At 48.1% G+C, this 70,894-nt stretch overlaps 4 protein-coding genes across 4 annotated transcripts; 3 read left to right on the top strand and 1 right to left on the bottom strand.

Moving 5' to 3' along the window:
• Positions 1 to 15,591: 15,591 nt before the first annotated feature.
• Positions 15,592 to 25,181, bottom strand: LOC120660108 (DNA-directed RNA polymerases II, IV and V subunit 3-like). The gene is made up of 3 exons (XM_039938466.1): positions 24,543 to 25,181; positions 23,217 to 23,454; positions 15,592 to 15,995 (listed from the first exon to the last, which is right to left on the bottom strand). Exons 1-3 carry the CDS (start codon positions 25,025 to 25,027, stop codon positions 15,735 to 15,737), a joined length of 984 nt encoding a protein of 327 aa, XP_039794400.1. The 5' UTR covers positions 25,028 to 25,181; the 3' UTR covers positions 15,592 to 15,734.
• A 557-nt stretch (positions 25,182 to 25,738) lies between these two features.
• On the top strand, positions 25,739 to 29,618 carry LOC120660107 (probable protein arginine N-methyltransferase 3). Its single transcript, XM_039938465.1, has 7 exons — positions 25,739 to 26,098; positions 26,295 to 26,798; positions 26,910 to 27,007; positions 27,512 to 27,590; positions 27,677 to 27,937; positions 28,027 to 28,194; positions 28,761 to 29,618. Exons 1-7 carry the CDS (start codon positions 25,817 to 25,819, stop codon positions 29,196 to 29,198), a joined length of 1,830 nt encoding a protein of 609 aa, XP_039794399.1. The 5' UTR covers positions 25,739 to 25,816; the 3' UTR covers positions 29,199 to 29,618.
• A 642-nt stretch (positions 29,619 to 30,260) lies between these two features.
• On the top strand, positions 30,261 to 33,670 carry LOC120660106 (cyclase-like protein 4). The gene is made up of 6 exons (XM_039938463.1): positions 30,261 to 30,750; positions 30,933 to 30,977; positions 31,785 to 31,857; positions 32,228 to 32,325; positions 33,181 to 33,251; positions 33,379 to 33,670. Exons 1-6 carry the CDS (start codon positions 30,276 to 30,278, stop codon positions 33,502 to 33,504), a joined length of 888 nt encoding a protein of 295 aa, XP_039794397.1. The 5' UTR covers positions 30,261 to 30,275; the 3' UTR covers positions 33,505 to 33,670.
• Positions 33,671 to 50,367: 16,697 nt separating this feature from the next.
• Positions 50,368 to 53,223, top strand: LOC120660105 (pentatricopeptide repeat-containing protein At1g79540-like). Its single transcript, XM_039938462.1, has one exon. The coding sequence runs from the start codon at positions 50,491 to 50,493 to the stop codon at positions 52,882 to 52,884; it is 2,394 nt and encodes a 797-aa protein (XP_039794396.1). The 5' UTR covers positions 50,368 to 50,490; the 3' UTR covers positions 52,885 to 53,223.
• The last annotated feature ends 17,671 nt before the right edge of the window (positions 53,224 to 70,894 follow it).

Below are 70,894 nucleotides of genomic sequence, written 5' to 3'. Positions count from 1 at the left end.
GATAGACCTCATCTGGTCACCCAAGTGGGAAAAACTTTTTATGAAAATATCCCCAAACTACTCGATCTAGCGAGTAGTGTGTCCTACATAAGGACTGGATTGATTTCTAAAATAGACCTGTTAGGATGAACTCCGTCGAGTTCTCCAAGACGAAAATATTATAGAAATATCCCAAACTTACTTGAGCAAGGCAAGTAAGGTGTCCTACCCAAGGACTGGAGTAATTTCTAAGATAGATTTGTTAAGATGAACCCGTCGAGTTACCCAAGATGAAACCATCTTAAAAATATCCAAGACCTACTCGAGCCAGCGAGTAGGGTGTCCTAACCAAGGACTGGAGTAATTCTTAGGACAAGTCTGTTAGGATGAACCCCGTCGGGTTACCCAAGACGAAGATGTTGAAAGAATATCCAAAACCTACTCGAGCCAGCGAGTAGGGTGTCCTAACCAAGGACTGAAGTAATTTCTAAAATAGGTCTGTTAGGATTATCTCCGTCGAGTTACCCAAGACAAAAATATTTTAGAAATATCCCAAACTTACTCGAGCAAGGCGAGTAAGGTGTCCTAACCAAGGACTGGAGTAACTCTTAGAACAAGTCTGTTAGGATGAACCCCGTCGGGTTACCCAAGACGAAAATGTCGAAAGAGTATCCAAAACCTACTCGAGCCAGCGAGTAGGGTGTCCTAACCAAGGACTGGAGTAATTCTTGGGACAAGTCTGTTAGAATGAACCTTGTCAGGTTACCCAAGACGAAAATGTTGAAAGAATATCCAAAACCTACTCGAGCCAGCGGGTAGGGTGTCCTAACCAAGGACTGGAGTAATTCTTGGGACAAGTCTGTTAGGATGAACCCCGTCAGGTTACCCAAGATGAAAATGTCGAAAGAATATCCAAAACCTACTCGAGCCAGCGAGTAGGGTGTCCTAACCAAGGACTGGAGTAATTGTTGGGACAAGTCTGTTAGGATGAACCCCGTCAGGTTACCCAAGATGAAAATGTCGAAAGAATATCCAAAACCCACTCGAGCCAGCAAGTAGGGTGTCCTAACCAAGGACTGGAGTAATTCTTGGGACAAGTCTGTTAGGATGAACCCCATCAGGTTACCCAAGAAAAAAATGTCGAAAGGATACTCGAGGTAAACCATAGAAAACTACTCGATTGCTGCTCCATGTTGAGCAGAGCATTCAGAGTAGCATCAATTATGGGGTATAGATCCTATGAGTGAGAGCAAAGTAGTCGAATTATGAAGGAATCAACTTTTTATTGAATACTTGTCGAGATTACAGGAATTGTAAAATGACAGACTCTGACTCTTAAGACCTACCCCTTGCTCGTAGACATGAGCAATGGTTTACATAACTGAATGAAAATATTCGGGGGTAATAGTAGTCGGTATGGTAGTCGACTAGATTTTTGGTAAAGTATCCTTTACCGGTGGTGCCCCAAGGGCCTTGCGGAGTGAGTTACACTCGAACATCGTGTGAGACCTCTTTGGGTGCATGAAGCACTTGCGTAGAAGCATTTTGTTGATCTTCTCTCTGCCAAGAGATGTTTCTCCATGGTGTTGGGTGCGAGGCTTACCCTGGGGGAGGGTACTTGCCGGCTTGCGCTTCTTAAAAGATGCGGAAGCATTTGCTGGGATGCGGTAATTGGAAGAAGGGCTGTAAGCCTCTATTTCCTCACGCTCCTTTCTCCTTGAGATGATGACATTGCGCGCGTCACGAACAATGTTGATCACATTGCGGAGGTCACGGTTGGAGTAGTCGTAGTTGTCGCCTTGTTGTTCTTGCTGGCGATTGGCGAGGTACTGGCGCCTAAATGCCCTCTTCTGGTTAAGTAGGCGACGACGCTCGTAGAGATCTTCTGCTGCATGCTGCTCCTCCAGTTGGACAGTAACTGTTACTACTGGAGGAGGTGCAGGCAGGTCTTGCTTGGTGGTGGCTTGGGCTTCTATGACCGTGGGGGGAGTAGTTTTCATATTATCAGAAAGGTACTCATCAAAGTCATCAGAATTGTAGTCGTCGAGATTGAGACGCTCCGTGTAGTCATCCGCTGGTTTGTGGACTTCAGAGATGCGAACCATGAAGATTTCACGGCAAAGATCTTGAATTTCTTGGTCTTTTTTGCTTGCTGACGGGTCTAGCGGGGTGCTCTGCTGGAAGGGAAGATCTGTTGGCTGAGAGTCGAAAGCGTTAGGATCTTGTGTCTCCTTCATGCACACTGACCGTCCTTGCGGTGTTGCATATATGACCAGGTTTGGAAGGGAGTTCTGATCGGACTTAGAATTCTTAGTCGAGTTGGATTCGAATTCCTTGCTGTACAGGATTAGGTCGTCCAGCTCGTCCTCCGAGTTGGAAGAGTACTTGGAGTTGGAATTGGTTAGTCCACCGATTTTAGAGTATGTGTGCTTTGGGTGAGCGAGAAGTGGAATGCCCATCTCTATGCGGAGGGCGTTCTCGTTCATCCAATGTAGTCATGATTGCGTGGGGAGTCAATCCTTCAGGCTCCTTAATCCAGGGTCTGTCGAAAATCGACTTGCTGGATTGTTCTGGAGCTTTGGATTTTCCCTTTTTGAGCTTGGCCAGTTCCCAGAGGGCGTCAGCATTCTAGGGTGGATGGGCCATGGCGTCCATGAATAAGTCGACGTTATCTGACCAGTCTTCGAGGCCATCGAATGGTTCAAAGTTGTCAAGGTTGTTCATGAATTGATCAAAATCCTGATCGAACAAGGATTCAGAGGTGTCAGTTGGTTCAGGAATCCAACTGTGAGCAGGTTTCGGTGAAGGGTTCTGAGGTTTCCTGGAGGAAGACGGTCCCATCCGAGCAAGCCGGGGGTTTGTCTTTCCAGATCTCCCGCAGATTTCTCCTCCTGATTTCTGCTTCTTGTTTTGCAGAGTGCTTTCAGCCATCTTGATGCAGTCAGTGAGCTTAGAATCTACTCGATCGACCCCTGAGAGTATGTCGCCCGACCGTTCCTATGGTGAGTTCAATGCTTCCGGGTTCTGCTGTGATTTAGATGGACCAAGAGCGGATTCTGCAAGTTTGATGCATCCCTCTATTGATCGTGAGACCTGATCTACTCCATCGAGTAGTTTATGGTTGATGATCTTGGGGCGTTTGATTGACTTGAGATAAGTCACGTATTTTCTGTGTGTTTCGGAAAAGTGAAGTTTTTCGGAATCAGAGTTTGTATCGAACTCGACTGACTTGAAAATTCGAGTTGGAGTTGACACGTTTTTCGTAGTATCCGAACTGAGCTCGAGTAGAGCTCGTTTTCGTTGAAATCTGCGATCTCACAGATGTCAGCAGGTTGTATGGAGATTTTCGGTTTAGGCGAGTTGGGCGTGACGAGGTGGCTGGAGAAGCCGCCCGATCCGTTAGCCGTGCAAGCCCAGGAACCGAAAACAAGGGTTGTGCCCTCAGGCACGTTGTTGGCGTCACTTGATCCGGCCATCGAATTCGCCGATGAACTCGCCGAATCCCCTACCTGGTGCGCTACCTGTTGGTGTTTACCGCCAAGCCTGCTCAGGGATACCCTTAGCAGTAAGGTTTGTAGGTAGGGATCGACTGCTCTGGAACTCGATGGTGCAAGGAACACAAAGATTTAGACAGGTTCGGGCCACGAGTTGCATAATACCCTACGTCTTGTGTGGTTGTTTGTATTGCCTTAGGTGTTGATGATGTTTTGAGGGGGTCTCTGCCCGCCCTTATAAATCCGGGGGGAAAGAGTTACATGGAAAGTCCTAGCCGAGTACAGTTGGAGTCCTACGATAACACAATCGGGTAGTTTCCTTTGTACTACAGCTAGTTCTACGCCTATTCAGATAGTTACAAGAGAGATAAGGTACATCCATGAGTTATCCCTTACTCTAGAATATACTATGCCTATAAACAGTCTCGCTGCCCCGGGTCTGACACCCCTGCCGGTGACATGTAGAGTTGTGATGAATTAATTCTCTCAAATTTAAGTCTATGCCATTTTACAATATATGACTTTCAAGAACACAACACATATTTGTGGCAACTACTCCCTCCGTCAAATTATTTATCACCTGCATGTATTTGGAAATATAAATTATTTAGCTTATAAAATTATATAAGTTTATATTTCAAAAAACATGCAGGTGATAAAATTATTTAGCTTATAAACTTATATAAATATATTCACATTTTAAATTGCGTCCACAGATATATTTGGTGTATTTATAGAGCACAAACTGTATGTCAAAACTTGAATTAGAAAACCTGGCTAAAATCAAATAATGCTCCCAGTACTTGTCATTCTGTCACATTTGACTCAAGTCCATTTTCTTCCTGTGAGCAAAAGTTAGCCTACACTACACTTTTCCCAGGGTTACTTGAAACTTATGGCGGCTAGAGACATGTTTCCTCTTTTTAGTTCTTGACTTGAAATAATTAAGGTGAAACACGAAGTGATTGGGACAGTCCTGCGTTCCTGTGTGTAGGCTCTCTTGGTGGCTCATGCACTTTTGTAGGGAGTGGGGGGCAATGGGGCAGTTGAGATTGAGACTGGATTTTTTTTTCCTTTTCTTATTTTCAGTGAAAGTGGAAGGGCCAGGCCCAGCCAGCACACGTCGCAAGGACCACACTGGTTGGTTGAGCACTGGGAAACACTGCCCAAAGTGAGAAGCCGAAGTGAAGGAGGCGCTTCAAAGCAACCAAGCACGCTGCACTGTGCGCCTCTCCCTCCCTCCCTCCATCTCCATCAAAGTGGACGCATGCAATGGGTCTACATGTACACACGCTGCTGCCATCGAGTTGGCATGCGCCGGCCGGGCTCCATGCGAATGGCTCCAGCAGCTCCTGCTCTTCACGAGCACATACAGCAACCTCACCAGTCGATTATCGCCGGTAGGCAGGAAGAATGGAGAGCATGATGCAACACAACAAAACAAAGGCTACGCAATATTGCAAGCCCTTACTTGTACTGGCCAAAGCTATGGTTGATGTGCCAATGCCATGGGCAATTGGGCAGGCAGTTCCGAGCTGCTGGACACATCATGTGTCTCTCTTTGTAGTTAGCCAGATATGCTGTTCTATGATTTTTTTCTTTTGTATCTTGCTGGTGGTGTCACTTAATATAGCTGTTGCTGAGACAGCTGAGTCGATGAAATGCGGGGTCCGTTCATCAGCGCTTCGGATTGGCGACTGAAAATTTTAGCCATCCTATCGAATCCTGGATTACATTTTGCATTTTTGAATTTGAAATGCGCGGTGAGGTGCCCGGGACCTTGTGCTTTGGAGAGGATCATATCCAAAGTCAATAGCACCTACAAAGCTATTGTTTTCTCCAACATTCGAATCCCGGATTTCATTTTGCGTTTTTTGAATTTGAAATGTGGGTGAGGTGCCTAGGACCTTGGGTTTTGGAGAGGATCCAAGTCAATAGCACAAAGCCATTGTTTTTCTCCAACATTTGTGTTGCACGCGCGCGTTGGATATATAGCTCAATGTGCCCATCCACTATATATGGTCCAAACAAGAGGTAAGGCAAGGACAAGAGTAGGTGCATACCAAAGGGAACACTGGTTGACAATCTAAAAGGCTACCCATGTCCCACGTTGCTGACTTAGGGTGTGCATTCAAGGAACAGCTGTCGGCGCAAAATAGACTTTTGGCGATCAAGCATATGATCGGGGACAGGGATTGACCTCAATACATGTTCAAGTTCAGATGAAACCCCGGCAAGCACGCGCATCGTGGAACGAACTGTTTATGTGTGGAGGAATTTGGGGCCGTGCTGTTGACAAGATGGTATCGATACAGCAAGACCAACAGTAAAATAGCAAGATGGTAGTCAAGAGGCCACTCTTTCTACACACATTGACAAATTGGACCATCTTCCTTGCGAACATCGGAATTTGGATCACAAAACAACACCGCATACGAAGTCATTTCCATTTTTAATTTACCTCTTGTGCAAACCTTTCAAACTCCTCATAGTGATGCTCCGATCCTTAGGATGTTTTTGAGTCCACAAAAAATGTTAAAGCCTATTTTAAGTACCGTGTCTGACTGGTTGCTCGCCTTGTTTTGGGACAAGGATATTTGTAGGTACAACAACTCATAGTTCTTTTTTTTTTTGCTAATGAGCAATTAAGTCGGTCTATTGTGTAATTGTTCATGCAGTTTCCCAAAGAACCAACCAAACATGAGTTGCATGGATGTCAAAAACAAACAAAACCCAAATGAGAAATAAAGCAAATGCTATAGATCGACGGCTTTGCTGAAGAATGAAGATATATATGATGGATGGGAGGAACATTTATTTGCATATATGTAAAAAACTAAAAAGCATGGACGATGTAAAAAGATGCACGGGGCACCTACCGTGGCAGGAGGCAGAGCTAGCTACTAACAGGCATGAGCATAAGCTTTTGCAAAAGGTGGCCGCAAGGAACAATATCATGCATGTACATGCACTGGAGTCATCGTCGCAGAGGGAAAAAAGATTGATTGGCAGAGAGAGGCAGAGAGGTCTCCTCACCGGCACAACACGACGAAAACGCCAACCGGCAGGCTATAATAACGCATGGTTAAAACCTGACTCCCCCTCCAAAGTTTGCCAGATTTGTTACTAACACATTTTATTTGCCATGAATTAACATGCTCTGTGGTGCAAATGCAATTCACCCAATTTGAAACTATAGTCCAAGTCACAGTAACCTTACCTTCGATTCCTCTCAAAGGATTTCAACTAATGATGAATGATGTGGCTATCCGACGTTTTGTTCTCAGCTCATACTACTCATCAAGTAGGATTGAGATCCTATGCAGTCGATTGCAGCGACCGACCCATGAGCCGGCCTGATGGTGGGCATCCGGACCTGCGTGCAGTGATAGTGTCACTCTGCAGTTGACTGTAGGGGAGCTGATTCCGATCAAGTGGCCCTATTTGGATGGCAATGACGCCTCCTAATAAGGTTGGACCAAACGTACTTGATCGATCGGCCAACAGCCTATTAGCAATGGTACACGTGGCAAAATGCGAGAAAAAACAAGTTAATATACAAAAAATAAAACACAATCAGATTGCAGGAGATGTGTTCCTTTTTTTGTGCATGTAACTTGGGCGGGCATGTTCCTTTCTTTTTATGCATTCATCATCAGGAGCATGATGCTTTTGCTCTGACCAAGCTTGTTCTTTTCCTTTTTCTCCCAAGGATGGATCTAGACATCCGAATTCTTAGAACAAATTTGATATTTTAAAATAGATATGCTTAAAATTTTATGCTATTTTTTTATATTATCAAGCATATTATTACACATAAGAATAAAATTTTGTATAGATTTTTTAATGTATTATTTGCTCCCTACAATTAAAAAGGTGAAAAAAGATTCGAATCCGTATCCGATCCGTATTCGAATTTTTATATCTATTATTTGAGAATATATATGATAAATTTGAGATTTAGTTTTTATGAATCTTTACAAGATCAATGTTAAATACAAGGCTATGAATTTACATAGTAAATTATATATCTTATTTGTCCATAATCGAAGAAAAATGACCAAAATTCTGACATTCGAATAAACATCCGAATCCATCCTTTGCCCCTTGGTTTCGACAGGTCCATTTCGGTTCGATCGGGAGGAGATCGAGGCAGTGGAAGCAAGCAGCAAAGCATGCAGTACTATGGAGAGTCGATCGGAGTAGATCAATCAAGCAAAGCAGGTGGTTTGAATATGATGGCAATCTACGCTTTAATTTGACCTCGCTCTCACTTGAGAGGAGGCAATAACTAATATCCCATGCCCGTGTAGGTAGTGTACACTGTACAGCAGCGAAGGCTGCAGTGGACACTGGAAAGTAGTAGTATACACAACCCTTTGGACTGTACCGTAGTACGTAGAAAGTAAAGCATGTTCTTTTGTTATTTTTCGCCATTTTAAAATATAATCGTTTGCCCATGTTGGCCGAGACAAGTTTCCCGGGCTCGTCCCGGGGCAGTGGCTTTTTCTGGACACCCCGGAGGATCAAGGACCCCAATCTTAATAAAATTCCTTAGGGCTGGTCTTTCCCTACATTTTTTGTGTGTATTTTCATTCAGAGAGAAACGGCTGGTATTCTAAAACTTGTACTCCGAAACAGTAAGTACAATTGAATGCTACCATCTGCCTGCATGCCTTGGTGGTAGCTAGCTGACCAGAAGCTAGCCAGAGAGAGAGGATTGATCTCCATGCATGGCGGCCAGGAGCAGCCCAGCGGTAGGGCGTGGGGTGTGGCTGGCCGCTGGCTCCTGAGACGAAGACGGGGGCCAACTGCAGGGAAGGAAAGCTGCCGATGGGCGCGCGCGGCTGACCGTCTGCACGGGCGGCAGGCTATAGGCCCAGCCGGAGCAAGGAGGGAAGCAGCCACGGCGGCGTAAATACGCAGCGAGCGACATGCCGGCCGGCCAGCTGCGCCCCTGCGCGGCGCGGGCAAGGGGCAACAGCCAGCCAACAGGCATGTCGAGTAGACTTCTCCGGGCCTCCGGGGTAGTGGCCGGCATGCATGGGCATGGGGCTCTACCTCGCGTGTGCTGGCATGCTGCAGCAAGCAGAGTGGCCGCCTCCTCGCTCGTCGGCTCACCGCAGGCACAGTGCAGCTCGCGAGACATGACCGTGAGTCGCATGGCATCGCATTGCATGCACGGCGGACAGGTAGAGGTAGGTCCTGTGACTCCTGTCCCCGGGTGACCGGTCGACGCAGCAGGCATTTGTATTTGTATTGTATCTGCTTTGCTGGTGTGTGGGCACTGGGCAGGGCAGAAGGAAACGACTGTGTGCGCGCGCGTTCGCAGCGGCCGCGCGGGAGAGATTTTTGGTGTGTTTAGTTGATGAAAAAAGTTGGATTTGGTTACTGTAGCACATTTCGTTGTTATTTGACAATTAATATCTAATCATAAATTAATTAGCATCATTAGATTCATCTCGTAGAAATTAGTTAGATTATATAATTAATTATTTTTCAACTGTATTTAATATTTCATACATGAGTCCGAAAATTTAATGTGATGAGTACTCAAACTTTTTTTTAGAACTAAACGCTGGTGGGCAACTGCATGCACGGTGGCTATAGCCTAGCGAGGGCATTGTTCGTTCAGCACTTCAGCTAGCTAGCTGTTGGGCACGACGGCTGCCTATGCTGCCTTGCTTGCTTGCCTTCTCGCGCGTGCCCCCCCTCTGGCCAGTCTCGATCTCACTGCTGGCTGTGACACACGTACACGCGGGCACGCGCGCCGCGAAGGGGACAAACGCACTAGCTGTTACTCCATGCTAAAGTTTAGAGTTTTTTCTAGCAAATTAAAATTTAGGTTGGTAAACCTTAGACTATCTCCAACAGCATACTCATCACGATACCCAAACTCAAATATGAGTCGTGCATGATGCTTTTGGGGGAAAATCAGCCTCCAACGGAGAACCCAAACCAGAGACCCAATTTGAGTTCGAGTCGAGAGAGAACCCGAAAATGCCTTCCTCTCTCTCCTCGACCCAAATCTCGACTGGGGCCGCCCAACTGTTTCGGAGAGAGGGGAAAGAAGAGAAGTTGCGTGCGCTCGTCTGCACCGCCGGCGCTGCTCATCCACGCTGCCGCTTGCGCCCGCTGGAGCAGCCATCTCGGCCGCCTACTGGCGTCGTGCTTGCTTGTCCGTGCCTCGGAGTGCGATGCCTAGAGCCCTACGCTCGCCCCGACAGGGAAAGCTTCGCCGGCGGCGAGATCTGCAGCTTCATTGACCGATTTAGTTTAGACTGTTTTAGTCTGTCAATCGACGAATTTAGTCTTTCAAGCAATGACCGATTTAGTATTTAGTCTGTTGATCGAACAAGCCAAAGGCATTGATCGATTCTCAATCGATCGATTTAGTTTGTCAAGCATTGACCAATTTAGTCGGTCATTCGAACAAGCAAATCATGAGCCGAAGGACCGATTTAGTTTTTAGTCTATCAATCGAACAAGCCAAAGGCATTGGTCGATTTCTCAATCGCCCGATTTAGTCTATTAAGCATTGATCGATTTAGTCTATCAATCGAACAAGCAAATTGTGAGCCAAAAGACCGATTTATTATTTCGTCTATCGATCGAACAAGCCAAAGGCATTGATCGATTCTCAATCGACCGATTTAGTCTGTCAAGCATTGACCAATTTAGTCGGTCAATGATCGATTTAGTCTGTCAATCGAACAAGCAAATCATGAGCCGAAGGACCAATTTAGACTGATTTAGTTATTAGTCTATCAATCGAACAAGCCAAAGGCATTGATCAATTTCTCAATCGCCCGATTTAGTCTGTTAAGCATTGATAGATTTAGTCTATCAATCGAACAAGCAAATCGTGAGCCAAAAGACCGATTTAGCATTTTGTCTATCGATCGAGCAAGCCAAAGGCATTGATCGATTTCTCAATCGACCCATTTAGTCAATCAAGCATTGATCAATTTAGTCGGTCAATGACCGATTTAGTCTGTCAATCGAACAAGCAAATCGCGAGCCAAAGGACCGATTTAGTCGGTCAATAACCGATTTAGTATTTAGTCTATTGATCGAACAAGCCAAAGCATTGATTGATTTAACCAGAAATCAGGCTACCTCACCGCCAAACCCTCCCCTCCATTTCCCGCACCTATTTCATCGAACGCGCGCGAAAGAAACTGTCCGGGGGCATCCGTTTAGGTGCTTAATTCTTTTGTTTGACCGCGACCCATACCTCAAACAGGCCTCGTTTTATGGGTCCTATTGTCGGAGACAGTCTTATTTGAATTTGCTTGCTAAATTCTCCTAAATGACCATACCACCCTCCATTAATACCACAGCCAGCAGCCATGGCGCCTCCGCCACCGCGGATGCTAAGGGGCACGCCGGACTCATTGGCACCACCATCTCCTCCTGCGTGCTGGAAGAGTTGAGCCGACGAACCACAGGGCGAGGTGATTGCTTCCCAGAACGAGCTATTGCCATCATGCTCGTGGTAGCGCTCCATCCGGCGCCGGCGTGTGCAGTAGCAGCGGTGGCGATAGGAGGCGGAGTGGCGATGGGATGGCATCGGAGGAACAGGCAGATGAGGGAGAGAGGGATACCACGTGTCGGGAGGTGGGCCGGTGGTGGACTGCTAGGTGCGAGGGTAGTATGGATATTTATCACTTTTAGCAGGTTTTAGCATCTCTTAACTTGCTAAATGCTAAAACACATTTTAGGCTCCAACTAAAGTTAGTCTGTTTAGATTCAAAGCTGCTAAATTTTAGCAACTAAACTTTAGCAAGAGGATGCAAACAGGGGTGCACATATTTGACACAAAATCACAGCTAATACCTGTCCTGCCCACCACTTAACTACAAGCACGCATTTTTTTTTTTACCGGTAAAGGACGCAACGCGGGGTCACGCGGCGACAGAAATTGTTTCCGCATTTCTGCGAATCAGGCCGCACTTCGTTAGACAGGATCGTAGGAACGTACGTACGTATATGTAAGTATTTCGAAAAGAAAGAAGAAGAAAAAGCTTGCAACGCTTTTAAATATGCATATGCGACGGCATTGAAGGGTATCATACACGACCTCATGCTGTTCCCGATTGGCCGTCCGGCCGGCCGGTCATTCGCAAATTTAAGGCTGGGCTTGCTCTGCCGTGTGCTACTGCTAGCTGCTGCTCATTCAATACCGCAACACCTGGATGGCATGCCATGCCTGAAGCCTTCTCGCGTTGCGTAAGTTGTTGCTCATGGCGTTTATTGTGCTGCTGCCGCGTGGAGAATGGCGCTCAACAAGTGGATATTTATGGAAAATGAAGAAAAAATGAAACGAAGGAAGACAAAGCTAATGAAAAAAGCATGGTGTCCAAGAAGGCATTCATTTGGCTATCACCAGGTTCAGGTCCGAAGAGGACGAGCTGGAAAAAGTTACTGCCAAACATTTGTTCACTCAGCAGGATGGGAGCCTTGCCCATTTCCTGATGGCTGACAAGCGAGTGAAGATTGACTCCAGCTAAGCCGCGCCCGGCATTTACCCCGCTACGGGCCCACACGCAACTGGCCGGTGGGACCAGAGGACGCTGAATCAGCGAACCTAGCTGGCCTGGGGCTGTTCCCTCTCCTCCATGTATGAAACCTCGGTAGCAGACACGCATTCCTCCAGGAACGCAAGCAACGTGGATCGATCGATACATTTTGCAACGTCCCAAAATGCACGAGAAAAACGAAGGCGCCTGCAGGAATAAATCAAGAGACCCTCAAAAGAGAAAGGGAGATTTTTTTTTTGTAAAAAAAAAGAAGGAAGGAAAGCCAAATGGTGGTGGTGACATTTGCTTGCATGCGCCACGCGCTGGCTCCTCGTCGCGGCCTCACAGGCTTTGCGTGCGAGACTGGAGCCAGCAGTTACTGTTGCTTGCTCCACTTCGGGAAGGCAGGCAGAGGCAGGCAGGGAGGGACGGCGGAGGCAGCAAGTGTGGCGCCCCCCTGCTCGTCCAGAGCAAGGTCACGCACTCACGCAGGCTTTGAGCACGCGTTGCGTGGCCGGGGGCAGAATGATGAGCCTTGAATTGGGCGCGCGCGCACCTTATCCCGATGGACGATCGGATGATCCATCAGCCCGCGCCGCGCCATTGGCTGCTTTCATGTGCTTCCCGTGCACGCGTGGCCTCCGGGCTCACAAGCTGATCGCGCTGCTGCCGCGGCGACGATCGATCCACCCGTGCAAACATCGCAATCACATCTCAGACATAGGACATGTTTGGTTGGGGGTATTTTGCTCCCTCGTCGGTTCACAGCGGCGTGGAATCACGTTGCTTGTTGTTTGGTTCGGCACGGACGTAATAAGTTGGCGCGATATCGGACACGGCCCTTCAGAACAGCTAGCGGTACCGCCTGCCTGCCTGTGTTATCTATCTAAATGCGTTCTGTTTTTTTTTTAGAAAAAAACTTCATGGCTTACTGGGAGAAAGAAGCACTAGGTACAGAGTTTTCTTTTTGGGAAAAGTCATATTTTCAACTTTGAACTATCATGATCGTCCGATTTTCAACCATGAACTCCAAAACCAAACATCTTGCACCCTCGAACTAACGAAACCGTACAAATTACCCCCCTAAACCGAATCCACCCCGATTTTCAGCCACGTCACCCGTCCACGTGGCGCCAGTGGCCACGTCAGCTACCCTCTCCTCTCTCTTTCTCTCACAAACAGGTGGGCCACCACCTCTCCTCTCACTGATCGCTGCCGTCACCTGCTCTGTCTTCCTCCTCCGCCATCGCAACCACCGTCGGCGAGGAGGGGGGAAGAGGGAGAGGGAGGGAGGAGGAGGGGGCGGCACGCGCCATGGCCTCCGCGAGTTCGAGCTCTGCTGCCCTGACGGCGCGCGCGAGCTCGAGCTCCACCGCCGCAGCCGGCGCGCGCGAGAGCTTGAGCCCGCCGCCGCGCCCGGCGCACCCGAGCCGCATGAGGGGGAGGGAGGATGGAGGTGCGAGCCGCCGCACCGGAGCCGAGCTCGAGCTCGCAGCTTGCCGAGGCCCCATGGGACTGCCGCCGCCGGGGCCGCCATGGTCCTCCGCCGCGTGCCTCCGCCCCTGCCATGGCCACCACCGCGCGTCTCCGCCTAGCCATGGTGGAGCTCCGCGCGCCCCTCCGCGTGGCAAGGAGGCGGCGGCGGTGGGTCGGATCTAGCCGCCGCGCCCGGCCGTCTCCGGCGTGCGGGCTAGCAAGCCAGCTCCGCCACGCCTGGGGCCGCACCTGGCCACCGCCGGCATGCGGGTCGGCGAGCCAGCTCCGCCGCGGCCCACGGCCGGCACGCGAGCCAGCTCCGCCGCCCGCGCAAGGAGGAGAGGAGAGGAGAGTGAAGGCCCACCAACCCACCGCATGGAGGAGAGGAGAGTGAGGGCGGCGCGCGGCGACGGGGGTGCGAGGAGCGGCCCCGGCGAGAGGGAGTGCGAGGAGCGGCGCCGGGAGAGCAGGGGGTGGGAGGAGGAAGACATAAGAGAGAGGAGAGGTAGTGGCCCACCTGTCTGTGAGAGCAAGAGAGAGGAGAGGGTAGTTGACGTGGCCACTGGGACCACCTGGACGGGTGACATGGCTGAAAACCGGGGTGGATTTGGTTTAGGGGGGTATTTTACACGGTTTCATTAGTTCGAGAGTGCATGATGTCTGGTTTTGGAATTCAGGGTTGAAAATCGGACGATCGTGATAGTTCAGGTTAAAAATAGGACTTTTCCCTTTCTTTTTTGTTGTTGCCTATTTCCTCTTTTTTACCTCGACGAGGACGGAGGACGACTTATTTGGTTAATACCGTGGCAAAGGATGTTGAGGGGGATTCCAATGGATTAGAAAAATTCTACTCTAATTCCTGCCGGTTTGTGCTACGTGAGGGGTCAATCAGAAAATCCCCGCCTCCCCGGAAAGCGAAGCGTGTGAGCAGCAGCTAAGACAGAGGGGAGGGGGGACGCTACTGCCTAGTGCCTACTGCCACGAGCCGCCCGGCCAGCACCCGTATCGGCGCGAAATCCGGCTGGCTGACAGGGGCGATGCTCAAGGATTCGCATTTACGTACGTGGCCTCCTGCCATGGCTAGATAGGTAGTAGCTCGTACGAGGACGAGAGGGCCAGTCCGGGCCTCCCGTGGCCTGGCTTTCGACGCCGCCGGTAAGGCGGTAACTCCGCGCAGCAACTGCGACGGCACTCGGCCGGCCGTGCATGGTCCGCCGTCGCGTTCCACTCAACGGCCGCGCCAGCCTCACGGGTAGGCGACGCCTTCCTCACGTACGTACACGTACTCACCAAGGCGCCGATCCCCCAGCCTGTACAGACTACTACAGAACAAGCTACGACGATGGTGTACCATTGCCATCCATCCATCCAGAGCCCGCCCGAAGCTTCCGGGATCCCTTTTTTCACGGCGACGCACCACTTCACCAGGTAACAAAATGCAGACCCTTTGCATTGCATCAACCAGCACATGGCAGTACGCGCCTCCGACCGATCTCCATCGGCCCCGTACGCGTACGCGCATACCAACGGCCGTCCCGTACACCGGCACCAGCACCAGCAGCAGAGGGCAGGTAAAAAAAACAAGTCGATCCGTCCAGAGACGCACGCATCGGCTCGACAGGCAGAGACACCGGATCCAGCCCGGCATTCACTCCGGAAATCACCAAATCTCCCAGTACCACGGCGCGGCTTAACTCCTCCGCACCGCATCGTATTCAGCGCCACCCCACTGCAGATCCAATCATCCAATGGGGCATTAGACGGGCCTAAACCTCTTCAAAGCACACAGAACCCCTCCACTGCTGCTGCTGCTGTCCGGCAATCGACCCTCCTCCCAGGACAGGGTACCTCATCAAGGTTGGGGACGCCTTGCATTCAGCGTATCCAATCAATCAATCCCTGGGGAACGAACCTGCACATAACTCTGCATTCATGCCGCCCAAACAGTGCTGCAACCCAGCACCAATCGGACGCGCAAGACAGCATCACAGGGGAACAGTTCCACCTCATCATCATCCATGTGTCAGATTTCTCTCTCACAAGCAGCGCGGGATCAACGGTATAGCCAGATCGGCGCTGAGACGAGATCCGGAGCAGAAGAAGGCAACGGCGCGCAAACAAGGGGGAACGCAGACTCAAGTCCACAACATCGTACTGGATGCTTCGGAAATCCATAGTCTGGACAATTTAGAGGGGCATCAGGCTATTCGACTAGCAGGGCAGTTAGATGAGACTACTACAATGGGGAAGGGGAGGAAGATGCCTAAGGTCCGCCGAGGTGGGCGCCGAGCTCGCCAAGGTCGCCGTCGTCGTCCTGGAGGCGGACCGCGTCCAGCTTCTGCCGCAGGACCGTGATCGCGTTCATGATCAGCTCGTAGGCCGTGATGGCGCCGGTTGTTTCCACGGTGAAGATGAAGCTGTCCTCCTTCGCGTTGATCTCCACCAGGCCTGGCTTCCCCATGGCCTCCGCCTTCTTGATCACCTCATCGTCATAGGTGTATGCCTCAGCATCACACACCGTCACCTGATAATTTACAGAAAAAAAACGCAGGCAATCAGCACCGTGGATTTATCAAAATGGAAAAAATGTATAGCCAAAGAGACAATCAGTCCAACATTAGCAATGAAACCAAGTATGTTTTCCACAAAATCTGAATAACGAGACATAGCATTCGATCTGAACAAAGAAAAAGGAGAGCATGAGCTAAATTTATACTTGCAAACGTGCAACGATACAGACAGAAGCTGAGCAGCTTAACTGCAATATTTACCATTAAATGATTCGTTAAATTTGAGGTGAAGCAATCAACCATTCATGTGGCATCTAAACACCCTAATGCTGCATTAGGTCGTTACACCTGTTGAAACAGATATAAGATATTTATGGCCAACCCAAGTGATCTGCACTACCTAGTATTTTGCTGGCTTCACAGGGACGAGGCTAGATTTGCAAAGGAGTAGTTGGAGGATAAGGTGCTCCACAGTTCAAGTACATGTTATAGCTGACTGGCTTTGACAACAATGAAAATCAAATTCTCATGAAATTTGGTAGGGCAAAAAAGATACTGTTTATGTGACAAGCCATGCCTATAACCATCCAAAAGGCACACCTAGCCTACAGTGTGATAACTAGAATGCATGATAACTAGAATGCACCTCAATCAAAATGATTCTCCATCTATTTTTCATTAATGGATGGTTTTCATATGTCAATTTATATTGTATCTTGCTGGTTCCCAAATACATAGTTTCAAATGCAGCTATAGGAACAATCACTAAAGCAGCAAGAGGCAAAGAAACCATACATAAGTATGCTAATCCACAATAAATAAAACAATTTAAATTGAAAATAATTACAAGTTAAAAGGCCCATTTCTCAGTAATAAAAAAGGGAGATTGAAAAACAAAGCCCCATTACTCACAATAAGGTGGTCTAATAACTTCTCAGCAGAACCCTCAGGAATCAACAAACACTTTAAACTACATTTTTACAATCACTTGTTGACTTCCCAGCAAATAATAATTTCTAGATGTACCATCTTACTGCAGAAAATAAGCAATCTGACCATTGACCCCTACAGTATCAGGAATAAGAAACTACTCTTAAGATTCATTAGAGTTTGTTGAAGTTATTTTTTTTTTCATTTTATGTTTCTTGGATGCACACTTTATGCTGTAGCTCAATCAATTTTAGGGGCAGAAATCAACTTAACTGTATGGTAAAGAACAGTGCGTGTCTTGTGGCAGGCTAATATTGAATTACATTAGCAACCTAAAAAGATGAATGCCATATGGTGGGCTGATTCCATAAAGAACATGTTTCAATAAAGCTAATTTAGAAATATTAGCCGGGTATGCATCAAGAATCAGGAATACATTGAACATCCTTTAGCACAGATCATGTCTTCAACACCCAGAATCTAAAATTTACTAAAGCCAGTGAACAACAACAACAACATAGCCTTTTTTCCCAAGCAAGTTGGGGTAGGCTAGAGATGAAACCCGAAAGAAATAAGTTCAAAGTTCAGGCACATTGATAGCTAGTCTCCAAGCGCTCCTATCCAAAGCTATCTCTTTAGAGATATTCCAATCATTAAGGTCTCTCTTAACCGACTCATCCCACGTCAGTTTAGGTCTACCTCTACCCCCTCTTTACATTATCGACCCGCTCAAGAACCCCATTACGCACCGGCGCCTCAGGAGGCCTTCGTTGGACATGTCCAAACCATCTCAGCCGATGCTGGATAAGTTTCTCCTCAATTGGTGCCACCCCGACCCTATCCCGAATAACTTCGTTCCGGACTCTATCCCTCCTTGTGTGCCCGCAAAACCACCGCAACATCCGCATCTCTGCTACACTCAGTTGCTGGACATGTCGCCTTTTTGTAGGCCAACATTCAGCACCGTATAACATCACCACCGTATAACATCACCGGACGAATTGCTGTCCTATATAATTTGTCTTTTAGCTTTTGTGGCACCCTCTTGTCACAAAGGATGCCAGAAGCTTGCCGCCATTTCAACCAGCCAGCTGAAATTCTATGCCTAACATCTTCATCAGTGTCGCCATCCTTTTGTAGCACCGATCCTAAATACCGAAAAGTATCCTTCTGGACCACCACTTGCCCATCTAGACTAACATCTCCCCCCTCATGCCTAGTCGTGCTGAAATCGCAAATCATGTACTCGGTCTTGGTCCTACTAAGTCTGAACCCTTTCGACTCTAACGTGCGTCTCCACAGCTCTAACTTCCTATTAACCCCTGCCCTACTCTCGTCAACTAGCACAACATCATCAGTAAAGAGCATACACCAAGAGATCTCACCTTGTATATCCCTTGTGACCTCATCCATCACTAAAGCAAATAAATAAGGGCTCAATGCTGACCCCTGGTGTAGGCCTATGTTAATAGGAAAGCCTGCTAAAGCCAGTGAAGCACTACTGAAATGGGCAGCAGACGTGTTGAGGCATCTGTTTCATTATGCTAAGCAAAGATATCAGCGATTAGTCTAGTTGTACAAAACTCAGAAGGAATTTAGTCCAAAACTAAAAGAGAACAGCCAATCCATACCAACATAGGAAACATAAGAGTATCTCCAACAGATTACTCATCTCTATCCCCGATACCAAAAAACTATACTTTTGGTGATGGGAGGTACTCCAGCAGATTACCAATCCCATCCTCAATACCAAAACATTTTTGGTGATTACCAAAACACGCTTTCCTATTGCTCAAATGTAGGGGTAATTTGCTCCCTCCACCCTATTCATTTGAGTAATTTGCTACAGCACTACTGCACTAGCTACCAAAAACACAAAAAGTGTTATTGGTAACGGAGAGAGATAATATATAGGCTATGAGAGATCAGTAATCTGCTGGCTATTCATTTTTCCTTTTTCTTTTTAAAAAGTTAAGGCTTCACATCTACATAGATGCTCCATGAAGACCCCTCACAACTAACCTTGTGGAAGTCCTCAAAAACTAAATTAGAAACCAAAAGGCTCATTCTAAGAAAAGAGAGGATCAAAGGAAAGCAAAAAAAGGTTGACTTATCAAAACAAAGATCCATTAATAACAATAAAGTGGCTCTGTGGTTTCACCGGTTACCTAAGGAGTGTTAGAAGCTCAATTCTAACTCTCATTGAGCTGAGAGGATGACAATGAACTTGGGGCAATTTTCTGGGTTTTCTTCATTCACAAACTCAAAGCTATGCCAACCAACGGGAGGGGAGGCAACACATTTATACACAGCTGCAGGGCAGCCAACACTGAGGCATATTCTACTCCTAGTCTAAGATGCCAAATGAAAGGACTACTCCTAGTCTAAGATGCCAAATGAAAGGACTAACTGCTGTCCTATCTAGATGCTAAAGCAGTCCAAGATGCTGTCCTCTAGGGCAGCAATGGTGCTAGTGCATACTGCAGAAAAATGAGATGCTGCAGCCCCACATGCTGCAGCCCCACACAGCCCCACAAAGACCACAAGTACAGAGACTTATTCCCTTCATTCTCCCCCTAAGTCTTGTGCATCGTCTTGTGGGAAGATTGGACCATCCCGGTCTTGGAGCAGAGCTCAAGGAACTTGATCCTCCCAAGGGGCTTGGTGAGCAGATCCGCAAGCTGATCCTTGGTGTTGATGTAGCTCGCCTTGATGGTTCCTTCCTCCAAGCAGTCTCGGATGAAGTGATACCTGACCCGGATGTGCTTGCTCCGTTCGTGGAAAACGGGGTTCTTTGCCAAGGCCAGAGCGGACTTGCTGTCCACTCTGAGCTCCACTGCTCCAGTGTCTCTGCCGAGTAGATCACCAAGCAGTCGAGCGAGCCAGAGCGCCTGAGTCGACGCGGTGGAGGCCGCTATGTACTCGGCCTCGCAGCTGGACAAGGCCACCACCTGCTGCTTGACCGACTGCCAGCTAACGAGGCACTCGCCGAGGAAGAAGAGGATCCCGCTCGTACTCTTGCTGGTGTCGATGTCGCCGGCGTGGTCGCTGTCGCTGTACCCAACGAAGTGTGCCGCCCCAGGGCACCTCGGGTAGTGGAGACCGTGGTCGTGAGTCCCCGCAACATAGCGGATGATCCTCTTCACGGCCTGCTGGTGCTCCGTCGTCGGTCGCTGCATGAACCGACTGACGTAGCCGACGGAGAACGCCAAGTCCGGCCGTGTGTGGGCGAGGTAGCGGAGGCTCCCCACAAGACGCCGGTACTGAGTAGCGTCCACCTCCTCCGCCGTGCTGTCACGGCTCAGCTTCAGCCTCTCCTCCATCGGAGTGAGAGCTGGGTTGCAGTCGGTGAGCCCAGCGAGCTCGACGACGCGCTTGGCGTAGGCGGTCTGTCGAAGTGTGATCCCGGAGTCGTCCTGGTGCACCTCGATCCCCAGGTAGAAGGAGAGAGGCCCCAGGTCGCTCATCTGGAAGGTGGCCTTCATCTCCTCCTTGAACGCCACCACCTCCGCATCCTTGGTGCCGGTGATCACCAAGTCGTCGACGTAGACACCCACCAGCAGGGCATTTCCGCCATTGCCCCGCCGGTAGATGGCCGCCTCGTTTTCTGGGTTTTCTAACTCTCATTGAGCTGAGAGGATGACAATGAACTTGGGGCAATTTTCTGGGTTTTCTTCATTCACAAACTCAAAGCCATGCCAACCAACGGGAGGGGAGGCAACACATTTATACACAGCTGCAGGGCAGCCAACACTGAGGCATATTCTACTCCTAGTCTAAGATGCCAAATGAAAGGACTACTCCTAGTCTAAGATGCCAAATGAAAGGACTAACTGCTGTCCTATCTAGATGCTAAAGCAGTCCAAGATGCTGTCCTCTAGGGCAGCAATGGTGCTAGTGCATGCTGCAGAAAAATGAGATGCTGCAGCCCCACATGCTGCAGCCCCACACAGCCCCACAAAGACCACAAGTACAGAGACTTATTCCCTTCAAGGAGTTGATATACACAATCAAGGTTTTTAAAGCGGTAAGGCGAGGCGAGGCGATGGGGAACCGCTCAGTCGCCTAGGCAGTTAAGGCGCGAGGCAAGGTGACGCCTTAATTACTTCCTTGACTAGACTTTAGCCTAGCAGATTTAGATAGTCACCTGTAAAAGAAAAGGAAAAGATGAGAACTAGTGGGCCTTAAGGTGAAAAGAAGCCCATTAAATCAGCCCAACAGTCAGCCCAACTCCCCACTAATGCAAACCCTAACCTACCGGTTCCTATCCCCACCCACCTCTTCCTCCTCTGACTCCTCCAGCCGCACTGCTGCCGCCAGCCCGCCTCTGCCTCCTCCTCACCCGCCGCCGCCGCCCTCCTCCACCTCCGCCACTGCCCACCCCTGCCTCCTCCGCCTCCGCCTCCGCCGCCCACCCTGGCCTCCTCCGTCGCCGCCTAACCCTGCTTCCTTCTCCGCCCCTGCCTCCTCCAGCCGCGGATTCTCTCTGTCCGGTGGAGGCCCGCGTCCGCACGATGCAAGACCCGAGGAAGGACAGGAGGAGGCGCACGCGGCTCCGACCCTCGACGGCGCAGCTCTGGAATGGCGGCAAGGCGAGGAATGGCAAAGCGACGCGGACGCCCAGGATTTTTTCCCGCCTGGACGCCTAGGCGATACACAATAGACTAAATTTTTGTATCTAGCATCTGTACTGTATTCAAACATTCCTACTCATGATATATATTTTCTTGATATTGCATGTCCTCATGCAGGGAATTCCAATTTTTAGTTGATCCTTTCACTTTTCTAGTGCGCTGTATGTTAAACCTTTCCCCTTCTTTAATGAAATGATGCGAGAACTCCTGCGCATTTGAGAGGGAAAAAACTGATCCTTTAAATGCAAGCTAGGAGTATCAGACACAATAACCATCACGTGTTCATCTACATTGAAACTGTGAGCAACTCACTAATTTGCACTTTTTGTTTTTCGCGTACCTTGTTCCCAGAGTTTACACATTGTACTGAGTTTCAAAACATTTGCATTATTTCAAAAAAGCATAGAACAAATTTGCAGTGTTAATGTGCAGGCGGTTTGAAAGGTTTAAATGTGCTATATGAATTTTTAAGAAAAGCACGACTGAGAACTGGGTTCCATATATCATATGTATTGTATCACAACTTACATGCCCAAAAAGGAAAACAGGGCACGTTTAGTTCAAACCTAAGCTTGCCTTATACTCTTGCCAAAGTTCAGTCTTGCAACACTTTCATGGAAAGTAATCAACCAACCTTATTAGGTAAAAAAAATGACAACTGGGCCCAGCAGGCAAATTAGATTTGTAGAGAAACCAAGCACTGCCTAACTAAACTTCGCCTGGCTAAGGCTAGGCGCAGTAAACTTAGCCGCCACACATTTGTCACAGTAAGTAAACTGGAACTGTCCCTCTATATCATTGTGCTGCTTCAGGAAAGGTAGCACATGGGCTAATTGAATTGCATTAGTCAATACAGAATTGCTGCACTATATGTCCCTAGCACACAGCCTGCGTAAGATGGTGAGAGGCAGTAAGGGACTAAGGGGCTTCTGCCACGTTTATTAGTATTATCATTAGATTGGTGGTGGTGGTGGGGGGGGGGTGTGGTGGTGGTTTTGGGGGGGGGGGGGGGCTCAGTACTACAACCACCATAACCGAAATAGGAACAGAGAATAGGCAAATACAACAAAGCATAGCATGGTAGCTCCAATTCATTTATATTAAGAGCATTGTAAGAGTCTGAGAGATGAATTAGGTGTTTCGTGCTCATGTTAAATACAACCAAACAGAATAGTATCAAAAAGGAAAACACATGGTGCTAGTATCAAACATAACACATGCGAGCATGCAACAATGTCAAGTTCACAGAAGAGAAATAGCAAGTAACTGCTCTGAAAAGCTTTCATTTTCAAACAGACCACTTTGAATCCATTTTCTAGGCAAACTAAAACCAAAGGAAATTGACTAGATTTAATCCTGACTTAATATATCTAAGCAGACAAGAATCATTCATCGCTGGACAGTATAGACCACAAGTTCTGTCTTACAATCAACTGCCTACGAGACCGATGTGATGGATTTTGACCAAATAGTACAACAGAAACTGCATCGGTGCAAGCAAAGAGTAACCACCATATAAGGAACAAATGGTCAAATAGACAGTTATAGTGTGAAACTGTAAAATACTACATAACGATACATGTTAAATTCTTAGGTTCATGTTGATGTTAGAACAGGATAATAAAATAATTCATAATTCAGTAGTATAAAGTCTAGAGAAAACAAGCTGACCTGTTTGGTAATAGGATCAAGGTTAAATACTTTTGTAGGGCTACTATCGACCCAACTTCTTTTCTCATCAAGCGTCAATGTATCCATGAGTTCTTCATTGATACGTATGTCAGGCTCATACATGAAAGTCACGGTAGCAGCTGGTGACCATTTGGCATGGTCCTTGCCGATTCCTTTCCTAGCAATGGCACGAAGCCTCAGTTCTTGCCCCCGACGCAGCTTTACAATAAGTATTCCCCTGATATCAGCAACATAAAATAAGAGAACTAGTCAATAGTAAAAATAGAATACTAACAAATGCAATTGCTTAAACCCTAAATACCCCATATTCACTTTCGGTGACTGTTGGGGTCCACATGGCATATGAAGGATTATGAGTTTTCTTGATGGCATACAAGGAAATCCCCAAAAAACAAAGATTGGCCATGCTTCTTTATCCCTATCGTGCTTCAAATCACAACAATTAGAAATTTAGAGTATAGATCATTACTAACTTACAACACAGCTTTCCTGTTAGACATTGTGGTACAGAACATTTGTTTTGCCCCAGCTACTTCAACATAACTTGATCTAACCATTAACATTTCTAAATAGAAGATTAGTTGAGCATGGTTGATATACTGCTATGGTTGATATACTGCTTCATAGCAGTCATATATATTGCCCAATGTGATCCCAAGTGTGATCTGCTAATTGTATAAACTTCTTTCGAACAAAAGAATGAGCACAAGAAGCTAGGGTAAATGGCACTATAGAAGTTTCACCTTTAACCAGCTTAAACTTTAGGCAGCAACTAATGAAATTTTTATGACTATTGAAGTTCAAAATACTATCCAGCCATTAAGATCCATCAAATATGGACTACACTACTACAGCAGTGCAGAGGGTGTTGCTGATACAACAGGGTAGAGCATGAAACGAATTCAACATTGTCCAACACCAAAAGGTCAAAGATATTAACAGGGATTTAAATACGACTTCCAATCTACTCATCATAATAAAGGGGGAAATACATATGCCAGGCAAGAATTGCTTGGAACGCCGAAGAAACAGGAATGTCTACACCGCTCTAGAACAAATAATTTATTTACCCACAGCTAGTTAAAGAGTTCATTTGTCAACCAAAGCAAGGAGATGTATTGGCAGATAACACAATTACAAATGTGGTCTCTTGAATTTTAAATGATTCGAGGCACACATTATAATTATATACCGACGGATTTACCGTCCTAAACTAAGCATGAACAACAGTGGAATGAAGTGAACAATACGCAATGCGACCACAAACGGGTTGGCAACTAATTAATTAGATGAGGGATCCCTTGCCTGTTCTCCCCGGCGGTGGCCTCGAAGTCGGCGTTGAGCGCCTGCTGGTAGGCGCGCGCCTGGTCGACGGGGCAGACCTTGGGGTCGGCGGACCTCAGGTCGTTGGATGTGACCTCGAGCGTCTGGTCGGAGTCGGTGGCACGCGCGGAGAGAAGGAACTCGACGGAGCAGTGCTCGCAGGAGCCGTCGCCGTCGCAGGCGTCGCAGTCCCGGGAGAAGCGCATTTGCATGGCGGCGGCGGAGGTGAGGGGAATGAGGCCCAGGCGGTGCGCGATGAACTCGTCGTTGAGGACGGAGGAGTTGACCTCGATCTCGACGAGGTCGATGGCCACCGTGGGGACCTCGGCGATCATGACGCGGCGGAGGGCGTTGGCTATGCTGGCGTCGGTGTCGCGGAGCTCGAACTTGGCGTAGTCGTCCCTGAGCTCGCGGATCCGGACGCGGGGGAAGCGCTGGTACGACGCGCCGGCCGCCGGACGGTCCATCTCGCTCCCTCGCGCCGAACCCCCCGCTCCGCAGCCGGAGAAGAAGGGGGGTCTGGGGTTGGTAGCTGATGGGAGCGCAACGCCGCCGCAAGGGTTTTGGGGTGGATCAGTGGGTGGGGGGAGATTTGGGGAATAAACGGCGAGAACGCCGAGCCGAGGAGGAGGGGTATCTCACTCATGCATGATACTATAATTATAAAATTTTTACTATAACTCCACCATATAATAATTAGTCTACCATAAAAATTTCATTATAATTAGACAACAAAAATTGTATCTATAAATTAATTACAGAAAAGTATATATATATAAAATTACAGTAAAAAATTTATACTAAAGTATACTATATAATATGTTTACTGCATAGATCTACTCATGTGGAGTCTAAAAAAATTGTATTTTCTATTTTTATGATTTTTTTATAATTTAATATAATTTTTTAAAGATTCAATCAAAATAAATATAAAAGAAAAAAAGAAAATCGCTGCCATGTCACTCAGAAACTGTTCAAAAGAGGTCGCGCGAATGGTTTCGGAAATTCGAAGAGTCTAAATAACTGATTTTGTTTTCGTGGAGGAAAAACAAATTCGGTCTAAATTGAGGGAGGCGGAAATGACTTTTTCCTTTTCCAAATCTTGAGGTGGGCCGGGCTGGCAAATGGCAACTAAGAAAGGCCCAATTTGGTATAACGAGTACTAGTCCCTAAACTCTCCTCTCTGCCTGAAAGGCTAAAACCCTAATTCCAGCGAGGCACCAACACCAAGCGGCGGCGCGGCGACCGGTGAGGCAATGGAGCGTAGCCTCGCAGGCGAGGATGAGGTGGAGGAGCGGCTAAGGTCCGACGAGGAGGAGGAAGAAGAAGGAGAGGAGGGGTGGGATGACTGGTGCTCCGACGGCGACGACGCTGGCGGCGGGCTGCTGTGCTTGTTCTGCAGCACACGGTTCGACGCGGATAGCCCCCTCTTCGAGCACTGCGCTGCCGAGCACCGCTTCCACTTCCACGGGATTGTGAAGGAGCTGGGGCTGGATTTCTACGGGCGCATCAAGCTCATCAACTTCGTCCGCTCCAAGGTGCGCCAACAGCCATCCTAGGCTCGGAGTAACCGATTGGGACAACCTCGATGTCTGCAGCAGTATTTTTAGCTAATTGTTTTATTAATTTGCTGTATGGCGGCATGAATAGCTGGTTCAAATTGCAATTTTGTTTATTTCTGTGGGTGCTTTGCTGCACTGCCCATCGATTATGGATGCCATTGTTGATTTGCAGGTTGCAGAGAATAAATGCTGGAGCTGTGGCCAAGCATTCTCTTCCAACACCGAACTCTGCAGCCATTTGCACGCACCGGAGAATTACCTAATTGAGGGAAAGGTTCCATGGGGGGACGATGTGTACTTGAAACCTTTCATGGAGGACGACTCCCTTTTGCACAGTTTGTCCATGGACGACGATGATGAGGATGAGGAATGTGGAACATCCATGGAAAGAGGAAAGTGTTCAGCAGGGAATGAGGTTTTAGCTGAATCACTGGGGAACAAGCTGAGCACCTTACCGGAAGGAAATGGTTCTGATATCAGTGCTCGATTTGAGCAAGAGTGTACTATTGGGAGTACACACCGGGAGGACAGGGAGTCTCTTGCTTTTGAGACTAATGATAGCCAACTAAAGGTTACACGTGCTAGTGTTAATGCCAAGGCAATTAAAACTGTGGATGATAACTACTTTGGATCTTACAGTTCATTTGGTATTCACAGAGAGATGCTCGGTGATAAAGTAGGTGAATTCTCTCTGGATATGTGGTCAATGTGTTCCTGTCAAATATCTATTCATTTGCAATATGTATTTGGCTGAAAAACACTGAATGCTCTGAATAACCTTTTTCAGGTGAGAACAGATGCTTACAGAGATGCTCTTTTGGGCAATCCTAGCCTTTTAAGTGGAGCAGCTGTACTGGATGTTGGTTGTGGCACAGGAATTTTAAGGTATCTATAAGCATTAACCTTATGATGATTACATATCGAATACTTGTAAACATGTGGGTTAGTATATCTTAACCATGAAGCTCAGTGCTTGCAAGTCTTGGATACAGCAAAAACAAATAGACTACATATTTCAAATCTGGGAAATATAACATTTACTATTATAGTTCATAAGCAATTCCTGATTGGACACTTGAACCAAAATGTACTTAAATGACAAGTTATGGATAATTTTGACTTGGTTGTGCATTAAGGTCCCAAGTAGGTACAACGTTGACGTACGTGGTTCAATTCATGAGTGTGTTATCATGTTATGTGATATAAGTATTAAAGTTAGAGTGTTAGACCATCTTTCTTGTCATGACCTGTGTGTGTTGGCGGCTGGAAGCACCACATGCTGTGTAGTTATCATATTTCTGAAGTGCAACGTTGGTCGTAGAAATGACTGCTCTTAATGCATGATGAATTTTCAATGTTGCATGGGTAGCTGCTGATATATTACAATAGTCTTTTTGCAGCCAAGGCTGGTGCATCTAGAGTTGTTGCTGTTGATGGGAGTGCAAAGATGGCCTCTGTGGCTACCCAAGTATGTCTCTTTTTTCTTCTTCAATATTGTATCAAATAACAACCCTCTTTGCACCAGGATTATTTCATAGGTATTGCATGATGCAGGTTGCGAAGAATAATGGTCTGTTGTATGATGAAGATGTGAAAGCAGAACAGAAGCAAGGTACTCAAGTGATAAGCGTTGTGCATACCAAGGCTGAAGAGCTAAACCAGAAAATACAACTTCCACAAAATGGCTTTGATGTGTTAGTGAGTGAATGGATGGGATATTGCCTGTTGTATGAATCCATGCTGAGTTCAGTCCTATATGCACGCGATCATTTCCTCAAACCTGGTGGTGCTATTCTTCCAGATACTGCGACGATTGTGAGTCCTTAGTTGCTTGCTTGTATTCTTTGTCTTTCGTCTCCTATGTTTTCTGTTTGATAACTTGTGCCCTCTGATTCATCCTCTAGCTTGGTGCTGGTTTCGGGAAAGGTGGAACTAGCTTGCCATTTTGGGAAAATGTATATGGCTTTGATATGTCATGTATTGGCAAAGAAGTAACTTCAACTTCAGCTCGATTTCCTGTAGTTGATGTAGTGGCTTCTCAGGATATTGTGACACAGACTGCTGTACTCCATGTAAGTTCCTGTAACTGTATATATCTACTTAGTTTTACTTCTTGATAATCCTTGTTTTGTTGAATGGCTGTAGAGCTACAAATCAATCTGGCTATTAACTACCAAGCTCACAAAACCGCACCTTTATTAACATCCTTTTTTCACAAAACTACACAGCTACACTCTTGGCAGTCAACTTCAGAAAACTAAACTTCTCTTCTCATCCATATCACAAAGCTTACACATTTTTTGTCATTTTATATAGCAAAACTACATCTTTGAGATCTGAAAGTGTAGTTATGAAATGAAATGAACAGAAACATGTATTTTTTATATGAATCGACAAGAAGTGTAGTTTTGTGAAAATGGTTGAAGTTCGCTTTGTGATACCTATGTTAATAAAAGTGTAGTTTTGTGAAACTGGTTTTAGAAAATGTAGGTTTGTAATTTTTTGTTTCCAATTGTACTGTTCTAATATTTTAGAATTTTGAATATCCTGTAAAATGTGCCCAAAATGCCATTTCAATTTCAGGGGTCTGTAATCTGTAGTCTGACTCTGACATCTTGCTTCAATTTCTTCTATGCAGTCCTTTGATCTTGCAACTATGAAGGAAAGTGAGATGGATTTTACTGCAAGCTTTGAGCTGAGGCTCAGTGAGAGTGGTACTGTTGTACCTGGAGTAACCTGGTGCTATGGAATTGTCTTATGGTTCGACACGGCGTTTACCGACAGATTCTGCAAGGAGAACCCTGTTGTTCTCTCCACCTCTCCCTTCTGTACCCCAACTCACTGGTCACAGACAATCTTCACCTTTGAAGAGCCCATCGCAATGGTGAAGGAGTCGTCAACCCTTGGTTCATCTGCATGGGTTGGCACAGATGAGTGCCCAGCCACGATGCTCAAATCCCGGATAAGCATTGTGAGGGCATCTGAGCACCGTAGCATAGACATATCGGTTGAAACCACAGCATTCAGCAAGGATGGACGGAAGCGCAGCTGGCCTATTCAGATATTCAATCTTTGACTAATCATGTACCACTTTTGGATTAAGTTTGCGTCTTTCCTGCCATCTTCTGCCATCAACAGCAATTGTTATCAGTGTTCTATTCGTTGGCCAAGTTTTGCATGCTGGATGGAGCACTTTGCGCAACTAGAGTGATGGGGTTGGAAGAAAACATGATGTATTTGTAATAGTGATCAAACGTATTGTGCATCAAGAACAACAGATGATTTCAAATGATGGTTGACGACTCCTTCACTGAGCAGGTCTTCTGGGATGGTTAGGGTGACAAAAATTGGATTCACAATGGTTGGCCCTGAAATTCATTTGAATGATGTTGATGGGGTTGGAAGAAAACATGATGTATTTGTAATAGTGATCAAACGTATTGTGCATCAAGAACAACAAAGATGATTTCAGATACCAGTTCATTTAAATACTTTATGATGTTCACATGATTTTAACACTGGCAGTCTGTTTCGTTATTGGAGGATGGGCTTTTTCAGTCCAGAACTATTGTCAGTTGTGGATGTGAATCATGGCACTGTAAACAGAAATCTGCAGATGTTTGCTAACAGGAATACAACTAAAAACGAGGCATAATTTGGTACTTGTGTTCGTGCAGGTGCGCCATTTTTCTAGTCATAACATTTTAAAAGTGGTTTGCCCTAATAAGATTCCAGGCACACTAGTACACTACATTTAAGTATTCTAGGCGCGTTCACCATGACGAGGAGCATTATATGTTCTATATGTGGCAAGTTCAGTTAAAATTGTGTTTGATTTGAAGCCCTCAACTGCCAAGCCAAAAATTTGGCCATGCCCAGTAGTTTCGCCCCTTTATTTGGCTTGATGCAAAATTTGTAGACAATGCACCTAGCAATGTAATGCCAAATTGCAGGTAGTTAGGGAGTACTACTTTATAACAAAAAATAGCTAAAGTCTGTGGATGATATATGATACCTGCTGCCACATTTTCAATAGGCGACTAAGAAAAAGTTGGTTTACCACGCGATCGTAAGCAATGATGTGGAAACATTGGACTTCCACGGCTCCTCAATCAGTCACTCCCTGGAAATGTGCCCCTTATTAATTCAGCTGATGGGTGCAGACACCGACACGTACGTGTCAACTGCACTTCCAAAAAGGCATATCCATTCCAATTCCATGGAGCTCGCGCCGCTGCTCCTGCTTCCCCTACTGCTGCTCCCGGCGGCGGCCGTCGCCTCCGGCGGTGAGCCGGCGGCGCACCCGGGCTACGCGCACGGCGCCGAGGAGGCATGCGGCGTGGCGGTGCTGCCGGCGCCGGAGCGGCGCGAGGAGTTCGACGGCGGCCGGATCGTGGACATCAGCCACTACTACCGCGCGGACATGCCGGCGTGGGAGTCGGCGGAGGGCTCCGGCGAGTTCCTGCGGCTGGCGCGGTCCATGCGCAACGGCTCCGACATCGCCAACTTCTCGGAGCTCCGCCTCACCGCGCACTCCGGCACCCACGTCGACGCGCCGGGGCACGTCTTCGAGCACTACTACGACGCCGGCTTCGACGTCGACACGCTCGACCTCGCCGTCCTCAACGGTACCAAACCAACTCACAACAACTTGATGAACTAGCACTGGCTATTTTGTAGCTTTCAGCATAATTAAGCCAGCAGGGGTCTCTCTTTGTCCAAAATTTGTAAAACTGATTTGACCTGAATTAATTTATGAGAAGGACACTTATGTGACTGAACTTGTTTTTTCAATTGAAATGGTGTGCAGGGCCAGCGCTGTTGGTTGATGTTCCCAGAGATAAGAACATAACAGGTAAACCAGATAGATAGAACATACCGAACGAGCATATACTATACGTTTCCTCCTACTATTATTGTAAACACTCCACTACTGCATAATACTTTAGTTTTGCAGGTAAACTAGAATCAGCCAAGAAACATCACTATTTCCTACGCACACGTGTGAAAGGGACTAGAAAAAAATAGTACGCTTAATACATATTAAGACTAAACAAATTAGTATGTTAATTATGTAGTATGTCTATATACATGACAAAAAGAATGTATCTAGAAATGATAAAACAACCTATAATTTAGGCGGAGGTAGTACCATGCATAACTCGTGTTGAACTTAGCGTGCAAGCGCAACCACTACTCTTCAAGCAAGTCCATCCTTCATTATATATTTGCAAACCTTTTAATTATTTACAAATGGTTATTTCCACTAATGCAGATTTGACTATATAGATATAGCTCAGACATGACCATACATAACCCTACTATTTTTTAAAAAATAGTAAATAATATTGAAAATGTGATGTGCTTGTGTGATAAATATGGTTCCCTTGATAGTCATGTATATCGCTATATTTTTCGTCGCAGATAAAGCCCTGTACTTTCAATTGTGGCCAACACTATATATATACAACCAAATAAACATTACCTAATTTTCCTTGGTGCCAAAGCCATTCACCCCCTCTTAAGCGATATGAACTTATAAAATGCGGACTTCTAGGATGGTTAGCAAATTAAACTCGCAATTCAAATAAGAAAGTAATATAAATCGGTTTAATACAATATAACTCACAAAATGATACTTTATTTTTTCTCCCCATTCTAGCTGATGTCATGGCATCCCTTCACATTCCCGAAGGTGTTCGACGTGTACTCTTCCGAACCTTAAATACCGATAGGTATGTTTTCTACACCATATTACATAGACCAAAGAATATACATAGGCACATGCAAACACACATGTACCATGTTGTCATAATGATAGATTTAACATATCGTGCATGATAACGGCCTTCAATTTGCAAGGCTAGTCAAATAGTGAAAGTAAATTGTGATATTAGGTATAACAACACTTTCAACCTAAATTATATTAGCTCCATGAGGAAAGATGCCCCAATGAAGATTCCCTGAATGTAACCACCTATTAATCTTGAGATAGCTTCTTCATAAATGGTTTTGTTCCCATATTTTTCAGTAGTTGAGATGATGTCTATGTTAAAATGAGGTTCTTAATTCATGGGTGATAAAAAAATTGTATTCTCTATGCAGAAAGCTTATGTGGAAGAAAGAGTTTGATACAAGTTATGTTGGCTTCATGAAGGATGGTGCACAATGGTTGGTTGACAATACTAACATTAAACTAGTTGGTAAGTTAGGTCCATTTGTTTTGGAAGCAACAATCTCTGTATTGATCTTTTTTTTAGAAAAAATAAGTCTTCTCTCAAAATATAGTTAATACAATGATTGTAGGCATTGGCAATTGCCTATGCAAATTAAGGATAATTTTCATCAATAATCATTAAAGGTCAGACATGTAAAAGAATTCTTTGTCACTGAAAGATGCATTATCTGAACCATTTCTTCATCTCAATATAGTTTAAATGGGTACAAAAGAACACAGTTTTTGTGAGGGAAACAGGTCATTAGATTAACTACTCCAATTTTAAAGATATAGTTCAAAAACTTTGTATACATGAAAGACTTGATCATTGTGTTTCCTATGTCCAATCTTATAATGTTGACCTATGAGTTGTTAACAATGAAAAAGAGAGAGATCATGATATCATCTTTTTGCATTATCTGAGCTCACTTATATAGATCATGCTAGCTTATGTAAGTTACAAACTTGTGATACATTTTACTTATTAAGAGTTTTTTTTTTGTATCCTAGCACTCAGCTTATTTGGTTTACTGTGCGATCCTTTTCTTTTGTTGATATAAATCCCGCAAGTTACCTCGAAACTGAAATTGCATGGATGGTTAGAGATTTAGATGTAGTGTGAAAGGCATATAAACATATTTAAATGAATATCACAGTAAGAGTGATGGAAAATTAAAGATATTTGGGTGTGTACACAAATAATAATGAAATACTAGGACTTTTTGATACCAAACATATATATAAATATGTACAAGATTATTTTAAATATTTAATTTTAGTGCTTCTCGTTCTATTTTTTCCTACTTTTCTTCTTCTAGGTAACATCCTTTAGTTTATGCAGGAGTCGATTACTTGTCTGTGGGTGCATTTGATGAATGCATTCCAGCCCATCTAGTATTTCTTGAAAAAAGGGTAATATTTTAATCTCATACACTTTATTTGCAGTAATCCCATTTATTACTAACCTTATGTGCTTAATTATATGCATTTTCTTACTTTGAGATTTACAACTTACAAATAATAATATGTTTATTTTTAGGAGGTCATCCTTGTGGAAGCTTTAAATCTGGAGCATGTTACCCCTGGAATATATGCTTTGCATTGCTTGCCACTAAGATTGCGCGGTGCTGAAGGTTCTCCGGCAAGATGCATCCTTATCAAGTGATACATGGTTATAACCATTGTCCATCTAGGAAACCTCATAACCATCTAGAAAACCTTTGTACTATCTTATGGCACGTATGATAATGAAATAAGAAAGGTCAAAGCACATGACCGAATCAGAAATCACGACTGCTTCTTTTGCATCATATATCTCACAACTCTATTTATTTGTGCTAGCAACAAATTACTTTTGGTTTAAAATATTAGATTAAATGAAAAATGCTTGAGAAAACTTGACCTAATACATGAGGTTTCACAAAATAGGTACACATCAAATGATTGTTTGAATCAGTTAACACAATATCTTGACAGAAAATTGTTGTCATGCTCCATGGATTTAAAATCTCTCCACAAAGAGACGATAAAGGATACCATATCATACCAACCATTCACCCAACAAAAGTTGACAATTTTTGTTTCTTTATTGACTATTGTTGCTCCATAAAAAAAAGGAATGGATGGATTTTCCATAGTTGTATAATATTTTATTACAGAGAGAGAGAGAGAGAGTTTTGATTAACATGCTCTATGTTAGTATAAGTATTGATTGATTGTGTGTGAGAGAGAATTTTCGATTAATATGAGAATTTCCTTATAATCCGTTATTAGTACACATCTTAATTGTTTGTTCATTTTTGAAGCTGACAGAGCAAGCGATTAGCATAACACCAAGATAGATTTTTCAGAAAATTGAAGCAATGATAGAACCTCACAATAACATAATTCCTCAGTAATCTCCTGGCACTGACAACAACCCATAACAAAAAGGCAAGAACTGATGATCGGAGCAAACACAGGACATGCACATTCGGGCTACATTTAAGACAACCCTTTCATATACATTGTAGCTTGTCTTTCAATATATATTTACATATCTATATTACAAGTTATCCATGAAGGCTGATGAAACATGATAGAAGTTCAACCAACTATCCAAGCAACCATGGTTTAAATTTAACAAGTATTACTTCACTTCTCCACGATAGGACCCTGACAATCGACTCAAGAGATTCGTCATGATGATAATTCAAAACTATTTCCTGCATTGCTACCCCCATCGGGGGACTGCGCACCTCGGCGACCTGCAACCACAGCTAGGGTGGCTGGACCACCAATTCGCAGTCAATTTTGCTTGCTTCACAGTTGATTTCACCAGCGTCGCTGCTCATTTTCTGCCGGCGCTGCCTAGGAGCTCTTCGCCAAGACAAGTGCCGTCCTGGAGTAGGAGAGAGAGGGAGGGAGGAGCGAGAGGAAGAGAAGGGAATAAACTTTTGACAAGAGGGGTCCACTACCATGCGTTCAATGAGGTGGACTCTAACACGTAGGCTCTATTGTCACATAAGCAAAATCACTAGATAAAACTGCTTTGAAATGATCAAGGAGGTTATTTGACCGGTATTGAAAGTTGAGGAATGCAAGATTTCTATTTTTTAGTTCGGGGTTGTTTTCAGATTCAGTGGCAAGTCCAGGGGATAAAGACTTTTCTCATTGATATAATAACTTATTTATGTGAAAGAAAATAAAAAAATAGTATTGAAGCGTCCCCACATAAGTAGAGACTAAATGTGATACAAATATCAGTCCCAGGAGGCTGATACACATTTATTACATCAAATGGTATGTCACCGTACAAACCTCCGAGGAGGCGGACACTCGATACAAACGATAATAAGAAGTAAAAAGGCTACAGTGATACACCAAAGCACGACCCACATGGGATCCAGCTCGGGCTCAGAGTATCGCGCCAGCAGAATCATCTTGCAGAGGGCCAACACCACAGGCAAGGTTGGGGTTCGGATGCAACCTCTACTCGACGTCTTCAATAGCGTAGTCCGGATCTTCTTCTGAATAAAAACCGCAAATATATATCGGGTGAGTACAAAAATACTCAACAAGTCCAACCCCATCCACGGAGGGGGGGTAACACAGATATGCGCAGGATAAATCAAGGATAGGGCTGAGGTTTATTTGCGGTATTGCTAGATTTTACACATGCAGGGGTTTAGTTTTTTTAAAAAGGTTTTCTTAAAGCAGTTTCTCACTTAACCGAATAATGAGTGGGGTTGATCCTACACAAAGGATCCAAGTTTAAATGCTACCGGACTCCTCATCCGCAGTAGCTCACGGCACAACTGCCGGACACCTTCCAAAAACAACTCACGCCATGAAAACATCCTTCCCAAAAGTCTAGTTGTGTGACCAAACCTTAACTCGCTCAATACCGTGAGCACGGCTATTCGAATAGATTCTACACTCTGTAGAGGTGTGCAACTTTACCCACAAGTGGAGTACCACAGCACGATCACCTTAGTGTCGGTGCAGATCCCATCAAAGCCATTACCCACCTTATCTAAACCTGGCTAACCAACATAGACTCCACCAAGGGGCCATTGACCTAACACTGAGGTCTAACCGGGGCATAAGTCACCACGACCTTATCACTTCTCCTTGGTCACCCGTTGCTCTCAGCTCTCCTGATGACTATCAGACTAACTAGTGGGGTTTATGCTAAGCCGTTGCCACATACAACGGTCGAGTGGTTTGCACGATAGTTGAATTAGGCAAGATGACACATCAACTCAGTCCTTAATTGTGACAAGATGGATATCTCCCAACCTCCTTGCTCTACCATAACGGTACCAGCCTCCAATACGGCAATATACACAGAAATGACATTCGTCCATCCCAGCTTAACATTCTATGCTTTTATAACCCAACTTTCCTTTTCTCAATCCTCACACATTTCCCTTTTTATAAAACATGTTGTAACCATTTTTGATAAAACGAGTACCGGGTCCTAAGCGGCGCTCTAGCAGTGATTAACATCCAAATAGAATAAATCATATTTAGACATTAATCTAGGTGGTCAAGGAATGGTCATAACAAATCAAGGGGTGGCTATCCAACTATGTTTTCAGCAGTAAAAACATATGCAATTTTGTAAAACATGCCAATAGGTTGTGTTTATAAAACTGGGTCGAAATATGCAATCAAAGGATGAGATTGAACTTGCCGTCTTCAAAGCCTTCCGGGAGGTCCTGATCGAGGTACTGTGCTTCGGGTTCGGGGTCGCGGTACTGGTCCTCGCACACCTGCTCGCGGTACTGCTCACCGACGGGTTCTTTCTCGGTCACTCCGTGATCTACGGCGCACACAAACAAACACACAATAAATAAAAAGAAATAAATATTTTATCATTGAGCTCGAATCAGGAATAACTTAAGAAATGATGGTAGAAAGAATATTTTTGAGAGATCTCTTAATGGCATGGCCAGAATTATGTTAGAAATGGTGTGGTAAAGTTTCGGGGCAAACAGGGGATTTTTGGCGCATGAAATGATAGGCCGAAGAGGGGTTTAGGGGCTTAGTAAGGATTCGGGGGCCTATTTGTAATTATTTCTGGGAATGACAGGACTTGAATAGAATTTTGGAAAAGGTTCGGGCTATTTTGGAAATTAGGCAGGGACCTACTCATAAATATTTTATATAGTGGAGGGGCTTATTTATTAAAAGAAATAAGAGAGGGCTTCTTTGTAAAAGGGACAAAAGAGAGGGAGGGCTCTTAATTAAAAAGGGGAAAGAGGAGGGGGTTTTGGGCAAAATGCCCCCTTCATCTTCCTCCTCCCGTTCCCCTTTGACCGAAATAGGGGAGGGTCATGGGAGGGCGGCGGCGCCCTGGTCGCCGACGGCCTGGGGCGTGGCGGCGGTCATGGAGGGGGGCAAAAGGAGGAGGGGGCCGCGGGGAACCCGTTCCCGGCCTCACCTCGGGCCGGGGCGACGCGAGGGGCCGTGGCGGTGGCGCTGCAGCTGAGGAAAGGGGGCGCGCGGGGGTGGACGAGGCCGGGGTGGCCGAGGGCTTCGCGGGGAGCTCTATTTATTGGCCGGGCGAGGGCAGGGCGAGGGGGCCGTGGTGGTGGCCGGCAGGGCAAGCTCTGCTTCGAGCTTTAATGGCGGCGGCCCCAGCTCGGCGTCGCGGAGCGGCAAGGGGGCACGGCCTGCGGCGGGACGGAGCAAGCGGCAAGGACAACAAGTGGAGGGGGGCGGCGCAGGTGGGGGCCAGGGGGAGCGGTGGCCGGCGCACCGAGCTCTGCTCGAGCGGTGTGCGGCGAAGGCGGCTCGCCGGGCGGGCGAGGGCGACGAGGCGAGCAGGAAGGGGCGGTGGCGTGTAGCGGTGGCGAATTGATTGCGCGGCAGAGGTAGGTGGTGGCGCGCAGCGGAGAGGGCGATGGCCGGCGCAGGCTCTAGCTCGGCTCTGCTCTGCTCTGTAGCGCTGCTCGCGGGGGAGGAAAGGAGGAGGAGGGAGAAGGAAGAAAGTGATGGAGGGAGAAAAAGAAAAGGGAAAAGGAAAAAGGAAAAAGGAAAAAAAGAAAAAGAGAGAGAGGGGGGGAAGGAGAGAGAGAGAGCTATCGGCGCGATTCGCGGCGGCGGTCGGCCACGCGCGCGCTGCGACGCTCGGCCGATCGACGACGAGCACGCGGAACGAGAGAAAGGAAAAGGGAATAGGATGGCGATTGGTACTGGTGTCGGGACGGCGGGATTGCCGGGAAAGATGTCGGGACACTGGGTGCTCAAACGGAAAAGATTTTGAGGCGATTCGATCTCAGCGACGAAAAAGATTTTGAAAATTATTTTTAGTGAGTGATTTATTTTGGTGAATTTTCCGGGACGTCACAAACCTACCCCACTTAAAATGAATCTCGTCCTCGAGATTTGACTGAGTTCTGAACAGATGGGGAAATTCCTTTTTTAACGCATCTTCGCCTTCCCATGTAGCTTCTTCTACTCCGTGTCTGCTCCATTGCACTCTGCAAATCCGTACTTCTGAGTTCCTTGTTCTTTTTGTGACAGTGTCCAGAATTTTGACAGACACTTCTTGATACCAAAGATCCTTTTGCAGGTCGATTGTTTCCACTGGTACTATTTCTTCTTCAGGTACCCTCAAGCACTTTCTGAGCTGAGACGCATGTAATACCGGATGTATATCTGGCATTTCCTCGGGTAGTTGAATATGGTAGGCTACCGCTCCAACTCTTTTAACTACTCGGTAAGGTCTAATATACCGAGGGACTAATTTTCCTTGGACTTGAAACCTTCGAGTTCCTCGAATCGGAGAGACCTTAAGGTATACAAAATCTCCAACCTCAAAACATAATTCTCTTCTTCGCTTGTCTGCATAACTCTTCTGCCGTGATTGAGCTGCTTTTAGCTTCTCTCTAATCTCAGCCACACGTTCTTCTGCCCCTTTTATGAGAGCTGGTCCGGTTAGTGTACGTTCTCCTACTTCTGACCACATCAAAGGGGTTCTACACTTTCATCCATAAAGAGCCTCAAAAGGCGACATGCCCAAGCTTGCTTGGTAGCTGTTGTTGTATGAAAACTCAGCATTGGGCAAACTCTGTTCCCAATCCTTACCATAGGTAAGGACGCAAGCTCTTAGCATATCCTCCATAATCTGGTTTACCTTTTTAGTCTGTCCATCAGTCTGCGGGTGATAGGCCGAACTAAAATCCAACTTTGTGCCCACGGCTTTATGCAGGCTTTTCCAAAACTTAGAGGTAAATTGGGCCCCTCTATCTAAAACGATTTTGCTAGGCACACCATGCAACTTTACTATGTTATTCACATAGAGCTGGGCTAGCTTTTCTCCTCCATAGTTGGTCCGTACGGGTAGGAAGTGAGCGACTTTGGTGAGCCGGTCCACTATTACCCAAATGGAATCATAACCTCTCTAGGTCTTGGGCAATCCTACCACAAAATCCATTCCTATCTCGTCCCATTTCCAAACTGGGATAGGTAGGGGTTGTAGTAATCCTGCTGGCTTCTGATGCTCAGCTTTGATCCTTTGACATGTGTTGCAATGGGCCACGAATTGGGCAATGTCCGACTTCATTCCATTCCACCAATACTTTTGTTGTAAATCCAAATACATTTTGGTGGACCCTGGGTGAATGGAATATGCCGAGTTATGAGCCTCGTCCATGATCATTTGCCAGAAGTCCCCTTCTTTGGGCACACAAATTCTATTCTTGTACCACAAGGTTACGTTTTCGTCTACTCGAAAATCTGGTGCTTTGTTTTCTCCGGTATGTTTGTGGATTCTCATTAAATCCTTGTCCGATCCTTGGGCTTTTCTGATTCTGTCCTCCAGGGTGGGTTGGACACTCAGCTTGTGGCTGGAGCCTCGAGGGACAATGTGCACATTTAATCGTGCCATTTCCTCTTGCAGATGGGCATCCTTGGGTCCATAAGATTTCCGACTTAAGGCATCGGCTACCACGTTAGCTTTTCCGGGGTGGTAATGAATTTCCAAATTATAATTCTTAACCAATTCCAACCATCTCCTTTGCCTTAAGTTTAAATCCGGCTGGGTGAAAATGTACTTCAGACTCTTATGGTCAGTGTATATCTCACACTTATTCCCGATCAGATAATGTCTCCAGATTTTTAGGGCATGCACTACGGCTGCAAATTCCAAATCATGTGTTGGGTAATTCTGCTCATGAGGCCTGAGTTGGCGGGAAGCATATGCAACCACTTTCCCATCTTGCATAAGGTCACACCCTAAACCTTGTCGGGATGCATCACAATAGACGACAAAGTCCCGATGGATATCCGGTAGGGTCAGCATTGGGGCGGTCGTCAACCTTTTCTTCAATTCTTGGAAGCTCCTTTCACAGGACTCTGTCCAAACAAACTTCTTTTCCTTCTTAAGCAGCTCCGTCATGGGCCGGGCGATTTTGGAGAATCCTTCAATAAATCTCCGATAATACCTAACTAGACCAAGAAAGATTTTGATTTCACTAACATTGGTTGGCTGCTGCCAATTGGAAACTGCCTCAACTTTCTCAGGGTCGACTGCTACTCCTTCTGCGGTCAGAATATGACCAAGAAAGGCTACTTTCTCGAGCCAAAATTTACACTTGCTGAACTTGGCATATAGTTTATGTGCTCTTAGCTTTTCCAGGACCACTCTAAGGTGTTGCTCATGCTCTTCAGCACTTTTTGGAGTAGATGAGTATGTCGTCAATAAAGACTACGACAAACTTATCCAACTCGTCCATAAATACCTTGTTCATGAGGTTCATGAAATAAGCAGGTGCATTAGTGAGTCCAAATGACACCACAGTAAACTCAAACTGCCCATAACGGGTGACAAAAGCTATCTTTGAGATGTCACTTTCCTTAATCTTGAGCTGATAATATCCTGACCTCAAATCAATCTTGGAGAAGTAATTGGCTCCTTTTAGCTGATCAAAAAGATCATCAATCCTGGGGAGGGGGTACTTACTCTTGATGGTAACCTCATTCAGTGCACGGTAATCTACACATAACATCATACTCCCATCCTTTTTCTTGACAAATAGGACTGGGGCTCCCCACGGGGATGAACTAGGCCTGATCTAACCACTTCGTTGTTACTCTTCTAGTTGTTTCTTCATCTCTGCTAGTTCTGAGGCTGCCATCCTATAGGGTCTCTTGGCAATAGGAGAGGTTCCGGGGATAAGTTCTATGACAAACTCTATATCTCTGTCTGGTGGCATTCTGGGGAGTTCTTCCGGAAAAACATCAGGGTACTCATTTACAACTGGAACTCCTTCTAGGGATTTCCCATCCATACTGAAAACCATTGGATTTGGTCCACTTCCCCGTGTATGGCAGGTTACTTCTATCCCATCTGAGTTGGTTAGGTGTACTACCTTGTCAGCACAACCTATGAGACCATTGTGTAGGCTCAATCAGTCCATTCCAATGATCACGTCTATTCCCTTAGACTTAAGTACTACTAGGTCTGCTAGAAATTCTACCCCACTTAAAATGATCCTTACCCGTAAACAACCCAGTTGACATTTGATGTCACATCCGGGTGTCCGGGTTAATAGGGGTGTTTTTAGTAGTACTGTATGTATTTTATGTTTATCCACAAAACTGGATGATATCAATTAGTGTGATGCTCTAGAATCAAATAATATTGTTGCCAGAGTTGAGCTAACTAGAAACTCACCAAGTACTACTCCTTGTGCACCCTGAGCCTCCTGCGCGTTGATGTGGTTGACGCGGGCTCGTCCATAAGGCTGCTGGCTATTGTTGTTGCCCTTATTGTTGCTGCCGACGGGGACACGGTTGGCTCCGAATACAGGTGGCCTAGGCCCATTCACCGAGTTGGAGAAGGCTGATGCAGCAGGCTTGTTTTTGGCATATGGGCAGTTGGCAATGTAATGCCCTGTCTCACGGCAGTTGAAACAGGCCCTAGCATTGTTGTTGTTGGTGGTGACTTGGCTGGCATTGTTCTACAGGGCTTTCATGGTGTTCTAGCTCCGGAACTGTGTGTTAGGGGCCTGGGAGCCTGTCACTTGGGACTAGGTCCGGTACTGCATTGGGGCCTGAGATTCTGGTGCAATATAGCTGGAGCTTCTTGGTCTCTGGAAGCGGTTCTGCTGGCGGGCCTTGCTTTCCAGGAATTTACGCTTGTTTTCTTTCATTTCTTCAGCTTTGGCCCTTTCTGTGAGAATGGCCATGTTCATCAGAGTATTGAAGTCCGGGTATATCTGAGTGGTAAGCAAGGTCCGAAGTTCTGGGCTTAATCCCTTCTTGAACATGTCCTACTTCTTTTCATCCTTGTCCACTTCCTCTGGTGCATAGCGGGCAAGTTCCATGAACTGGTTGGTGTATTCTTCCACGGACATGCTCCCTTGCTGCAGTTCGTGGAACTCATCCGTCTTGCGCTTCATGGTGGCTGCAGGGAGATGGTAGCGTCGGAACTCTTTCACAAATTCGTTCCAAGTGATGGTGGTGGCATCTTCAGCAGCGGCACAGTAATTCTCCCACCACGCTAAGTCAGTTCTTGTGAGTTGGTGAGCTGCCAGAAGAACTTTGTCTCGGTCTTGGCATTCGAATTGCTCGAGCTTCCTTTCGATCACACGAAGCCAGTCATCTGCCTCCAAGGGGTTGCTGGATCCGGCAAAGGTGGGTGGCTTGGTTCTCAGGAAAGTTGTCAGCTTGTCATTCATGGTCTGCTCTCGTGGCCGCTTATTGATGATGGCATTGGCCAGGGCTTCCAGTATGAGGGTCTGATTGTTTATCGCCTATGCCAGGTCTCCGACAGGTAGAGGTGGTGGCAGTGGCACTTCTCCTTCGTCCTGGTTCACTTCCTGTTCTCTGAGAGGGTCCTGTCCGTGCCCATTTTGCGGTCCTCTTGCGCCAGGGGCTGCAGAGTTCCGACTGCGGGAGGCTCTTGAACCGTGTCGGGAAGCCATCTGTAGATTGGATATAGTTTTTGTGAGACTGGGATTAGGATTAAGTGATGTTTAAGTTATTTAGTTCGTATTTTTGAAAAGGCAGAATCCACCTCCTGCCGAAGACACACCAACTAACAACAAACACACAGACTATCAAGCATCAAGCACAAACAACTTCATTACTGCAAGGGGGGTACAACCCTGGGGCAAGGCCAAAACGCGTACTACACGTCCGGGTACACAATTCCAAAAGAAGGGGGGCACAATTCTAACTTCGGACCACACAGCTTCATCCCTTGACAGTCACTAGCACTTAGGCAGACTCATTGGCTTGAGTGGGTTCTCCCCTTGGAAGAGAACTCACATCCTCCAGGGGAATGAGCAGTCCTTGTTCGCCATTCTCTAGGTCTCCATTTTCCAGGGGTTGCTCAGCAGCTTCTCCTTCAACGGCGGCAGTAGGCCCTTCAGGATTCTCGGGTGGGGTTTGTGGGGTCCCAAAAAGTGGTCCCCATCCCATGATGGGCGTACCAAGTAGGACATGGGTTTCTCCAATTGCCGGGACTGGCGTTCCACTTCTGGTCCATTCTTGTATACGCAGGTCCCGAGCCTGCCTAAGGCTCTCTTGGGCAACCGCTTCACTACTGACCGCGGTTGCGGCTCTTGCCTCGGCTTGAGCCACCCGGATTTGATGCATTCTTATCGCGAGCTCTGCTTGCTCGGCCCGATGGGTCTGCTCCCTCAGGATGCTGGCTTGCTCGTCAAAGAGCTGATCCAAAGAGGCTAGGTAAGTAGCCACTTGGTACAGGGGGTCCTCTTCATGGCGGCGCCGTTCCAGGCTTCTCATGCGAGCCTCCCAAACTGGGGTTCTGATGGCCGGAGGAAAGATCCTCATTTGTGTGGGGGCGAGATGTTCCTCGAAAATACGGCACAAATAACGGAGCGCCTTTCTGATGACCAAGGGGTAGGTGTCTCGGTACCTAAACCCGGTGGTAGTCACTCGCCATGGCTGGATGTTGGGTAGCGGTTACTTTTGGCGATGACCAGGATCACCATGCAGCGAAGGGTACCATGGTGCTCGTACTCCCTGCTGTAGTACCTTGGGCGTTCCGAAACACCAAGACTCTCCAGGGCATTGATCAAAAGGCTGGGGAAGCCAGGTGCAGCTTGGCAAAGGGCCAGGGGCCATCCTTCCTCAGCCATCTGGAACAGGTAAGAGTCATTGGTGAGTGTTTGTGTGGAAAAAGGATTAAGCAAGGAAAGTTCTAATGTGGAAAGGCTTAGAAAAGGGGTTTCGATCCTAGGGGTCACGTCCTACGGCCAATGTATAGCACTGATACCACCTGAGGCATCCCCACATAAGTAGAGACTAAATGTGATACAAATATCAGTCCCAGGAGGCCGATACACATTTATTACATCAGATGGTACGTCACCGTACAAACCTCCGAGGAGGCGGACACTCGATACAAACGATAATAAGAAGTAAAAAGGCTACGGTGATACACCAAAGCACGACCCACATGGGATCGAGCTCGGGCTCAGAGTATCGCGCCAGCAGAATCATCTTGCAGAGGGCCAACACCACAGGCAAGGTTAGGGTTCGGACGCAACCTCTACTCGACGTCTTCAACAGCGTAGTCCGGATCTTCTTCTGAATAAAAACCAAAAATATATATCGGGTGAGTACAAAAGTACTCAACAAGTCCAACCCCATCCACAGAGGGGGTAACACAGATATGCGCAGGATAAATCAAGGATAGGGCTGAGGTTTATTTGCGGTAAAGCTAGATTTTACACATGCAGGGGTTTAGTTTTTTTTAAAAAAGTTTTCTTAAAGCAGTTTCTCACTTAACCGAATAATGAGTGGGGTTGATCCTACACAAAGGATCCAAATTTAAATGCTACCAGACTCCTCATCCGCAGTAGCTCACGGCACAACTGCCGGACACCTTACAAAAATAACTCACGCCATGAAAACATCCTTTCCGAAAGTCTAGTTGTGTGACCAAACCGTAACTCACTCAATACCGTGAGCACGGCTATTCGAATAGGTTCTACACTCTGTAGAGGTGTGCAACTTTACCCACAAGTGGGGTACTACAGCATGATCACCTTAGTGTCGGTGCAGATCCCATCAAAGCCATTACCTACCTTAGCTAGACCTGGCTAATCAACACGGACTCCACCAAGGGGCCATTGACCTCACACTGAGGTTTAACCGGGGCATAAGTCACCATGACCTTATCCCTTCTCCTTGGTCACCCATTGCTCTCAGCTCTCCTGATGGCTATCAGACTAACTAGTGGGGTTTATGCTAAGCCGTTGCCACATACAATGGTCGAGTGGTTTGCACAATAGTTGAATTAGGCAAGATGACACATCAACTTGGTCCTCGGTCACTCCGTGATCTACGGCGCACACAAACAAACACACAATAAATAAAAAGAAATAAACATTTTATCGTTGAGCTCGAATCAGGAATAACTTATGAAACGATGGTAGAAAGAATATTTTTGGGAGATATCTTAATGGCATGGCCGGAATTATGTTAGAAATGGTGTGGTAAAGTTTCGGGGCAAACGGGGGATTTTTGGCGCATGAAATGATAGGCCGAAGAGGGGTTTAGGGGCTTCATAAGGATCCGGGGGCCTATTTGTAATTATTTCTGGGAGTGACAAGACTTGAATAGAATTTTGGAAAAGATTCGGGCTATTCTGGAAATTAGGCAGGGACCTACTCATAAATATTTTATATAGTGGAGGGGCTTATTTATTAAAGGAAATAAGAGAGGCCTTCTTTGTAAAAGGGACAAAAGAGAGGGAGGGCTCTTAATTAAAAAGGGGAAAGGGGAGGGGGTTTTGGGCAAAATGCCCCCTTCATCTTCCTCCTCCCGTTCCCCTTTGACCGAAACAGGGGAGGGGCATGGGAGGGCGGCGGCGCCCTGGTCGCCGGCGGCCTGGGGCGTGGCGGCAGTCATGGAGGGGGGCAAAAGGAGAACGGGGCCGCGGGGAACCCGTTCCCGGCCTCACCTCGGGCCGGGGCGACGTGAGGGGGTGGGGCGACGGGAGCGGGAGGCGGCCGGCCCTAGCGGCCGTGGCGGCGGCGCTGCAGCTGAGGAGAGGGGGCGCGTGGGGGTGGGAGAGGCCGGGGTGGCTGAGGGCTTCGCGGGGAGCTCTATTTATAGGCCGGGCGAGGGCGGGGCGAGGGGGCTGTGGTGGTGGCCGGCGGGGCAAGCTCTGCTCCGAGCTTTAATGTCGGCAGCCCCAGCTCGGCGTCGCGGAGCGGCAAGGGGGCACGGCCTGCGACGGGACGGGGCGAGTGGCAAGGACAGCAAGTGGAGGGGGGCGGCGCAGGTGGGGGCCAGGGGGGCGGTGGCCGGCGCGCCGAGCTCTGCTCGAGCGGTGTGTGGCGAGGGCGGCTCGCCGGGGCGGGCGCGGGCGACGAGACGAGCAGGAAGGGGCGGTGGCTTGTAGTGGTGGCGAATTGATGGCACGGCAGAGGTAAGTGGTGGCGCGCAGCGGGGAGGGCGATGGCCGGCGTAGGCTCAAGCTCAGCTCTGCTCTACAGCGCTGCTCGTAGGGGAGGAAAGGAGGAGGAGGGAGAAGGAAGAAAGGGAAGGAGGGAGAAAAAGAAAAGGGAAAAGGAAAAAGGAAAAAGGAAAAAAAAGAAAAAGAGAGAGGGGGAAGGAGAGAGAGCTGTTGGCGCGATTCGCGGCGGTGGTCGGCCACGCGCGCGCTGCGACGCTCGGCCGGTCGACGACGAGCACGCGGAACGAGAGAAAGGAAAAGGGAATAGGACGGCGATTGGTACTGGTGTCGGGACGGCGGGATTGCCGGGAAAGATGTCGGGACACTGGGTACTCAGACGGAAAAGATTTTGAGGCGATTCGAGCTCAGCGACGAAAAAGATTTTGAAAATTATTTTTAGCGAGTGATTTATTTTGGTGATTTTTTCGGGACGTCACAAGTATTGACATGCTTAACAATAATACCTACCTAATTGGAGTACCATTGTCTTTAACCTGAGCAGCATCCATATAAAACCGAAACTCCTTCACCTAATACTTATTCAACTATCACGTCCGATTTTGAAGAGATAAATCGAGCGATAAATCATATATGTGCCAGTATCAAAATTGGGCCCATATGACGACGAAAGTGAATAACAATAGCAATAGGATAATGTACTGCATTTATTTACTACAAACCAAACCAAAGTCATAACTATAAATAAAATGATTTAGTTCACATTTATTCTAGCAGCAGATCATTCAAACTCCACAGGTAGCCTACTAGGGGAGCATACGCCTAGTAATCCTGATTATCATTAGGAAAATCTTCAAATTGGTCGTGTTCAAAATAGTGTTGATTTAGCAAATGTGAGTGTACTTATGGTTGGTACTCAGCAAGTATATTAGGAAAATAAATGACATGTAAGCCTAATACAAGGACAATGGCCGGTGTTGGCAGTCCTTAAGTGCAAAATCAACTGTCATTATCTACATCGCTTAACCTTGAATTAACCACCAAAACTAGAGATAGGGGATTTAACTCTAACAATTTCCACAAGTTTTGGTGAGATATGTTATGCAGGCACCCATGGGCACATACCCCAAGAAGTGTACGCAAAACACAGGAAAATGCACAGAAGATCATACAACCTTTGTGACACTTGCAAGATGGGCCCACAAACCAGAGAAAACGGGAGTGCCAAGGCATATGCACCCAATGGATAAGGTCAGAGCCCACCTGTCAGTCAACCAGAGAAGGCAGAGCTGGGGAGGTGCCACCTGGGGTCGGCCGACCCCCAGGGTCGCCCGAACAAGGACAAGCACCTGTCCATGTGTGTTTTGGCAAGGAGTAGCGCCTACTCAACCTCAAGCGTGGGAGATATTGTTTCCTTATTAGTTTTGACGGAAACGACCTCTTGGGCTATAAAAGGGGCCTTACTCACCCACTCATTAGAACCATTCATTCCACAAAACTCATTTGGACGAGAAGAGTAGAGGGACTCCACCCACTTGTATCATTAGCTTAGGAGGTGTGTGAGGAGGAAGTGCGGAGAAGAGCCAGACTTGTCGGCGTCTCTTCAACTTGGTACCTCGACGGATACGATCCAATTGAGTAAGTATCCGAGTTAGTCTATTGGTGAGTTTTTAGTAAAGTTACTCTCTTGTTCACATTCGTTTGCAGGTTCATCGTCCATTCTCGTAGCGGATACTCTAGTAGAGGACCCCTGATAAAGACAAGTAAACCCTGATTGATGCTAAAGTAGTAATCGAAGGATTGGACATGGTGTCTAGGCCCTAGATTACCTTTGTTTGCTCCAAGTCCCACGGTGTAGAGGGGTAGACGGCAGGCAGTGACGGCCCTGTCCGTCTGCTGCGAAGTTGCTTCGTGGTTAGTGAACTCCCCCACGTCCGGGCATGGTTAATAGAGCTTGATACCGGAATCGCTTGGCAGACCAGATGAGTGCCGGTGCCCGAAGTAAATGAGTAGTGAGAGCCTGAGTTTATCTTTCCTTGAGTATATACTTTAGATAAGAACCACACTACCCTAAGGCCACTCTGTCTCTTATCTTCCAAGGGTAATCTAATTAGAAGACCGTTATACCTTCGTTCCTCATGAAAATACGATACCCTGAATATTCACGGGTGAAATGCTACAATGGTATCTCCGTGCTTGCGGATCTTATCTATGAACGTTAAGAAATACCAACAGCCGGCTGAAATAAAATGGTAAACATTTTAAATAACAGTTGAAGTTAACAACGTATTTACTAAGTCATAAGTGAATATTGCCCACATTTATGAAAATAAAGAATTTCTTGAGTAATAAATAAACATTGAGACAATAAGTAACTAACTTATAACAAAATTTCAATTTAATCTATCATGTGAGGATCCAAGCCGCTCTTAATTGTGAGCACGTATATATCAATTCTCACTCTCCAGAGGTCGCACACTTTACCCACAAGTCGTGTTACCCGTTATGCAATGCTGATCAGGCACATTCATTACACTTCCAAGGTATCACTGCAAGGGTGCACTACAATGCATTTACAAAGACTCTCTAACCAGTAGTAGCAGGCTAGGGTTTCAGCCGCCAGACGAGTGCACCCTCTCCCAAATCGAGCGTATCCCGTAGGTATACCAAACCCCTTTGACATGCAAAGTACCCCTCTTGAACCTAGTTCTCCATTTTGCGCCTTTCGGTGAGCTACTAACAAACTTGAGAAATCTAAGTAGTCAGCCAAGACCAGAGCCATATAGTTTTTGTGGTTGCGTTGTTTTCCCAGATGGTCGCTCCATGATTCAAATTAATTATCATTCTCAAATCGTCATAAAGTTTTCCAAAAGACAAGTCATGTGTTAAATATAGTGTTTTCATAAACCATCTATAGTTTAGCAACTAAGCAAGCTACCCAAAAGATCTTTATTAAAATAACTCAGCTATTCAAAGATATGGATAAGCACTAAGTATATAATCGGAACCCATCAAATTAATGCAAGCAAGCGTATAATAAATAAATAGTTATTGAAATAAAAATATGATCAAGGAATATGATTGTCTTTCTCAGTCAGTTGTTGCTACTCAGATTCTTCGAATTCTTGCTCTTGGAAGTTCTCGAATTGCTCCTTGTCTACTCGTCACGAATAAGCCAAGTCACATAAGTACATAGAAACAAATAATGGAAATAGATCAAAATAGTACACCAATAATTGAAACATAGAGACAAAAGGTTTAAAAACTAGTTTTACACATTGTAATAATCAAAATGGTACTAAGAATACTTAAATGGATTCAAAATGTTAAAGATACGCTAAAAATGGCTCTTTTGGATCTCTATTCTCTATTGATAGTGTTATATTAATAATTTAAATAAAAACCTATTAATATATTTTAAAACAATCATGTGATGTTCTAAGTATAGCAATTGATCTATTTTTTATTTACATGTCGCATTAGATTTGTTCTAAGTCAAACTTAATCATCTTTAACCATATCTATAGAAAAACAATAACATTTATAATGCCAAATTTATTTTATTGAATCTACCATGAAATATGTTGATAGTGCATATGTTGGTTAGTATAACAACTGGTCTATTTTTTTTATAGATTTAGTCAAAATTAGCTAAATTTAACTAGGACAGAAAAAGGTGGACTTTGTACTTGTGGGTGAAATCCTATAAATTTGATCAAAGCTGCTTTACTGGGGTTTGCTCTATTTTTCTATAGATTTGTGGGTTTTGTCCAATCAATTTTTTTTGAAGGAAAAAAGACAACTAAGGGGTTGTTTGGTTCCAGGGACTTTTTTTAAGTCCCTGGAACTTTTTAGTATTTAGAAGTATTAAATAAATGTTAATTATAAAACTAACTGTAGAACTCTGGGGCTAAACTGCGAGACGAATCTAATGAGGTATCTTAATCTATGATTAGCGAATGTTTACTGTAGCATCACTGTAGCAGATTATGAATTAATTAGGCTCATTAGATTCGTCTCGCAAAAAAGCACTCAGCTGTAAAAAAACATTTATAAACAGATTTTATTTAATACTATAAAATAGTAAAATTCTTTTTGATGTGACAGGGACTTTGAAAAACCAGTAAACCAGTTCATCCAGCGAACAGCGAAGCCCTCCCTCTCCCTTGCCTTCGCCGCGCGCACTACCCCTCCTGCCTCTCCTGCACCCGCCGCCGCCGCGATCTGCCTCCTCCTGCGTCCGCCTCGATCCACCTCGATGACCTTATGAGATGTGCGGCGGCGGCACGCTCTCTCCTTCCGCTCCCCCTCCCCCTCCTCTCCGGCCCCGCCCCCATCCACACCTCCGCCCCTCCCCTCGCCGCGGAGCTCGACGCCGCCGACGCCCTCCACGCGCTCCTCTCCACGCTCCCGCCGTCGCTCCCCGCCCTCCTCCCATGCCTCTCCCTCCTCTCACGCCGCCTCACCCCGCACTCCGTCGCCGACGCGCTCCTCTGCGCCGCGCTCCCGCCCGCATCCCGCCTCCGCCTCTTCCTCTTCTCCGCGCTCTCCCCGCGCCTCCGCTCCCCGCTCCTCCACTCCCGCGCCGTCGTCCCTATCCTCCTCGCCACCGACGCCGACGCTGCCATGTACGACGCCATTGCCGACGCCCAGGCCGCTGGCCTCCGGCCCCCCGCCGCCGCATTCGAGGCTCTCGTCTTCGCCCACGCCCACGCCGGCCAGCACCAGGAGGCGGTCAACGCCTTCTCCCGGATGGAGGGCGAGTTCGGGTGCCGCCCCACTGCCTTCGTCTACAATGCCGTCCTCAGGGTCCTTGTTGACAGCGGTGTTGTTCCCCTTGCCCTGGCGCTTTATAACAGGATGGTCACCACTGGCTGCCCGCCCAATAGGGCCACGTACAATGTGCTCATGGATGGCCTTTGCAAGCGGGGAACTGCGGCGGACGCGCTCAAGCTGTTTGATGAAATGCTCCAGAGGGGGATCGTGCCTGATGTCAAGACGCACACTGTCTTACTGTCGTCGATGTGCAATGCCAGGCAGCTCAAGGAAGCTGAGGACCTGCTGCACTCCATGAAAGATCAAGGGTGTCCGCCCGATGAGGTCACCTATAATGCATTCATTAGTGGGCTATGCAAGGCTGGTAGGGTTGATGAGGCCATTCAGCGGCTTGAGGTATTCTGTGGTACTGGGGAATTTGTGCTTGGCTTGAAGGGGTACAGCTGCTTGATTGATGGTTTGTTCCAGGCTGGACGGCACGACGAGGGATTCAAGTGGTACAAGGAGATGTTGGAACAGACTGATGTCTCACCGGACGTTGTTCTGTATACTGTAATGATTCGTGGTTGCGCAGAGGCTGGAAGAATCAAGGATGCCTTCATGTTTCTGGATGAGATGAAAGAGAAAGGTTTTACTCCTGACACCTTCTGCTATAACACGCTGCTGAAGGCCCTCTGTGATGCTGGTGATCTGGATGGAGCTCGCTCGTTGAGGTCAGAGATGGCGCAGAATAATGTGGTCATGGACACCACTACTCACACTATCATGATATGTGGGCTGTGCAAGAAAAGACTTGTAGACGAGGCATTGCAGGTTTTTGATGAGATGGGGAAAGTTGGTTGCCATCCAACTGTTATGACATACAATGCGCTTATCAATGGGCTCTACGGGGCACACAGGCTTGAGGAAGCTCGGATGCTTTTTTATAAGATGGAGATGGGAAATAACCCTTCCTTATTCCTTCGACTGACACTTGGTGCAAACCAGGTGAGGGACAGCGAGGGCCTGCAGAAGCTGGTTGACAGTATGTGTCAGTCTGGGCAGGTGCTGAAAGCTTACAAGCTTCTTCGAAGTATAATAGACAGTGGTGTAGTTCCTGATGTTGTCACATATAACACACTGATAAATGGACTGTGTAAAGTGAGGAATCTTGATGGAGCACTTAGGCTCTTCAAAGAGCTCCAACTCAAGGGGTTCACTCCTGATGAGTTCACTTATGGGACTCTTATTGATAGACTGTTGAGGGCACACAGAGATAATGATGCAATGATGTTGTTCCAGGACATGTTACACAGTGGTGCCACCCCTAGTTTGCCAATCTACAATAGCATGATGAAATCACTATGCAGGAAGCAGAAATTATCACAAGCAATCAACCTATGGTTTGATCACCTGCCCAAAAAGTACAATCTCTCAGCCGAAGATGAAGTTATTGCTAGTGCCTGGAAAAAGTTTGAAGATGGTTCCCTGGACGAAGCAGTTAGGGAGCTAATCAAGATAGACCAAGAGCATGGTTCAATAACCTCAAGTCCTTACACTATTTGGCTCATAGGCCTCTGTCAAGCAAGGAGAATAGATGATGCCCTCAAGATTTTTCGTATACTTGAGGAGTTAGGCATTGATGTCACACCAGCTTGCTGTTCCCTTCTTACCAAATACCTATGTTGGGAAAGAAATTTAAATGCTGCAGTTGATGTTATGCTCTATACATTGAGAAAACGCTTCATTATGTCACAACCTGTTGGCAACCGGTTACTTAGGAATCTTTGTATCTGTCATAGAAGAAAGGACGCGCAGGCACTTGCATGGCGAATGCATCTTGTAGGATATGATATGGATTCATATCTTCGTGAGCCTACTAAAGGTTTGTTATACAGTCAATAGAAATATACGTAGTGTTTATAGGGCTAAGAGGCCTCAAGAGGGATGCTGATGTTTTGGAGTTTTGATCTGTACCAATTTGTTTTAGGTAACCCCAAAGTAGGGTTTGATTCACTGATTTCTTAGCTCTTGTAGTGGATTTTGTAACCCACCAATTCAGTTGTAACTTCAATAATGAGGCAAGAAGTTGATACCCTGCACAGTATCATACCCTCCTGGGACTTCTCTGCATTTAAAGTTTATGCAGTTACTTAGTTGTGGCCGAAACATTTTGGTACTGTAGCAAAATCTTGCTTTTTTCTTAGCTGAATCAATAATATGATTCATTCTCTCCTGCTTTGACAAGCCTCGTATTAATATTTCGGCTGCTTATAAGTTCTTATGCATTTTTTGTTGAACTTGTTACAATTTTATTTACTATAGAGACTAGCATTTCTTTTTTGCTTTCTATATTATTCTTGATTTAGCAAACCGGTTAATGTTTTGATCACTAGGGTGGTGAAATTGAGTTGGATACAATGCATTGCAGTAAAAGTTGACCAGTGGGGTTGCTTCCTTAGCTTGCCTATTTCATAAGCTCCTCTGCATTTAAAAGCACCCTTCTTTCTTTGTATTGATATATGTGCTATAGTTATGCTATTTAGAGTCAAAAGATATTTCTCTTATTGAGATACTGATGAAATCCTAAATCTTGTTATATGTTGGTTTGATACAGAACTAGACATTATATATTCCCTCTCTATATATTTTCATTCTCGAGGTATACAGAACCAGTCAATTAATTTTTTTTTCTAGTGTTCTTGTAGGACTACAGAGTGCCCTCTTGATGTATGCTAAAGTTTTGATCTGTACCTGAAGTTTCGATCTTTACCAGTTTTTTTAGGTAAAACAGTGTAATAGGGTGTGATTCACTGGTTTCTCATCTCCAGCAGTGGATTTTATACCCGTCAGCTCTGTTTTAACTTTAACAACGAGGCGTTTTTTTTAATATCATCCCTGTTTCTTTTTTGCAATAAAACTTCATTGTGCAGATACTTAATTGTGGTATTTTTTGCGCATCAAGGAATTTTGCTCCTCAGCTACATCAAGCATGTGATGGCCTCATGCAAACGCAGGGCTAGTAATAAAATTTGATTGAGCTCCTTGTAAGTTGTCATCATTTTTTTGCCGATCTTGTTAGTTGTTACTACTATTTGCTAACTACAGAAACTAACAGTTTTTTTCCTTTCTCAGCGATTTTTTTTGTGGTCAAACTTGTTAGCATATCACCATTCAAGGATGCGAGTGGGCTGGATACGGTGCTTTGCAGGAAAAAAATGACCTGATGCCGCAGCTTGCCTATTATGCAATTACATGGCAATTAAAATGAAGCCTTCTCATATCCATTGAGCTTCCGCTGTAGTTTGCTTGGAGGCAATGCACAATTCTCAAAACACCTGTTATGTATCTCTCGGTTGGCCCACATGCAGTGAGAAGAGGTGATCTAGCATTTACACTTTCAGCTGCCAAAATGAGAGCAGGTACAGGGAAAATACATCATGCGAGCGTCAGGGTCTTTTCGTTTGAGGGTGTGTCTAACGGGAGGTTCGTATTCGCTACTTTTTCTCTGTCGGCTCTGTTCTATCCTCTTGTATGGCCAAAGATATAGCAGCCTAGAAAGAGACCACCGGCAAGCGGAGGCCTGATCAGCAGATGCAAAGCAAGCCCTGGACTGCACATACATGTAATTTTAGCTACACGATTTAGTTGCAAGATCCTCCAGGTCATACTCTTTTTTGTTTGTTCCATTTCTCATTAATGTGATGGTATTTTCATTCTCAATTTTTGTACACATTTTGTAACAAAATTAATGTTTTATAAATCACCAAAATAGTGTCCAGAATGGCTTGTCCTTGTTTTCATGAAACAAATGAGCTATTTTAGTTTTCATGAAACAAATGAGCTATCATTAGTTTCGAAGGCCTATAGGTCAATTTACATTTAGAATGGACAATCTACCAACAAAAATCAGGATTGCCAAACCCCCAGTTTCTTCGGACAGCAAATTCTCAAGGCCGCTTCTCAGAAAATCCTTCTTATCTGAAAATCAATTATCAGAACAGCTATCCTAAACAGGACCCTGGTCTGTTTGCTTGCGTCGCAACCTCTTTGCCATGCAAGCTCTACACCGTTACACCCTTGCCCTTTGTTGGCAGCTGAGGCATACAAGTTAGATTGTGTCTCTCTCTGCATGTGGGCCACCCTAGAGGGAGATATGAAAGATCGGCAGAACTGGGTTTGTGAAACAAGGAATCAAACTTGTAGTTCCGTGATATAAGTCTGAATACCTGTAGTTTTGTGTTACTCTGGTTATGATACATGTATGTTTGTTCGATTTTTGCTTTACTTTCTGTCAGAATTCACAACATAATATTTGTTAGGAAATTTTTAAGCTTGCAGTTTTCTCAGCTATCTTATACAGAATAGGCATCTTATGACATTTCTGGATAGATAATGGCTCAAGCAGTTTTAGTTACGTAAGGAACATAGCATAGTAGAGTTTGATTATATGCATGCAGATTGATTATTTTCAGTATATGAGATATGCCTTAACATAGAAGTGGGATACATTTGCAGTGGATTTTTTATACCTTTGTTTGCATTTCTTGTCTGAAATGAAAAAGGGTGGTGTATCTATTTTTGATTCCTTCATGCTTGACATAAGCTAATTTCCAGATCGTTGGTCGAGTTTTCTGAGGCGTATTTTTTTCCTTTTTTATGTTTTTGTTTGTTTTCTGCCTCTTGAGGCTTTTCTCGGACCTGACTTGTCACGGGCTAGGGATGGATGGGAGTTGGTAGGAGGAACGTTGCAAAAATTGTATTCAAAGGAGGTAGGCGGCCATGGCCCTGGACCTCGTCGGCGCGCCAGAGCTATGGCTGAAGCTCACGGCGCAGCAAGGAGGCAGGAGCCCGGCCAATGTTTAGATACAATCTTCGATGCCAAAACTAATCCCAGTTCATGACTTATATTATGCCAAGCCGGGTAACAAACTCAAACAAACTAACCGAACCAATCTAATCTAAACCAACTAGGACACTTCTGTTGCCTTGGACTCTTCTGTTGCCTTGCGTCGTATCTCCCCCCCCCCCCCTGGAGAAGCAGCTCGTCCTCGAGCTGGAACTTTGGAAATTGCTGCTGGAAGTCAAGTAACACCCAAGACGCATCTGATGCTGGAGCCCCTTTCCAACGCACCAAGAGCTCACGTTGTCCTCGCGCTAGGCGACTTCTGATCACAGACTCCGGTTCAGGCACCACCCGGCCATGCTGCAATTGAGGCAATGGAGGAATCTCAGCAGGAGGCGTGCCATGGAACACATCATGAATCCGAGACCCTGCAGGCAGGGCCAACTTGTAGGCAACATCACCAATACGGTCTAGCACTTGAAAGGGGCCAAAGAAGCACCCAACTTTCCTCGACCACGAATGTTTAGGGAGGCAGCTGGTCGGTGTAACAAACGGAGCCAAACCCACTGTCCAGGCGAGAACACCACCGGACGATGGCGCCAATCATAAATTGCTTTGTAATGCTGCTGAGCCTGCTCCAAACGATCTCTGACCTCAGCCAAAAACTCATCCCTGTCCTGCATAGCTTGATCAACAGCTGGTAGACGAGTATCACCATGTTCATAAGAACGAATGGTTGGAGGGGGTCGCCCATACACCACATGAAAAGGAGAGGTTTTCAGAGATTGCTAATAGGAAGTATTGTAACAGAACTCAGCCCACGGCAGCCACTCAAGCCAATTACGGGGGCGATCACCAGTAAGGCATCTTAAGTACATCGCAATGATCTTGTTGGCAGCTTCCGACTGACCATCTGATTGAGGATGAAAGGCGGAAGTAAACTGCAGCTTGACCCCCGACAAGCGAAACAACTCACTCCAAAACGAGCTAGTGAAGACTGGGTCACGATCACTCACAATTGAAGTTGGAAACCCATGCAGCCGAACCACCTCAGAAAAGAAGACCCTTGCGACTGACACTGCTGTGTACGGGTGAGAAAGAGCAATGAAATGTGCTGCCTTTGAAAATCTATCGATGACCGTCAAGATCACTGATTTCCCATTGACTTTGGGCAAAGCCTCCACAAAGTCCATCGCGACGTCAGACCACACAGTAGACGGCACCTCCAACGGCTGCAGCAAACCCCCTGGTTGCAGATGCTCACTCTTGTTGCGTTGGCACACGGAGCAAGCACGCACAAAGTCTTGCACAACCACCCGATCATTTGGCACATGAAAGTCCGCTCGCAGACGATGAACCGTTTTGTGCACACCCTCATGCCCAGCGCCATGAACCGACTCCAGAATGGACAGCAGCAGATCAGAAGATGGCGAAACAAAGATCCTTCCTTTGAACAGAATCAACCCGTCCACCACAGACCACTGCACGGGCTTGACCCCTCCACTGATTGCATCACGTAGGGCCGAGAGGTTAGAATTCCCATTGATCTCCTGACGCTGCTGATCAAACACCGCGAAGCGAGGAGACGACAATGCCGCCAGTTCACCGGAATGTTCTTCACGCCTAGAGAGAGCATCGGCCACGACGTTCAGAGAACTTGGTTTGTACTCCACCACAAAGTCAAAACCCAAGAGTTTGCTAGCCCATTGATGCTGAGGAATGGTCGTAAGGCGTTGATCCAGGAGGAAACACAGACTCCTGTGATCGGTGCGCACGACGAACCGACGACCCCAAAGGTACGGCCTCCAATGACGAACAGCTTGAACGAGGCCAATCAACTCACGTTCATACGCCGCGAGCTGAGCGTGACGAGGGGCGATGGGCCTGCTGAAGAACGCGAGTGGGCCGTCACCCTGGTGAAGAACGGCGCCAAAGCCGGACCCCGACGCGTCGCACTCGACGACGAAGTCGCGGTCGAAGTCCGGGAGCTGCAGCACTGGCGCCTCCGTGAGAGCTCTCTGCAGAGCTCGGAACGCCTGTTCCGCGTCTTGGTTCCAACGGAACCCCTCCTTCTTGAGCAACGCCGTGAGTGGAGCAGCGATGGAGCCGTAGTCGCGGATGAAGCGACGGTAGTACCTGGCCAAGCCAAGGAATCCCCGCACTGCACGAGCGGAGGACGGCACCGGCCAGGATAAGATGGCGTCCACCTTCTACTTGTCCACGGCGACGCCATGTTCTGAGATGACATGTCCCAAGTACGCCACGGAGGAGAGCCCGAACTCGCACTTGGACCTCTTGAGGAAGAGTTGGTGGTCCTGCAGCGTGCGGAACACCGTGCGAACGTGGCAGAGATGATCCGACCATGATGAGCTATAAATCAGGATATCATCGAAGAAAACAAGAACGAACCGGCGTAGGTACGGCAGCAAGATGTCGTTCATCATTGCTTGAAACATCGCGGGCGCGTTGGTGAGGCCGAACGGCATCACGAGGAACTCGAACAAGCCCTGGTGAGTGCGGAACGTGGTCTTGTCGACGTCGGCGGGGTGCATCAAGACTTGGTGATAGCCGGAGCGCATGTCCAGCTTGGTGAAGAACCGCGCCCCGCGCAGCTCGTCCAACAGCTCCTCCACCACAGGGATGGGAAACTTGTCCTTGATGGTGGCGTCGTTGAGCGCGCGGTAATCCACGCAGAATCGCCATGTTTTGTCGCGCTTGCGAATCAGCAGAGCCGGAGAGGAGAACGCCGACGAACTACGCCGAATGATGCCCAGGCGCAACATCTCATCACATTGGCGTTCGAGTTCGTCCTTCTGGGCGTGTGCGTAGCGGTATGGACGAACCGCCACGACGTCGGCCCCCGATTTGAGGCGAATCCGGTGGGAGAGATGACGCTCCGAAGGGAGTCCTTGGGGCTCGGCGAAGAGGGACTCAAACTCCTCCAGAAGGGCGTCTAGCAGATCACCGTCACGGCTCATGAAGGTCGCCGAGGAGAGTCCCGGCGTGGCGTCCAGGCCGCGCCAGGTGATGGAGTGCCCAGCACGCGTGAAGCACATGGTGTGCCTCGCGAAGTCCCATAGGATAGGGCTAAGCGTGCCAAGCCATTGGACGCCCAGTTGTTGGAAATATGCCCTAGAGGCAATCATAGAGATGATCATATTTCCTTGTATTCATGATTAATAAAGTGTTCCTTTAATATCCATGAAAGGCAACTTGTATTGATTGACAATTATGTGAATTGTCTGTGAGACTCTTTACTTGTATGGTTATTCTAAAGCTGTTCCTAGTCGGAGTTCATGTGAGGACACACATGGATATTAGATTAGCACATGTATTAGTTGATGACTATGCTTCACAAGTCATGGACATGTAGATGTCAAACTAATAATGTGGGCTCATGTGGGACATGAGTCTGAACTGACCCAACACAAGATGACTTCTCATTACACAATATGTACGCTGTGTTCTAAGACCTGAGATCGTCGTATGTACTCAAGATGTGAACTGACTTACTTAGGAGCCATCAAACGCTGCACCGTAACAGGGTAGCATAAAAGTGGCTTTCGGGCCTGTCAAGAAGCATGCTGTGAGATATAGTCGATCAAGATGGGATTTGCCCCTCTACAAGAGAGAGATATCTCTGGGCCCCTCGAGTGATTCGGATCAGGAAATGTATGGCCATGCTGGGGTTAAGAGTTAACCAAGGATTCCGAATCACAGGATCGAGAAAGAGCGGTTGGCTTGGAGCTAGACCAAATATCGTGAGGCAAAAGGAACAACATGTATATGATATTGTGGCGGCTCGTCTGATATGATTTTTGTGTGCGTATAGGAGTTGACATGTCTTGCTAGAGGCCACTGTCTACTATTGGGCCGAGTAAGAATACTCGGGCCATGTCTATTCGCATGTGAGCCCATAGGGTCACACACTTAAGGGAAAGAAGCCTGATAAGGATGAGATCCGAATTAGACTGGGTTTAGGTGCACTAATGGGCCTTTTCGGCCCAAAAGGGGATGCCCAAGGTGGGGCCCAAGGCAGCCCACCTAAGGGGCTATATAAACAGAGGAGGGGGGCACCTAAGAACCCTATCTGTTTTTATTGTTCGGGTGAGCAATGCCACCCCTCCTGTGCGCCAAGCCCGAGGTCGTCTTCGCGGACCTAGCAGTCCGGATCGCGACGCTTCTTCCCATACGTGTGGATACCTTGGAGGTGCCGCATCTGCTGCACAAGAACGAGCCGCACGAGAGGAGGTTCTCGCAACTGCACTGCCGGCTTCCATCTGCACTACACCGACGTGCTACAGAAGTTCCGCAACCGCGCGTCTAGTGGTAATCCCGTGATCTATAACTGCAGTAATCCTGGTTTATGTGGTAGAAAATTTTTGTTTTTGCTACCCCATATTCCTACAGCACCATGTCATACTCGCCCAGGGGAAGCGCGTAGCGGTCGACGTCGAACGCTTCACCGTCGATGGAGACGTTCTGTGCAGGCGCCTTTCCTGGAGATGCGACGCGATCGCCGTTTGCCACGGTGACCGTCACGTGTGGACAAGGCTGGAGGCGGACGCCCGCGCGCTGCGCCAAGGCCGTGTCGATGAAGTTGTGGGACGATCTGGAGTCGAGGAGGGCGATCCCGCTGATGCCAGCGATGGACACGCGCACTTTCATGGTCTGACAAGCGCGCGCGCACGCCGGTGATCGCATGCAAGGAGATGCCCGGGTCGCCGTTCGCGTCCCCGCCCGGGTCCGCCGCGTTCGTCTCCGTGTCGTCGAAGCCCACGATCTCGATGACGAAATGCTTCTTGCACTGGTGGCCCGCGACGAACTTCTCGTCGCAGTTATAGCACAAGCCCTCCGCTCGCGCTGCGTCATCTCGGCGGGGGATAAGCGTCGACGAGGCAGGGTGGACGCGAGCGAAGTGGCCTTGCCCGAGCCTGCTGGCACTGAGGACGCCGTGTCGCGGGGCATTGCCGACGGCGTGGGTGATGGCATGGTCGCCGCCGACGGAGCTCGGAACGAGGAACGCACGCCCCTAGTGTTGCCGGGGTCGGTCGACGACATATGCAGCCGTTGCTCGTATGCCCTGGCAAGCATGATAGCGTCGTCGAGCGAGGAAGGTCGGCGGAGTGCAACATCCGTCTTGAGGGGGTTGACGAGGCCGGCGGGGGACATCTGGACCAGTTGTGCTTCCGTCAGGTCGGCGTCACAGCACGCGAGGGTGAGGAACTTGTCGGTGTAGTCATCCATGGTGCCGTCCCGGCGGAGCATCATGATTTCGCCGACCGGGCTATCCGTCATGGGCGGGCCGAAATGCTGTTGGACCAACTGCGCGAAACGGCGCCACGACGGAGTGCCCGACGTCAACTCCAGGTGATTGTACCATAGCTGAGCGGTCCTCGTGAGGTGCAAGGACGCATATGGAACGCGACGGCGTTCCGGTGTGTGTTGGCACCAAAAGAACGTCTCGCATCTGTTCAGCCACGGTAGTGGGTCCTCCTTGCCGTCGAAGGTTGGGAACTCGATGCGGGCGCGCGGGTGGAAGGGAGGGTCATCGTCGCCGTCGTCGTCGTGATCCCGGCGAGGCAGCGGAGGCGTCTCGCGGAACGGAGGCGGACCCGACGCAGAGGCGATGTGTTCCTCCAGCGCCGGCTCTTTCTCGCCACGGTGGGCTTTCTCCAGGCGGGAGATGAACAGTATGCGGGTCCCACTTAAACAGTGCATCAGACCCATGCGCTACAGTACCGCGGCCTGCGTGGTGCCAAAACTCACGGGAGCTCCCCAAATCTTAGAACTTTAGTATAGGTATATATATATAACTAGCCAATATGGAACACGTGCCTTTTTTTTGCGGAAAATATGGAACACATGTCTGTTCATGTTATTTGTGAATGCCTATCATGGCATGAGTAAAGTATAAACTTTGATGCATTTATCTTCATGGATAATTGGTCTTTGAACAAAATCAGAACATGACTTGCTGGCATAAAAAATGAAGTTTTTAATGGTGGATTTTAGATGTCCACCACTTCACTGTATAAATACCTTCCTTTGCATGTCGAATTGTGTAGGTTTCCTCAAGCAACTTTGAGCTAATTAAATATTAGGCAAAGAGCATACCTACCTGTGTGCATTCTTTGCATTCGTATGGACAATTGTAAATAAAAAATGTCTGAGTTTATATGTATTTGTGCTTCTGTACTGTGTAGATGGGGATGACAGATCTGAGGAGTTTCTTTCAAGTCTATACGATCCCTTGTAAGTAAAATTTGATTCTGGATTCCATTCCCAAATGGCCGAATATGCGAACTATTTTACATTTTGATATGCTACTATATGTAAATTCTTGCTTTAGATGGCAATTTCTGTCGCGGTGGTTGCATGCATTCTCAACATAGTTTCTAGAGTTATTGCTTTTTAAAGTATTACCATCTTTGTCTGCCCGTTGTTGATAGTAATTTGATTTATATAAGCAAACCTCTGCAGATGGCTTCTAGAAACCTGCATGTACTTCTCAATATGAGTGTTAATTCTTGTTAGTATATCTTGATGTTGCTCCTAGTGATAATTTCTGAAATGGTGGCAGCATCAGTTCAGTTACAAATCTGCACTAGAATGTCAGGAAAAAAAAGGTAACCACTTAAATTGTGATGATTAAGGGCTTTGTACATTAGCCACTGTTTCAATCTCATTGGTGGGTTTTATTTTTCTTTTTCAAATTGGCATTGTAGTGAGGATGAAATGAAGCTATGTCATGGGATTAAGATTTTTCAAGATAGTATTATTTTAAAGACTAAATTGGTGATGATAGGCTGTCACCCATTGCACTAGCTATCCTGACAAGTGGGTTTACTGGTGAAATTGTGCAAAATATCAGCAGTGCAGCACAACTGCACAAGTGATATGATCAAGTGCAATAAGCAACTATCTGCCAATGTTTTAGTTAGAGTAGGACAATATCCCTTACTTGAGGACAATATCCCTCACAGATGGGCTGGTGAGCTGCTCACTCCAAGTGCCCTAGAGTGGCTCGTTCGCCTAGTCTGAGGGCACCTTGTTTTCCTTTTTATTTTTTCTTCTAAATTATTCAACAGTACTCTTATCTAATTTTGGACCTGACTCCAAATCGAACTTGAAATTTGCGGAAAACCTTGAATTGTACAACATAGTTCAACACTTGTTGTGGCTGATAGATGCCCCCTTCATTTCGTTTTATACGTGCACATGTGTCATGTGGGAACGTGTCTACCAGCGACGTGGCCGCGCAGAGGGTGCCAACAAGGCAACAGCCGCCGCCGCGCCAGGAACAGAAGGTGCGGAATCGGCGCCGTCAGGTGGCTGAGCTAGGAATAAGGAGGGATTATAGGGATTAGTTCCTAGTGTTGAGTCGGAAAAGGCTATTTATTTGGATGTACTGCAACTGATTACATTAAGCAAGATCAATCTATTCCTCCCAAATCTCTCTTTGCTTTCTTAATCTCATCTCCTTCACCATTGCGCGATCGGAGAGAAGCTCCAGCGTGCCTACCTCCTCAGGCTACGAGCTTCGTAGTCGAGGGCCTGCTGTCTTGGGCACCGACGCCCTTGACAACAGGCATTGCAGGAGCCAAACCACGTGATCTTCAATCAACAATTAGGCTCACATGATCAAAGTTTTGTTATATGAAAACTCTATCTTTGTTTTACCTTTAAAAGTACTTTCTTATAGTTTTTGTTGCTACAAACATTATAGCGTAGGAGAAATTATGAGTCAAAGTACAGTTTTGGAGGTTTTGCTGAGTCAAACTACGCCTTATATCATGAAATGGAGTTAGTATAGTCTAGAGAGGCTTAAGCTAATCAGAGGACAAGATTAATTGCAATTACATTGACGCAAAGCACCATTGAAACAATACTGTTGTTGCCTGAGCTGCTTGGTTGTCGCAGGCTTAAGAAGGCATGTTTCAGATTTCCCATTAGCAATCGGAAGGCATAAAGAATGGAGTCCCCGGTGCTTGAGCAGCCTGGTGCACGAATTGATATAAGCAAGGAGTACAAAGTGTTGCCCATTATGTTAGTCGTATTCCTATTTTGTATTTCCGTAATCAATTTAGTTATCCTTTTTGTACCATATCCTATACAGATATTTCAGTAATCAGTTAACTATCTTGAAGTCAAATGAAACTGATCCTGGCCTTGGATTAGTCGGCTGAATTGCAAGGCCCTGGATGAATCGGTCAATCTGAGAGGCAAATGTTTCAGAATCGGATGTGATATCAAATGAGATCTTCTCACTGCTCAGTGTCTGATATGCACTAACAGTGTGGATGTCTCCTCTCCCTGGACCTCACCTTTAGATGGAGAGATGTTTTCTGTGCATGGATGGTTGCTCGCTGCTAAGTCATTGGTTTTCATGGCAGAGCTCCTGTGTTCCTTTGAGAAGACTGTCTACATCCAGGTTGATGACATGGAAGCAGAGGTTTTCAAGTCAATGCTCCACTTCATCTACAATGATGGCTTGCCTGAGATAGAAAAGAGTGATGATGTATTTGTGATGGCTCAGCATCTGCTTGTAGTGGCAGATAGACACAAATTGGAGAGGCTGAAGCTTATATGTCAATATGTGTGGACAAACTCATTGACACAAGCAAGGTTGCGATTGTATGTAATGACGGGATAATTAGTCTATTCCTCCAACCCTAGATGAGTGGGTATATATATGTCCAATACATGGGCCTCTAGATGGGCCTTTATACATATGGGCTAATATACTCCAACACCCCCCCGCAGTCTGAACTACCGGCGCAGCGGTGTTCAAGACTGGACAACAAGAAAGCTAACACCCCCCCGCAGTCTGAACAACCGACGCAGCGGTGTTCAAGACTAGACAAGATGAGAGTACAAGTAGAGTACAAAAGGGCTAATACCCCCCCACAGCCACAACTAGCCACCGGCTACGTTGAGGCTGGATCGAAATTCCGAGAAGGTCGACGAGGGCAGCCCCTTCGTGAAGATGTCAGCAAACTGGGAGGTAGTCGGGACATGGAGTACCCGAATATCGCCGATGGCGACTCTGTCGCGCACGAAGTGTAGGTCGATCTCCACGTGCTTCGTCCGCTGATGCTGGACGGGGTTGGTGGAGAGATACACGGCGCTGACGTTGTCGCAGTAGACAAGAGTGCTCTTGGCGAGCGGGCTGTGGAGCTCCGCCAAGAGCTGTCGCAGCCAGGACGCCTCCGCCACGCCGTTAGCGACAGCCCGGTACTCCGCCTCGGCACTGGAGCGGGAGACAACCGGCTGCCGCTTGGACGACCAGGAGACCAGGTTGCCGCCCAGGTAGACGGCGTAGCCGGAGGTGGAGCGACGAGTGTCCGGGCAGCCAGCCCAGTCAGCGTCGGTGTAGACCACCAGCTCAGCAGAGGACGAGCGGTGAAGTACCAGGCCGAGGTCCACAGTGCCACGGACGTACCGGAGGAGACGCTTCAGCGCAGCAAGGTGTGACTCCCGGGGATCATGCATGTGGAGACAGACCTGCTGAACAGCGTAGGTGAGGTCCGGCCTGGTGAAGGTGAGGTACTGCAAGGCGCCGGCCAGACTCCGGTAGGCTGTAGGGTCAGCCACCGGATCACCCAGATCAGCAGATAGCTTCGCCTGAGTGTCGACTGGAGTGGAGCAGGGCTTGCAATCAATCATCCCAGCCCGCTCCAGAATATCGAGGGCGTACTGCCGCTGGTGCAGAAGGAGACCAGACGGGCAAGGCTCAACAGTGACGCCCAAGAAGTGGTGGAGCTGACCAAGATCCTTCATAGCGAACTCCTGTTGCAGAGAGGAGATGACACTCTGAAGCAACTGCTGACTAGAAGCTGTGAGCACAATGTCATCGACATATAGCAGCAGATATGCCGTCTCATCTCCACGGTGGTAGATGAAGAGAGACGTGTCAGACTTCGCCTCGGTGAACCCCAGTGTCAGCAAGAATGTGGCGAACCGAGAGTACCAAGCCCGTGGAGCCTGCTTCAGTCCATAGAGAGATTTGTTGAGCCGGCAGACCATATCCGAACGACTCGAGTCCACAAATCCCGCAGGCTGAGAGCAGTAAACAGTCTCTGACAAGGTGCCGTGAAGAAATGCATTCTTCACGTCCAGCTGGTGCACAGGCCAAGTGCGCGAGAGCGCAAGTGAGAGGACCGTGCGCACCGTAGCGGGCTTCGCAACCGGGCTGAAAGTCTCATCATAGTCCACACCAGGCCGCTGAGTGAACCCCCGGAGAACCCAGCGAGCCTTGTAGCGCTCCAGTGTGCCGTCAGCCCGACGCTTATGCGTCCAGATCCACTTGCCAGTCACCACATTGCAACCAGACGGACGCGGCACGAGGTCCCATGTCTGGTTGGCAAGAAGAGCCGCGTACTCCTCTTCCATCGCGCGACGCCAGTGAGGATCCGCCAAGGCGTCGCGGACAGAGGAGGGTACCGGAGAGACCCGCGGCTCGCCCTCGGTGGCGGAGAGAGTCGCGGCCTGGGACGCCATCCGCCGAGTCACCATGGGATGGATGTGTCGAGGATCCCGATGGATGACCGGCGGGTGGTACACCTCCGGCTCTGCGCGAGTGGGAGCCGGAGGAGGCGGCGGCGGCGGCTCCGGTGTCGGCGTCGCAGGAGCCTCCGGAGTAGGTGCCGGAGCCGGTGTCGGCGCGGAACGACGCCGGTACACCTGCACCGGCTCAGCGTACCGCTGCGGCGCCGGGTTCAGCGCCGGACGACGCCGGTACACCTGCACCGGCTGAGCGTACCGCTCAGGTGCAGGGGAAGGCACCGGGGCCGCGCGAGGCGCAGCAGAAGACACCGGGTCCGTGCGCGGCACAACCGGAGGTCCGGGGGCCGCGCGTGGCTCGACCGCGGGCCCCGGGGCCGCGCTCGGCGCAGCAGGGATCACCGGAAGCGGTGCCGGTGCGCCGTGAAAACCTGCAGGAAAAGGACAGACAGGTAACGGTGGCTGAACCACCGGGTCAGTCGGAAACAGAGACGCGAGCTTGGGATCCAGAGAAGGTGTGGAGGAGGTGGAGTAGGGGAAATCCGACTCGTCGAAGACGACGTGTCGGGAGATCAGAACGCGGCGAGAGGTGAGGTCAAAGCATCGGTACCCCTTGTGGTCAGGGGAGTACCCAAGGAACACACAACGAGTCGAGCGGGGCGCCAGCTTGTGAGAAGCGGTGGCGGAGGTGTTAGGGTAACACGCACACCCGAAGACCCGAAGGTGGTCGTAGCGAGGAGGGGTACCGAAAAGAGCGTGGTGTGGGGTGGGAGCAGGAAAAGCAGTGGACGGAAGGCGGTTGAGCAGGTAGGTGGCGGTGTGGAGGCTCTCAGCCCAAAAGCGCGGGGGGAGAGAAGCCTGGATCAGAAGGATGCGCACGACGTCGTTCGTTGTGCGAATCATCCGCTCAGCCTTGCCGTCCTGAGGAGAGGTATACGGACAAGACATACGTAGCTGAACACCCCGAGACAGGAAGAAAGACCGGGAGGTGGAGTTATCGAACTCCCGCCCGTTGTCACACTGGACGGCCTTAACGGTGAGGCCGAACTGAGTGGACACCCAGGCAAAGAAGTGGAGAAGGGTGGGGAAGGTCTCAGACTTAGCGCGCAGAGGGAAAGTCCAAGAGTAATGAGAGAAATCATCAACAATGACCAGATAATATCTATAGCCAGACATGTTGAGTACAGGAGATGTCCACAGGTCACAGTGAATGAGATCAAAAGCATGCGCAGCATGCGAAGAAGAAACAGAAAACGGAAGTCGAACATGACGACCTAACTGGCACGCATGACAGAGGTGCTCAGCAGGAGGCCTAGTACATGGAACATCGGTACTACGGCGAAGCTGAGCCAAAACGTCGTGGCCGGGGTGACCAAGCCGGCGGTGCCAGGTGGTGGAAGAAGGCGTCACGGCAAAAGCAGAAGACGAAGAAGTCGAAGGCGAGGCAGCGGAAGCAGGAAGCCGAAGAGTGTAAAGGGGCCCCGGGCTGTCACATCGGAGAAGTGGACGCCGGGAAGCCGAATCCTTCACAGTAAGACCAGAAGAGTCAAATTCGATAGAATATGAGTTGTCAGCAGTAAACTGGCGAATAGAAAGAAGGTTGTGAACCATTTGAGGAGCAACAAGAACATGAGGAAGACGAGGAGCAGAACCCACGGCGGTGACAGGAAGGCAAGACCCATCACCAACCATGATAGAAGAAGGACAAGAAGGGTGTGGGGGTCGGACAGAAGAGAGGATACCAGCATCGGGAGTGGTGTGGAACGAGGCGCCCGAGTCGGCGATCCACTCGGTGCTGGTCGGCGGCGTCAGTCCCATGGTGCTGAAGGACTGCGCCAGAGCAGCCTGGTCCCACCCCCCAGGCCAGGTCGGCTGCTGGCTGGGCTGAGCGGGCGGGGTCCAGGAAGGCGCGAGGAGTGGAGCAGCGCCAGTGAACATGGCCGCCGGCTGGAGCTGAGGACGAGGCCCCCCTCCTGGACCCTGGAACGGCCACATCGAGATGCGCCCTGACCATGGGTTGCTGAAGGATGGCCAGGGCGTACCTCCAGCAGCAGGGGTGGGAGCGGGAGCCGGAGCCGGTGTCGGCGCGCCCCGACGGCCCCCACCGGTACCGGTGTTCCCAGAGGCAGGGCCACCGGTGCCACCACCACCCCCCCGTCGCCGGCGACGTCCACGGCCCCCCCTCCTCCGGTCTGCCCGGCGGAAGCAGCACCTAGGAGGGAGGTGGCAGGAGCAGTGGAGGAGGCCGGTGGAGTAGCAACGAGAGCGGCGGTGGTGGGCGAGGAGGATCCGGGCGCGAGACCCCTGGTGAATTCCTCGAGGGCGAGGTCGTCCCGGACCTGCAGGAAGGTGGGGAAGGGCCTCTGGCGGGCGATCCAGCCCTTCAGGTGGTCGTAGGTGCTGCTCAGTCCCCGTAGGACATTGAGCACCAAGACCCGATCGGACACTGGATCCCCGAGGTCGTGAAGAGCATCGGCCATGCTCTTCATCCGCCGGCAGTACTCACCGACGGAGAGGTCCCCCTGCACGAAGGTGAGGAAGGTGGCGTCGAGCTGGAGGGCGCGGTACTCGGAGTTGCCGAGGAACTGCCCCTCGAGCGCCACCCAAGCCTGCCGCGCGGTGCCGCCGTGCGTCCTGACGAGGTCCTGAAGATCCAGGGAGATGGTCCCGAAGATCCAGGACAGGGCGACGCTGTCGAGGCGCATCCACATCATGTCACGCGCCTCGATCGGCGGGTCGACGAGGACGTGGTCGTCGAGGGCGTAGCGGCGAAGGGTGAGGAGGACCTGGTCCCGCCAGCGGCCATAGGAGGAGGACGCGGGGTCGAGGAGGACGGAGACCAGAGCCCTGATGTTCTGGACGCCGGCCGCCTGGAGGTGGAGCTGGGCGACCATGGGGTCAGTCGGGTCGTACCGAGTTCCCGATCCAGCGGGCGGGGCCTGGTGAGAGGAGGAGGTGCCGTGCTCGGGGTCGACGGGCTGGCCGTAGGAGACGCGAAGGAAGCGCTCCGCCTCGGCGACCCGGAGGGCGAGGGCGTCGGCCGCGGCACGCTCGCGCTCCCAGGCGAGGGCAGCCACGCGGACCCGCTCCTGGGCCGCCGAAGCCTCGGACTTGGTGGCGAGGAGGGCCGCGGCGAGAGCGGCGTCGGCCTGATGCCCGCGGAGGGCAGTGGCGGAGATCGGCGCATCCGTGGGCGACATCCCGAGGCCAGGCCACGCGGGATCTGGTGCGGCGTCGATGGCGGGTAGCTTCCCGGCGGCGACGGCAGCGCGGTGGTCGGCCTGCACAGTGGCAGCTGCTGCAGCAGCAGCCCCTGGTGCCTCAGGCAGCAGCTGGGGCGCGTGCGGCCCTTGCTGGGGCGGCAGCTGAAGCTCTGGCGGCCCAGGCAGCGTGGCCTGTGGTCCAGGCGGCCCTGGCGGCGCCTGGATCCGCGGCTCCGCGGATCCTCCAGTCCCCACCACCTCCGGGCCGGTGCCAGCCGCGGTGGCGGCGGCAGGAGCGGCCGGATCGGGCGGGGCGAGCGCTGCCAGGGCGGCGGTGGTGGCTCTTGGCCACGCGACCGGCGGCGCGCGAGCAGGGGAGGTGCGGGGCCCTGCGGCTGGAGTCCAGGCGGCGGCGGATGGAGCGCCAGCGGCCGGAGCAGAGGGCCGGGCCCAGGCGGCGGCGGCGGCGGCTGCAGCACCCTGGGGAAGCAGAGGCCCCGCGTCCACGGCGCCAGCAGCCTGAGCAGAGGAGGAGGAAGGGACGGGAGGGAAAGAGGAGAGGGAAAGGGAGGGGGCCGGCAGCGCCGGCGGCCGGCCGGCCATGAGCCGGCGGCGGCGGGCTGCAGAGGAGGCGCCGGTTGAAGAACAGAGGAGAGGAGGCGGCTGGAAAACCTAAACCTAATCTACTGATACCATAATGACGGGATAATTAGTCTATTCCTCCAACCCTAGATGGGTGGGTATATATATGTCCAATACATGGGCCTCTAGATGGGCCTTTATACATATGGGCTAATATACTCCAACAGTATGTCATTGAGACTGCATTGGCTTTCCAGGCTTAAAGAGGCATGCTCACAGTTTCTGAGGTGTCCTGGCATACTGAAGGAAATCATTTAAGATTTATGACTTTAAGCGTCTGATCAGCAGTTACCCCTCTCTTCTCAAGGAGGTCCTCGCCAAGGTTACTTCCTACCTTGCTTTGAAGGAGCAAAACTTAAGAGTCATCCATCCTTGTTTCCTTTCTTTTTTTTTTGAAACTCATCCATCCTTGTTTCTGTTTGCATGCTTCTAGTACAGTACTACTGTCTAGTGCAATGTAATCAGTAGGGTTAAATTAAGTTGCTGCATTTCTCTCAAGTATCTGAACACCGTTTTGTCTCATGCTTGTGTTTTCTACTGCTGCATCATGTTCCAGACACCTACTTAGTACAACAAGGCTGATTTAACAGTTCCTGGGAGTGGGAGGTACCATAAAATTAAATTATTCATAGAGGTCTGGAAACTTGGTAGAGGTACTAAGATTCGATAGATTCATGATTGTTGGGGATCGCTACCTCCAGAATCCAGATATGCCATA

This window comes from Panicum virgatum, chromosome 2N, assembly GCF_016808335.1.
Source record: "Panicum virgatum strain AP13 chromosome 2N, P.virgatum_v5, whole genome shotgun sequence".
NCBI lineage: Eukaryota > Viridiplantae > Streptophyta > Magnoliopsida > Poales > Poaceae > Panicum > Panicum virgatum.
Note: the sequence above shows the minus strand (reverse complement) of the source record. Positions and strands in the feature narration are given on the sequence as shown.

Bases quoted from the DNA above. Each gene is read 5' to 3' on its own strand.
- LOC120660108 (XM_039938466.1), bottom strand. From the start codon at position 25,027: ATGGACCGTCCGGCGGCCGGCGCGTCGTACCAGCGCTTCCCCCGCGTC. The intron at 23,455-24,542 runs GCAAGGGATCCC...TGCTGATATCAG, and splicing joins GCCACCGCCGGGGAGAACAG to GGGAATACTTATTGTAAAGC. The intron at 15,996-23,216 runs GTCAGCTTGTTT...GTAAATTATCAG, and splicing joins TTGATCCTATTACCAAACAG to GTGACGGTGTGTGATGCTGA.
- LOC120660107 (XM_039938465.1), top strand. From the start codon at position 25,817: ATGGAGCGTAGCCTCGCAGGCGAGGATGAGGTGGAGGAGCGGCTAAGG. The intron at 26,099-26,294 runs GTGCGCCAACAG...GTTGATTTGCAG, and splicing joins TCAACTTCGTCCGCTCCAAG to GTTGCAGAGAATAAATGCTG. The intron at 27,008-27,511 runs GTATCTATAAGC...ATATTACAATAG, and splicing joins TGTGGCACAGGAATTTTAAG to TCTTTTTGCAGCCAAGGCTG.
- LOC120660106 (XM_039938463.1), top strand. From the start codon at position 30,276: ATGGGTGCAGACACCGACACGTACGTGTCAACTGCACTTCCAAAAAGG. The intron at 30,751-30,932 runs GTACCAAACCAA...AATGGTGTGCAG, and splicing joins CGACCTCGCCGTCCTCAACG to GGCCAGCGCTGTTGGTTGAT. The intron at 31,858-32,227 runs GTATGTTTTCTA...TTCTCTATGCAG, and splicing joins CGAACCTTAAATACCGATAG to AAAGCTTATGTGGAAGAAAG.
- LOC120660105 (XM_039938462.1), top strand. From the start codon at position 50,491: ATGAGATGTGCGGCGGCGGCACGCTCTCTCCTTCCGCTCCCCCTCCCC.